This window comes from Chanodichthys erythropterus, chromosome 17 (assembly GCF_024489055.1).
Source record: "Chanodichthys erythropterus isolate Z2021 chromosome 17, ASM2448905v1, whole genome shotgun sequence".
Classification (NCBI taxonomy): domain Eukaryota; kingdom Metazoa; phylum Chordata; class Actinopteri; order Cypriniformes; family Xenocyprididae; genus Chanodichthys; species Chanodichthys erythropterus.
Genome location: NC_090237.1, coordinates 41,984,297 through 42,056,385, shown reverse-complemented (window position 1 = coordinate 42,056,385; position 72,089 = coordinate 41,984,297). Strand labels below are relative to the sequence as shown.

General features: G+C 41.7%; 1 protein-coding gene across 1 annotated transcript; it reads left to right on the top strand.

Moving 5' to 3' along the window:
- Positions 1-40,944: 40,944 nt before the first annotated feature.
- LOC137005327 (zinc finger protein 569-like) lies at positions 40,945-67,375 on the top strand. Its single transcript, XM_067366171.1, has 2 exons — positions 40,945-40,963; positions 65,040-67,375. Exon 2 carries the CDS (start codon positions 65,045-65,047, stop codon positions 66,533-66,535), a length of 1,491 nt encoding a protein of 496 aa, XP_067222272.1. The 5' UTR covers positions 40,945-40,963; positions 65,040-65,044; the 3' UTR covers positions 66,536-67,375.
- The last annotated feature ends 4,714 nt before the right edge of the window (positions 67,376-72,089 follow it).

Genomic DNA, 72,089 nt, shown 5'->3' with positions numbered 1-72,089 from the left:
TTTATCAAACACTCTTACTTTTTAATCGGTAGTATGTCCTCAATCTTGACACATTGACCCTCTGGCAACTTGACCCTTTAACAATAGTAGCCACCCCTTTGGAAGAAATGCTTGCCACATTATATGGTCCTTGGTGCCGACTTTTAAATGTGTCTGTTGGTCGTTTCTTGGGGTCCCCTGAGATCAGAACATCATCTTCGGTCTGAACGGTGCATACCCTCACAAATTGCGATTTTGGAATGATTTCTGCTGCTGTTTCTGTGCTCTCTCTATGTTGCCGAGAACCTACAAAAAAAAAAAAAAACAGTACCAAAAAATGAAAACTTATTGAAAACAAATACAGAATTCTCGTCTCTTCTCTTGATGGGATTTTTTTTAAACCAACATATCAATGGAGTCTCAGTCAGGCTAAGGCAGAATAAGGAACAAGTTTTATTAATTACAATCACTGGGCCTCCATCATCAATTCTTTTCCTGGTGATGCTATCTACTGAAGCAAAGGATGCTAAAGTGATAATGACACTCTCAGCATGCACACACACAGTCCCAGAAATGTTACATTTTCCACATCTCTAAAATATATATATATATATCAGTGTAACAGTGACATAAGAGTTTAGAGTTACATTTAAAGCAGAATCACAGCAAAGAACATACATAGATCAGTCTATGCCTAGGTCTAATTCCAATAGTTATACACAACTTAATTTACCTATATATCAAATACAAACCGTTTCATTGAGAAGTTTCATCTTATTGACTCTGGTGTCAATGTCATCTTCTGGGTCAGCAACTTCAAAATCATCTCCCATGAGACAGGCATTCATTACCTCAGGCAGACGTGGGTGTCGATGGAAGAGGAGGAAGTAGGGACTCTAGTGGAGTACTAATCACATAGGAAGATTCCCATTAACTATTAAATTTGTATTATCAGGAAAACCTCCACCCTCGACATTACATAAATACATGAATTCAGTTGCCATTCAATACCATTGACAACTAACCATAAATATTACAGATATAATAAGTAAGCGTGTTAAGACAACCTGCTTTGCAGTGTTGATTCCATGTACCACAGTAGGAAGGTGGAGGTCCCAATCATTGTGGTTGTCATTCACATACTTCCTGAGAGTACGCTTGATATTCTGATTGGTTCTTCCATCCTGTACATATCAATGCATTTATAAAGTTGATAAATAACCATAAGACAACAAGAGATCTTACCGGACAGATATCCAAAGAGTTACCTGTCCGTTGGTCTGGGGATGGTAAGCACTGGAGACAGCATGTTTGATTTTCAGCATGCTGAAAATGCTGTTGTTTAGCTGCAGGGAGATCATCAGTTAAATTTGCACGAGTGGAGTAATTGATATAACAATATATGTTGAGACAAGAGTAGAGGGGAAAAAAACAATTAAACCTTTACAAAACTTCACCTTGTTAACAAACTCCTTCCCTTGGTCTGTAATGATTTTCCTAACCATGCCGAACAATTACAATTACGGTTATTATTGCAGACACCTCAGTTGCCGTCTTAGATTGCATGGGTTCTGCAATCACCCACTTGGTGTACAGGTCTGTCATGGTAAGGACGTACTTCTTGTTGCGTGCTGTTTCTGGCAGTGGTCTAATCAAATCCAAACCAAGCACCTCCCAAGCTTCGTTTACCTGCATGGCACAAAATTTACATCAGCCAAATGCTAGTAAAACTGTACACAAGCTTGAGACTAGCTGGTTAGTCTCATCAGTAATATTGTAAGCAGTACTTTAATGGAATGCAAGACTGGCACAACAGTCTTTATTGGGTCATTTAACTGGCAGCGGTGACAAGATCTGACCTAAAAAAAGCAACAAAACATTTTTTGAACAAAATATCTATAAAAACAGCCAGTTGACAAGTTGGTGATGACAATAAATATAACTTATAAATCAAGGACGTATCTAACAATCAGAGGTGGTAAAAAAAAAGAGACATTCTAAAGTATAGATGTATAACAAAAACTGGCAAAACTAAAAGAAAAAGTAACACCTCTACAGTACATTACCCAGTCTTCCACATCCTGGATAATTGTAGACCAATAGTAGCCAGCACTAACCCTGTTTTGAGTGCCTCTGGCACCACTGTGATTGACCACTCTGTAAGAACAGACCTCTTCTCTTCCTCTGACAGGACAACTAGCCGCATGTATTGCCTATGTTGGGGAAAAATTTAATATGCCAATATCTGCTTCAAGCTATGCAAAACACCTCTCTGAGCTCAACAGACACAGTGTCTGCTGAAATCCAGGGGGGTAACGGTGAGACACCCAAACTGAGAGCTTTCCCGAACCTAGGGTATCGGATAATTAAAATAAGTTCAAAGACAGAAGGGGGACCATTGTGTTTCCTGCTTGTTAATTAAATTAGTTCTAAAGACAGAAGGGGAAGCCATTTGTGTATGTGTATTGTCACTAGCCATTTGTGTATGTGTATTGTCACTTTTACCCTGTATGGAAAAGTACTGAGAAGAGTTGCTCAAATATTGGGGGTATAAATGTTTGTGGGTTTTCTTGTGTCCTTAGTTCACACTCGGGGCAGACATTGTATGGTTGTGTCGACTGTGGACTCTTTCTTGCAAGAAATAAAATCTTTATAAAGTGAATTCTCTTAAGGTTTGTCTCTTACTAGTGATGTCAGCTAATGAATTTTTGCCGCAACAATTTTGGTGTCAGAAGCGGGATTCCTTGGACGGACCTTCTGGACCTGGGCAGCACCGGTGACCTGCAATCCTGACCCAAGTCAGCCCTAACCCCGTTTAGATTCAGGGACGAGGGGCCGGTGCTGTGTATGTCCGGGAGGACGACCACTGGAATCAAGAGAAAAGAACCGGAGACGGCAACGGGAGCTGCTGGTAAGAGACAAACTTGGAAAATTCAGGGGGAGTTTTTTTTTTTTTTTTTTTTTTAAATAGAATTTGGTTAAATTGAAAATTGATTGAAATTGATAGGGATAAACCATAAGGGGAGTCTGAATCTGTGGCAAATGCAGCGTGAACTGATATTTTTTACGAGGTAAAAAAAAAAAAAAACTGAAATCACGTGGGCGAATAAGAGGGACTGAGTTGTGTGCAGTCCGGGGACTAGAGGGACTGAGTTGTGTGCGGTCCCAAATAGGGCGCTATTGAGAGCGTCCGCCCGGCTGATCTTGGGTGAAGAGATCAGATCTGTAATGAGACGTCCAACAGATTAATAGCGCGTGCGCGAAAAGCCACAGAATCAGACTGCCAATATGGGGAAATCCCAAAGCAAGCTAGCTGAATACGAGACACCGGTATTTTGTCAAATGAGAAAATTATATGGCCAAAGATGCAGGCAAGATATAGAAAAGTTGATCAAATATCATGATTTCCCGAAAGAAGGAACACTTAGTAGTACAAGGTTGAAAATTGATAAAATTGTCGATCGAAGAAGGGAGTGACATAACGAAGGGTTGTGCTAAAAAAAAAAAAACATGTATGTGGGAAATGTGAGAAAATAATTAATTGCTGGGTGGAAGAGGCAGATAATAGGGAAAGAAGAATGTTGAAAAAAGAAAAGAAAAATGAAGAAAAGGCGACTGCGCCTCCACAGAATGAGATTACTATTACTAACACATCTTATGCTTGTGCTTTTCCACATGAAACACTGCCGAGCTACACAATTTATCCCAATGCGGAGCTCCAAGGCCTGAAAGTGGACCCCGACCTTGACTGCTCTCCGTTTCCACCGAACCAGCCAATTCTACCAGCCAAACCAACTCCAGCTCCCCAGCAGAGAGACGGGGGAGCACGCGCCGCTGAGATGAGAGAAGAGAGAGCACGCACAGCTGAACGGTCAACAGAAGGAGGAGCATGCTCAGCCGAGCCAACAGCAGAGGGGGCGCACGCAGCTGAAAGCTTCCGGGGCAAAGAAACACTGCCGTCCGGAAGGAGAAAGAGACTAGTGATCCGGAAGACAAAGCAAAGAAAGAAAGGTGCGCAATCATATGTTTTATGTTCCAACACACAGAGTCAGACGGGGACTTCGATCTGAATCCTGATACCCTCACAGAGAGCGACGAGGAAGAGGAAGAGGAAGATTTTGAGATCCAGAGTCCGAAGAAAACAAAGAACTGGGACAGAACTGCGAAGGAAGAGCAGGTGAGCATCACAGCACCCATGGTGGAAGTTATGGGAACAAATTCAATAGAATTAGTATACCGCCCTTGGAATTTAACCGACATGAAAGAGGCGATGGCCCACCTGCCGAATCCCGACGACGCAGGGGACCGTTTCGCCACCGAACTGATGACATTCTGCCAAGAGTTCAGCCCGACGCTAAATGAACTGAAGAGAATCATGATGGCAAAGCTGGGAGGAATGAACTGGCACAAGATCAGCGCAGAATTACCAGCAGCAGATCACAGACAAAGTCACGTTAACTGGCATCATGCTTCAAACGACGGATATCGAGCAGCTGTGACAGGACTGACTGAGACTGTGAGAAGAGCATTTCCAGCACGCATCGACATGTCCAGAGTGAGCCACTGCCATCAAGAACCAGGTGAGAGCGTTCAAGTTTATTATGAGCGACTCTACAGTGTGTTTTGCAAGCACAGCGGGTTAAAGGAACCAGCAGATCGTGGCGACAGACCAACCACGTGGGAAAGTTGTTTGGCGAATAGTCTTTTGAATGGACTGAGACCTGAGATTTCCCAAGCCGTGAAACACAGCTATATTGAATGGATTGAAGGACGAGTAAGCACCATCATGAAACATGCCTTGCATGCGGAAGATGAGCTGAGGGCAAAGAAGGAAAGGTCAAGAATAAAAGAATTGCAGTTGGCAGCCGTGCAAAGACCGCAAAGATTCAGCGGGAACATATGGGGACACAATTCAGATAAAAATGGCTGTTATCTGTGCGGAGCTGATGACCACATTGTTCGTGAGTGCACGAGATGCAGGAAGTGCAAAATGGATGGACATTGGGCAATAAACTGCCCTGAACTGCGAAAGGCTGACTGAGGGAAAAGGATGCGGAGAGCAGGAGGAGATCGGGTGGACCACGGCCAAGGATGCAAAAACCGCCTCAAAGGGAAGTACACATTTACTAATATCAAACACACACACAAACGCACCCACACCTGAACACATGCACTGATAATGCAATGGAAAAAAAAAAAAAAAAAAAAAAAAGAAAGAAAGAAAAGCTTGCACCTCTTTGTGTGTTTCTGAAACAAACAGAGAAGATTTTGACAAATGTTTGATTATGTATAGCAGTAAGGGATTTTTAAACATGCCTGAATATCCCCTGCTAGTTGAAGGGACAATGATTTCATTTTTGGTAGACTCAGGGGCGACCCGATCTGTTTTGCGATCATGTGACTTGCCATGTGAACCAGCGCTAACAAACAAAATGCATGGTTCCCATTCAGTCGGTCACGTTCGACGTACGTCGGACAGACCGACGAATAGGAATCTCGCTAGAGAGGCCAATCTACTTCGAGTGTAACTAAACGAGCCAATGCACATTGGCATGCAATCATATGCATCAGCTGCTTGCCTCGCAGCGCGGGTATATAATGAGCAGCAGGTGCGTTGCATCTTCAGCTTTTCGCTTCGGAGCCAAACCTTCTCAACACTGAAGAAGATAGCTACTGAAACCACGAGTGTGAACGAGTCTGCTCTTCGAGACGTCTCTTGGTTGCGGTGCAGGCGGACAGCGCAGCAGCGGGGCCGATTTCTCCTTTGTTTTTCTTTGCCTTTTTTATTTGAGCAAAAGCTGTAATCAGCGTGAAGGCCGTTCTCACGGCTGGTGAAACGGTGCGCCTAGAGCGCTAAAAAGCTGTTATTACAGCTGGTAAGAGAGCGCCTTCAAGGAGAGTGCACACGACAGGCTGCACATTTCCCTGTCTGTGCTGCAGCGGCTTTTCCCCTGCGTGCTTCAGCACCTAAAAGAGTCAGTCCTTGAAAGAGCTTACACGAGTAGTTCGCGTCTTTTTAAAGATGTCGTTCTACTTGTGTGTTTCTGGATGCGGTCGTTACCTGGCGCCTCGGGATGGTCACCAGCGCTGTATCGCGTGCTTGGGCTTAAGGCACGCTGAGGCGGCGTTTGTGGACGAGTCATGTACCCATTGTGGGAAGATGACCGTCGCGGAGCTGCGGTCGAGACTCCACTTTCTGCAAAGGGGTGGAGTCCCGGTCCCGACGCCTCGTTCCAATCCTCCTCAGAGGGTTGCTTCGGGCGGCGGGGCTGGTGACTTGAGGATCACGGTGAGCGCGTTTCCTTCGGGGAACCAACCCCCTAGGAACCCTCACCCCTCTTGCGCTCCGCAGCCAGTAGAGCTGCCGGGGGAACGCGGTGGACCACCCCAGAGGTGTGTACCATCCGTATCCTTCGGAGCTCCCCAAGACGACCGGATGTCGATCGCTGCATCGGAGGGTGAGCCTGACACTTCTGGGGATGACGATTCGGCGCAGCTGCCTCCCTCGGGAGTGACGACTGTGCCCGATTCAGACCCGGAAATGATGGCTATGCTTTCCCGGGCCGCCAACAGGGTCGGGCTCGTGTGGAACCCTCCACCGTGTCCCGAGCCCTCGAGGTTGGATGATTGGTATCTCGGGGTGGCAAGGGCTGGTTCTCAGCCCCCCACCCCAGTGCCTTTCTTCCCGGAGGTGCATGAAGAGCTCACTGGCACGTGGACGGCACCTTTTACTGCCCGAAGCCGTGTCGGTGGGTCCTCTTCCCTCACCACCCTTGATGGTGGAGCGGCGAAGGGTTCTACGCGCATACCCCCTGTGGAACGGGCCGTTGCTATGCAACTGTGCCCTAACTCCACCTGGCGGGGGGAGCCGTCTCTCCCTTCCCGGGCCTGTAAGTACTCGTCGGATCTTACCGGCAAGGCTTATCAGGCCTGTGGGGAAGCCGCTTCCGCCTTACACGCTATGGCGTTGTTGCAGGTCCATCAGGCCAAGGCACTGAAGGACCTGCACGAGGGTGGTCATGATCCACAAGTTCTCCAGGAACTTCGTGCCGCGACGGACCTCGCGCTCCGAGCGACGAAGGTTACGGCGCGGTCAGTGGGTCGTGCGATGTCCACCATGGTGGTCCAGGAACACCATCTCTGGCTGTGTCTTGCGGACATGAGGGATACCGACAAAGTCAGGTTTCTTAATTCCCCCGTGTCCCAGACCGGCCTCTTCGGCGACGCGGTCGAGAACTTTGCCCAACAGTTCTCGGCTGTACAAAAGCAGTCAGAGGCGATCAGTCACATCCTGCCGAGGCGGTCAGCTGCTGCACCTCCACCGCCGGCGGCACCTCAGACTGCCCGTCGCCGAGGGCGCCCCCCTGCAGCCGCCCCCGCTCCGACGCCCCAGCAGCAGCAGCCTCCATCCAAGCGGCGTCGTGGAGCCGGTCGCGGGCGGGGTGCCCAGCCCGTCCAGCCACCCCCTAAGAAGAAGGGTGGCAAGGCCAAGTCCAAGCGGCCCTAGGACGGGCGACCCGGAGATGGACGGGACTGCTCTTCAGGAGGTGGTGACCGCACCGCTCCTTCCCCCGGAGGAGGGCCGGGTGGAGAATCTTTTGTTTCCCCTTTTTGTTCCGCCGCTGGCTCAACGGCCAGCGGTACCCAAATTTTCAATAAAAGAGCAGTTTCCTCTATCTCCGGGTCCGAAGAGGGCTCGGAGAGCAGTGGGAGGGCTAGAACCTCACCACTCTCATCCACCTCTTCTGTCGCCAGCGGACAGCAGCGAGCAGCAGGTAGGCAAAACCTCGACTGCTCCCTCTGTCCACCCGTGGAAGCAGGTAAGTGTTGCACAGCACACTGTGACCCCGCTTCGGGCCGCCTCACACAGAGAGCCTCCCGGGCCGCGTCCCACCTCGCTGCCCCGCGGCGGGTACGCCGGTGGTCCCCTTGGTGCCGCTTGCGCGGTCTCTAGGAGCCTGGCTAGCGCTCCCCAGTCCGTCTCGCTGGCTCCTTCGGACCATCAGGCTCGGCTATGCGATTCAGTTCGCCCAGCGCCCCCCCAAGTTCAGGGGCATCCTCTTCACTACAGTGAAAGATGCCGATGCCCCTGTTCTGCGTGCGGAGATCGCAGTCCTACTGGCGAAGGACGCGATAGAGCCGGTCCCTCCAGCCGATTTGAGGTCGGGGTTCTACAGCCCCTACTTCATTGTACCCAAGAAAAGCGGCGGGTTACGACCGATCTTGGACCTGCGAGTTTTGAATCGGAGCCTTCACAAGCTACCGTTCAAAATGCTCACGCAGAAACGCATTTTCGAGTGCATCCGTCCCCGAGATTGGTTTGCAGCGATCGACCTGAAGGACGCGTACTTCCATGTTTCGATTCTTCCGCGACTGAGATTCGCGTTCGAAGGTCGAGCATATCAGTACAGAGTCCTACCCTTCGGGCTGGCCCTGTCTCCCCGCGTCTTCACGAAAGTCGTGGAGGGAGCCCTTGTTCCCATGAGAGAACAGGGTGTTCGCATTCTCAACTATCTAGACGACTGGCTTATCCTAGCACAGTCTCGGGATCAGTTGTGCGAACACAGGGATTTGGTGCTCAGTCACCTCAGCCAGTTGGGGCTTCGGGTCAACTGGGAAAAGAGCAAACTCGCCCCAGTGCAGAGGATCTCTTTTCTCGGTATGGAGTTGGATTCGGTCGAACAGATAGCACGCCTCACAGAGGAACGTGCTCGGTCGGTGTTGAACTGCCTGAATACGTTCAATGGCAGGACAGCGGTCCCACTGAAGTTCTTTCAGAGGCTCCTGGGGCATATGGCGGCTGCAGCGGCTGTAACACCGCTCGGTCTGCTTCATATGAGACCGCTTCAGCACTGGCTTCACGGCCGAGTCCCGAGATGGGCGTGGCAACGCGGCACGTTCCGGGTGCCAATCACTCAGGAGTGCCGCCGAACCTTCAGTCCGTGGTCGGACCCTTTGTTTCTTCGGGCAGGAGTGCCCCTAGAACAAGTGTCCCGGCATGCTGTGGTTTTCACAGATGCTTCTGCCACCGGCTGGGGTGCCACGTACAACGGGCATGCAGTCTCAGGGGTTTGGACGGGACCCCATCTGCATTGGCACATCAATTGCCTCGAGTTGCTGGCAGTACGCCTTGCTCTGAGCCGCCTCAAAGGCCTGCTTCAGGGCAAGCATGTACTGGTCCGTACGGACAACACTGCGACCGTTGCGTACATCATCCGTCAAGGTGGTCTACGCTCCCGTCGCATGTCGCAACTCGCCCGCCATCTCCTCGTGTGGAGTCGGAAGCATCTGAGGTCGCTTCGCGCCATTCATGTCCCCGGTGTGCTCAACCGTGTGGCCGACGAGCTATCACGAGCTGCGCTGCCCGGAGAGTGGCGACTCCACCCCCAGGTGGTTCAGCTGATCTGGAGAGAGTTCGGAGAGGCTCAGGTAGACCTGTTTGCCTCACCAGAAACCTCCCACTGCCAGTTGTTTTACTCTCTGACCGAGGGAACACTCGGGACAGATGCACTGGCTCACAGCTGGCCCCGGGGCCTGCGCAAATATGCGTTTCCCCCAGTGAGCCTACTTGCACAGACCCTGTGCAAAGTCAGGGAGGACGAGGAGCAGGTCTTGTTAGTTGCGCCTTACTGGCCCAACCGGACCTGGTTCCCAGAACTCTCACTCCTCGCGACAGCCCCTCCCTGGCCCATCCCTCTGAGGAAGGACCTCCTCTCTCAGAGATGGGGCACTCTTTGGCACCCGCGTCCAGACCTCTGGAAACTCCATGTCTGGTCCCTGGACGGGACGCGGAGGTTCTAGGTGACTTACCCCCTGAGGTACTTAACACCATCACTTCGGCACGTGCACTGTCTACGAGACGTGCTTACGCCTCGAAGTGGAACCTGTTCGTCGAGTGGTGTTCTTCTCGTCGAGAAGACCCCCGAAGATGCTCGATCGGAGTCGTGCTTTCCTTCTTGCAGCAAGGGTTGGAGCGTAGGCTGTCCCCCTCCACCCTCAAAGTCCATACTGCTGCCATATCCGCTTACCACGACCACATAGATGGCAAATCTGTTGGTCAGCACGACCTGGTCATCAGGTTCCTTAGGGGGGCGAGACGGTTAAATCCTCCTCGTCCCCCCTCCATACCCTCTTGGGACCTCACTCTGGTGCTGAGAGCACTTCAGATTGCTCCCTTTGAGCCTTTGCTGTCAGTAGACTTAAAGATTCTCTCTATGAAGACTTTGCTGCTGGTGGCATTGGCCTCCATCAAGAGGGTAGGGGACCTGCAGTCATTTTCGGTCGACGAATCGTGCCTAGAGTTCGGGCCGGGTGACAGCCACGTGGTACTGAGACCCCGGCCTGGCTACGTGCCCAAGGTTCCTACCACTCCCTTCAGGGACCAGGTAGTGAGCCTGCAAGCGCTGCCCTCGGAGGAGGCAGACCCAGCCCTGGCTTTGCTCTGTCCAGTTCGCGCCTTGCGACTGTACTTAGACAGAACTCGAAGCTTCAGGACCTCAGACCAGCTCTTTGTCTGTTACGGAGGCCAGCAGAAGGGAAAGGCTGTCTCCAAGCAGAGGATGGCCCACTGGATAGTGGATGCCATCGCCCTGGCTTACCAAGCTCAGGGCGTGCCCTGCCCGCTCAGGTTGCATGCCCACTCCACGAGAGGTGTGGCATCCTCCTGGGCGCTGGCTCGTGGCGCCTCGCTAACAGACATTTGTAGAGCTGCGGGCTGGGCGACACCTAACACGTTCGCTAGATACTATAGCCTTCGTGTCGAGCCGGTCTCCTCCCGTGTTCTCGCCTCAGGTCAGAGGCACGGAGAGGCCCCGGCTTAGTGTCGGCTTGCTGCGCTACATGCGCATTCTATTCTCCAGAGAGTCCCTACGGGCAGACCCTGTTGAGTCCTCCGGTTACCCTTCGGCAGCCGACGTGGCGGAGCGTCTGGCGCCAGGCCTATACTCCGTTGTATCCTTGAGAACCGGATTTAGGCTGGGTTCCATATGTGTGACCCTACGGGGATCCCATATGGCTTTTTCCACGGCTGCTCCTAAACGAAGCCCGTGTCTTTCCCTCTGGGAGAACCCATCTCTCATCGAGTGGAGTCACCCCAGTTCTTCCATATGTTGTACAACCTACAAGGTTAGTCCATATGTACTTATCCATATAACTCCTTCGGGGAAGGATATGGCTTCCGCAGCGTTCCTTATCGCATGTAAGGCTACGCTTTCCCAGCGTTATCCAATTGTCGCACTGAGTGGGTTTTGGGAACAACAGTGATCGACCCTCTCTGCGTGAGCCTGGTCCCACCGTCCTTAGGCAAGGGGGTTCAGGTGGCTCACGTCAGAGCGCTGGAAGAGGGCAGCTCCTGTGGCGCTTTGGTAGGGATTCCTATTCGTCGGTCTGTCCGACGTACGTCGAACGTGACCGACTGAATGGGAACGTCTCGGTTACATAGGTAACCCTCGTTCCCTGAAGGAGGGAACGGAGACGTACGTCCCGTCGCCACAGGCGTTGTCCTGCTGATGCTGCCGCCTGCTCGGTTCGGCTCCTCAGCGAAAACCTGAAGATGCAACGCACCTGCTGCTCATTATATACCCGCGCTGCGAGGCAAGCAGCTGATGCATATGATTGCATGCCAATGTGCATTGGCTCGTTTAGTTACACTCGAAGTAGATTGGCCTCTCTAGCGAGATTCCTGTTCGTCGGTCTGTCCGACGTACGTCTCCGTTCCCTCCTTCAGGGAACGAGGGTTACCTATGTAACCGAGACGTTCTTTGTCTGTATCAGGACATTATATAACAGAACTGTTCACTGTGCCACTAAAGTGTGAGACGGAAGGGGGCCACATGCTGAAGCATGCATTTTTTAACTTCAAAAACATGCCCAGTACCTGTTCTGGACCAAGATTTAATGTGCAAATTAAATTTGGTAATGGTTGCAGATCCCTCGGGCATTGTAGTGAGAGAGGGTGAGCAAATGTATTTGAAAACAGAACCAAAAATGGGTTTACAAATGGCACATAACCAAAACTTAGTGGCCAAAAACAATCTGTGAATTGGGGAAAAATAGAACGCTGTCATTTGGTACAGATTTAATGATGCCTGACAATTTGCATTGCACGTCACGTCGCAACAGAACGAGATACTATGGAGAAAAAAAAAAAAAAAATGGGTTCATGTCTTCTGTTCTTCTGCAGCTACATGGAGACAGAATGCGACCAGTGGGTTATTTCTCTGGCAAATTAGATCCAGTAGCAGCAGGCCTGCCGCACTGTCTGAGGGTCGTGGTAGCTGTTGAACAGGCTGTGATGGCCTCTAGAGAATTTGTGGGGTATTCTGACATGACATTAATGGTTTTGCATGCCGTTTCCATGATTTTGCAGAAACAGAAGACATCACATTTGTCAACAGAACGATGGCTGAGGTATCACACAATTTTGCTGGATATGCCAAACATCACAGACAAGCGTTGCACAGTGCTGAATCCTGCCACTCTCCTTCTAAAAGAGGAGGATGGGGAGGAACATCATTGCTGTTTGACTGCACTCAAACAGATATGTACCCCGCGCCCTGACATTTCGGACACACTGCTCGAAAACAGTGAGCATATCCTGTTTGTGGATGGCTCTGCGTTCAGAGATCCACAGACAGGCCTGAACAAAGTTGGTTACGCGGTGACCACTGAATTCGAAACATTGACATCTGGCACATTGCCATCAAATTTTTTTAGTTCAAGCAGCGGAGCTCGTAGCCCTAGCAGAAGCATGCTAGCTTATGGAGGGTAAAAGTGTAACGATTTACACAGATTCACGATACACGTTCGGGGTTGAGAATGATTTTGGGGCTTTATGGAAACATATAAAAAAAATTTTTTTTAAATCTGATGGCCGGCCAATTCTAAATGCTTCTCTTGTGTCTACTCTTCTAGACACAATTCTCTTGCCAAAACAACTTGCTATCTGTAAATGTGGATGAGCGTGGATGGCAAGCCTTGTTTACCCCGACATTTTTTTTCTCTCATTATGCTAAATGCCTCCATGAGCGAGGCAGATGAAAGACATGTGGTTCACAAAGGGTTTTATTGTGTTAATGTACATGAGAATGAGAAAAAGAACCAGAGTAAATCTGAGCCCATTTGAAATTGTTTTTGGACGACCGCCCTTCATGGGAATGGAAGGGGGTAAACAACAGTTGCCATCCACAGATTTGTGTGAGCACAATATGTTGAATTACCGCAAAGAAAAGTCTTCTCTATTGTCTAATGTCTGTGTGCGGGAGAAAGATTCTCAGGGGAAACCGGCTGAGACTCCCTTGCAGAACATCAAGCCGGGAGATTACATGGTGATAAGGGACCTGAGGAGGAAGAGCTGGAAGGTGAAAAAGCTTGAGCCTTTTATCGTGCTTCTGACGACACACCGCTGTCAAGGTAGCTGAGAGAGCGACGTGGGTGCATGCGAGCCATTGCAGAAAGGTCCCACCAGTGATCGGGGAGGAGGAGCCGAGAGGACAGGAGCAGAGACACTGGCACAACATGGTGCTGAGCCAACCAGTTTTCAAAGAAAACACATCAAAACTAATCTTCCTCGTACGTCCTGGACGTACAACTGTGCGATCCACTTAGCAGTGCATTTCCAGCATAGTACAGAGAATGTTGAAGACTAATATGTCTCAGCAAATGGGTAAACTAACTGTTTATGACGATTACAATGAGTGGATGAACGAATTTGATGAGATGTTAAGCGAGGAGACAACTAAAATAAATTAGGGGATTTTTATTTATTTGTTTTTATTATTTTAACATTTCAAGGGAACCCAGATATCTAAATGTTTCTTTATTTACAAACTTAAGAGAGTAATCATTTATACAAAAAATTAGAGATGAAGAGTGTAAGTGTGATGAGTAACTTAAATTTGCTTGTTTTATTATTATTGTTTATTATTCTTATTTTATTCATACCTACACATTTTAAATTTTTCTTGTGAGTTATCAAAGAATGATAAAAGGGGGAATTGTTGGGGAAAAATTTAATATGCCAATATCTGCTTCAAGCTATGCAAAACACCTCTCTGAGCTCAACAGACACAGTGTCTGCTGACACCCAGGGGGGTAACGGTGAGACACCCAAACTGAGAGCTTTCCCGAACCTAGGGTATCGGATAATTTAAATAAGTTCAAAGATAGAAGGGGGACCATTGTGTTTCCTGCTTGTTAATTAAATTAGTTCTAAAGACAGAAGGGGAAGCCATTTGTGTATGTGTATTGTCACTAGCCATTTATGTATGTGTATTGTCACTTTTACCCTGTATGGAAAAGTACTGAGAAGAGTTGCTCAAATATTGGGGGTATAAATGTTTGTGGGTTTTCTTGTGTCCTTAGTTCACACTCGGGGCAGACATTGTATGGTTGTGTCGACTGTGGACTCTTTCTTGCAAGAAATAAAATCTTTATAAAGTGAATTCTCTTAAGGTTTGTCTCTTACTAGTGATGTCAGCTAATTAATTTTTGCCGCAACACCTACTGGGGCCGATATAGAAGAGTCTGTCATCTGTTTTAATAGGAAAAAAGAAAATGTCCAAAGTTACATGAATGAATGTTTTTCTTCAGTTGAACACAAAAGAAGATATTTTGAAGAATGTTGGTAATCAAATAGTTGACAGTAACCACTGACTTCCATTGAATTTTTTTTTTTCTACTATGGAAGTCTATGACTACTGTCAGCTGTTTGATTACCAACTATTCTTCATTGATTACCAACTATCCATCAAAATATATTGTTTTGTGTTCAAAAGAAGAAAAAACACATACAGGTTTGAAACAACATGAGGGGGGAGTAAATGATGACAGAATTTCCATTTATGGGTGAACTATCCCTTTAACAAAGCTTATTTTATACAAAATTTGTGAATTAAGCACATGACCCAGGTTGTTCCAGACAGGCAGTTCTATTTTTCATTATAAAATCTCTCGGTACTCATACCCCCAGCTTCACAGATAAGGCTTAAGCTAGTCCCAGACTAAAATGCATATTTGAGCTGTTTTAATTTAAAGTAACTTGCACTAAGTAATCCTGAAATATATGACTGCCATTGTTTTGTCTTAAAATGCACACCAGCAATTTGTTTTCTTTTTTCTTTTTAGGCACGTTTATAAAAGCTACTTAAATGCCATAGTTGAGTTTTGGCCTTATCCTGGCTTAAAAGGTGCTAAAGAGGATGCTTTGTTTTATACATTTTTGCAATATTACTTGTACAGGGCAAAGACAGAGATGAGCAAAAGAGTAGTGAGCATCAAAAGGGAAAAGAAAGTGAAGATCCAGAGAGTGATTCTGATACTGTCTATTAGGTGCAATAATATTAATATACATCATCTGTGCACGAGGTAGGGCCTTAAAAACATCAGCCAATCATTTACGCGATCATCGAGACGATCCATATGAGAGACGAGCGCAGCTGCGCGCTCCAGTAACTTTCCACACTCCACAGGCGCTGCATGCAATGTTTTTGTCCGGAGACAGGAGTAACAACTGCAGATTATGAGTTACCTGCGATGAGTCCGACATAATGAATCCACTAACACGACACAGAGAATACCGGTGGTAAACACTCATGCACGAGTTTTGGGAGGCGTTCCCTCGAAATTTCAAAAACTCACTAACAGTCTTTGGTTTCTCAGTCGACGAAAAGATCCTCTTTAGCACCTTTAATCCAAGCCCTGTCTATGAAAGTACTTACGTTTGATAGTAAAATTCGTAGACGCCCGTTACACCTTCCGACGCTCTGTGAGATTGTCAGGAATTTCTCCTTTTAAGAGAAATTCTTGAATATGTATATAAAACGCAAAAGAATCCATAATGCAATCATATGTCACTCTCCAGCACGTCTCTATAAATCGATCATATTCACACACACATCGTGACAGTGACGTCGTTGTCGTAAAAACGTTAGCGGTGACAGGAAGTGGCAGTAAATACCTCAGGAATGACGTGTTATGGGTTATGACACTTACACGTTTTGTCTATCAAGATAATCTTTACAAGTTAACACAACATTTATAGATTTTGAAGCCTAAATAAAGTGGTCAGATATAAAAGGCTAACAGTAGGCTATAAACGGACTACAGCACACCATGGTCACGAATCAACGTCACCACCAAGCTTCCTCAAACTGTATTTAGAAAACAACTCTATTTAAAAACATGCTCACTGATTATGATATGCGCTGTTATGAATACTTATCCACTTTTTCATGAGAAATGCTGTCCATATGTCCCGTTTTTAATGACGTCTAAAGTCCCTGCCAAAGGAAGTAGTCCCTTTTAGCAATTTGTTAGCAACCGTCGATTTTAAGGCACAGTAAAGGTTTAAAAAAATCACAAGTGGGTTATAACTGGTGTGTTTTATGTCATAGATCAAAAGGTGAAAGTACTTAGAGGCTTTGTTAACCACAGACCTTATTTTAGACGATTTAGCAAAAACCCATTCAAAAAACCCATAGACTTTACGGCGTTGGAACCGTAAGTCCTAAAATGCTAACTCGCTTCCGGGTTTCGCCTACAAAAATGCGTCATCCCTGAGGCATTCTATGATGGAGAATTTGCGGCCTGCAGAAATCACCCAATCGCGAAGCGGACTGGCTCCGTCTCCATAGCAACGGATGCTGAGGGCGTCCACTAATTCATTTAATATATTTTTTATTTTATTTTAATTTAATTATTAACCACAACTAATCCCCCGTTCTCACAATAGAAGGAGAATCAAATAAAACGGATGGCCATGACATCATATTATTGAATTATCAAGCCCACTTTCGCGTTTGTGTGTTGAAAGAAAGATGAGGATATCATTAAAGGGGACCTTTTATGCAAAATTCACTTTTGCCTGGTGTTTGCACATAAATGTGTGTTGGCAGTGTGTGTACACAACCACCCTATAGTGATAAAAATCCACCCACTCCTTTTTTTTAATCCCCATAAATCATAAACAGTGTTTCAGAACAAGCCGTTTCCAGATTCCTGGCAGTGTGATGTCACAAAAGCCACAGGCTCCGCCCACAGTGTTGACTGACACTGATGTTTGAACATAGACCCGCCCTGAGCACGTTGTTTACAGCGAGTCTGCCATTGCTGCACTGACAGGAATGTCCCCCAAGTGTTTTAGGTGTTCTGTAGCTGGATGGATTAATCCACATTAGCTCTCTTCATTTACAACCTAAATCTGAGCTGCTGAAAACAAGGTGGATTAACTTGGTTTTCCAGGAAAATGCTCCCTCAGTTCTGCCGAAATTCGTTTATGTCTGCGCAATTTCTCACCGGACTGCTTAGTGAACGAATATCAATACGAAGAGACAATACAAAACAGAGACTGTGCTAAAATATGCTACTCAAGGAGGATAACAAGTAAAAACTGTTCGTGATCCAGCTTACAGCCTCCAGAGTGACACTGGATATGGCAGTAATGAGGGTGAGAGCACTTTATTACAGTTCATCTGAGCTTATTTACGGGCATAAAGTTTATCAAGCACCACCCGAAAGGCATAAGGTCTTTATATATTTGTTTACTGTTAGTTGTAACGAGTGTTTCTGTGTAATTCTCAATGTTTGATGGTGATAATACAAGGATAAGAGAGAGAGTTTATGGATAATATTTTAATGCATACTTGCCGTGTTTTATTAAGCTCTTACAGTGATTTTCTAGAGTGAAAACGGACGCTTCATCTTTTGTGTGAAGTACAATAAATGTCATAAAACTCATCTGTATAGTTTTGGCCATCATTCGGACGGTATAACAGGCCTGTACTAATATAGTGGATTAAAAACAAGAAGACAATATAAGTTATAACCGTAATTGAACTAAACTATACCTGTTCTATCTCCATGCAGCATATATTCACAGTTTCTTACACTATAGTGCGTCCTGACCACAGGGCCGGCGCTACCTATAGGTGGAGAAGGCTATTGCCTAGGGCCTCGGGCTTGGAGGAGGGGCCTCCATAACATCCCTATACGCTAGTGCACCAATCAAGAGCAGCAAAATATAAGCTCTTTGTCCATTGGATATAAAGAATTGTCACTCACCTGTAGTGAAACCAATTAATATCACCGTTTAAATGTGAATCCCACCCTCTGAATGTATGAACAGTGTTGGGGAAGCTACTCTAAAAATGTAGTTTGACAAGCTAAAGCTACTCATGAATTAAAGTAGTTAAACTACAGTCTAGATACCCTTTTGAAAAAGTAGTTAGCTACACTACAAGTTACTATCAAAAAGTATCTAGCTACATTGAAACTTCTTTTAATTATTATTTTTATTTATTTTATTTTTTAAATGACATAGCATATTACAAATAACTGGATACTTGTTAATGAAGAATGTTTAAGTAATTTGTTTGGGGTTTAAACAAAGCAATGCACTACAATTATGATTTCAAAGCATAGTGTTTTATTTTGTAAACTATTTAAAAAAATACAATACTCAAATGTATATAGGCTACTCAAATGTCAATACAACCAATACAACCATAACACAGGACAAAAATATGCAATAATAAAAATACGCATAAATGCTGACTAGAAAAATATTAGAATTTTTGCATCAATATTTTTGAAATTCTATTCCAATTATTTGTAAATTGACTTAACATCTTAAATGTCTCTACGCGAATCATGCGCTTCTCGCGTGAACATTCTTATACCCGAGCAACCGATTTTATTAGATCAGCGCACTAAGCTATGTTGTTGTTTTCTGTTCAGTTGACGGATGCTTTGCCAATCCAATGACTCAAAACACTGTGTTAGTGATCTTATGTTCATTATAAAACTGGCGGGACAGATTAGACTATGGCGGGTCACCACTGTAATAATATAGTTTGCATAGATTTGATATAGACTGCAATAAAGCAGAATAATCCATTTAAAAGGGCTATTATTCAGCTGACAGCGTTTTAATCATGTTTATAACCTTAATCGATTCGTGCAGTGTGAACCCACTCCTGTCCTTTACATAGGCTTAAAGGTACAATTTGTGATATTTTTTTCCGCTAGAGGTCGCTAGAAGCCTATTCAAAACAAAGGCGTAGTTTGATGACGCCAAGTTTTAGAGCGGAAACATGTGGTCTCCATCTCAACGGACGGTGCAAAAGAATAGGGATTGGATTCTGGAAGAACTCATGTTCGTGGATGCGATTATTAACGTTACTGTAGTATGAAGCAGAGCAGGACCGAGTGTTGCGGGAGCTGAACGAGGAGCTGAAGCGATTGCAAGAAGTAAATAAGGAACAGCTTGAAGCAAGCTAGTGGTTTGCTGGATGCTAGACACTACTTTCGCATTTGTCCACGGCACTGTTGTCATGTGGTTTCTACGTCAGTAAAGGCGGTAACAAAGGGTAAATACAAAGTTCTGGCATGAAACTCTAGATGGCGCAGGCTAATAGGTCCTTTAACACACCTGCTAATCATCACATCATTATCTATAGGTCACAGATGATTGGTTCCTCCTGTTTTAGTAGCCAATGAGCTGCGTGCTTATCTTTAAATACATGAGTTAGCATTGCTTAGTAGCGCAGCGTGCTTCAGAATCATCTAAGATAAGTACATGGGTTTTACACTATATCACTGCATTTTGCGTAGTCTGCTTTACCAATTCTATGTCATATCAACAGTCTGTTAATGCTTTGAGAGAATTACTAAGCATTTTAGCAGCTAGCGCATATGCATGTGTATAATGATACAGAGACAAGCTTGCTGAACTTAAACGGAAACAGGTTTCGCCTTGTATCACATTCTAACGAAACTACAGCAAGTATTTTGTACAGCAGCAGCAGCAGTAGTATGGATAACAATTCAGATAGCAATGGAGCGGATATCAACAACATAACATAGAACGCAGCAGGCGGTGCGTGCAGGGCTAAAGTAACCTGTTGCTATTGAGTGAGATGAGTTTGTGTCGGCTAATGAGTGATCATGCAATGTGAATATATCATGATTAAAATGCAAACAATGTTTTCATCTTATTTACAAACTAAGTACATGAGCAGCGTATTCGGATTTTATTGGGCATATACTTTTCATACTACAGGACGAACAGCGATTTTGCAAGGTCGGTAAGTCATTTAATTAATGGATTTCACGTATAATGATATTTATCATTTCTGCTTACTCTAGAGCGTGCCAAGGCAGTTCTCCAACGAGGCAAGAGCGCCTCAGTATGCTTAATGTGTATTTTGTGTTATAATCTGTATAGTATAAACGTGTTGCGCTCTGGATAACATTAGGTGTTTTCTATGCAGCGTGTTGCAGCGGCTGGAAGTGTAGCCGAATTATGGACGTGCTTTGTTGATCTGAGCGGTGGCTGCATAACTGTCAGAAAATCTCTTTGCTTAAAATGCAGAGGTATTCATTAACAGGAGCGTAAATAAAAGACACTTTGTAGTGTGGTGGTCAGCCATTGACGTAGCCGAACTTGAGTTCGCTACTGAGATAAGTGAACGTTTTACACGCTCGCGGCCATACGTTTCATTTGTGTTTATATGTGAGGACCGACAGCCGGTTGCACGCTGAGAAATTATGTTATAGGATTCACTGTCAAATTGCATCAACCGACATAACCATTTTATATGGGACAAAGATATAATAGAAATGCATTAGAATGCAACTTAGACAAATAGAATATTAATTAAAAATATTGAGTTTTATTAATCTCATTCATATTATGACTCTAAATCTAAATGTTTCATAGTATTGCTCAACTCAACAACTCTTCAAGGCTGATGTTTCATGTACCTATGTGTTCGGGCTGGGTCAGCTGAGGCATGTTGGAGTCATGCTCATTAATTTTCTGTTCATCCAAATGAGTTACTTTTAGGAGTATACAGGGTCCAATGACATTTCAAACGATGCTACGTCATTATACAATTATTTGCTCAGGTGGTCGTGGAGGGTTTCTCATCTCTATTAGCCTGCAACGTTTTACCATTTGTTAAAGCCACACATAATGCTCGTTCTAATTGGTATGTTTGAGCTTTTGGCTCAGACACACATAGACATAGGCCACTAGAGCTAAGCCATTCGGCGTGGTAGCCCAGGCACACATAGTCTAATAGACCACTAGAGTTAAGCCATTCGGCGTGGTAGCCCAGGCACACATAGTCTAATAGACCACTAGAGTTAAGCCATTCGGCGTGGTAGCCCAGGCACACATAGTCTAATAGACCACTAGAGCCAAGCCTTACAGCCCACTGTCGTGGCAAAAAATGGGCCGGGCACACATAGATAGTATACACACGGTTCCTATGGCTCTTCGGAGCAGCAGCAGTACATATGTTTTGGCGGCAGATCTGCTGGGGGGTTAGGGTGAATCATCATCTTGCCTTCTGCTTTGATGGGGGATCTCTGACATACAATACACCGGCTTGTATTGTCCAATATCATGTCACCTGCTTTGTTGGGGGGTTATTCATGTACGCTATATCGTACAGCAGCAGCATGTCTTACTTGCTCACAGCAGCGGGTCGTGTATGTATTGGCAGTAGCAAGTCCCGTACTTGCTCTGCAGCAGCAGCAGCAATAATCAACAGCAGCAGCAGCAATTAAGCAGCAGCAGCGTAGCAGATCTATTCCGCCAAGACCAAAAATATCTACATTGTCATATCCATTACCATACCAAACACTCCGAGAGTTGTCATGACAGAAATACAAAGTTCTGGCATGAAACTCTAGATGGCGCAGGCTAATAGGTCCTTTAACACACCTGCTAATCATCACATCATTATCTATAGGTCACAGATGATTGGTTCCTCCTGTTTTAGTAGCCAATGAGCTGCGTGTTTATCTTTAAATACATGAGTTAGCATTGCTTAGTAGCGCAGCGTGCTTCAGAAACCCTCCACCTTCCCCAGCTCCACCTGTATAGATCTGCTACGGTTATTCATGTACGCTATATCGTACAGCAGCAGCATGTCTTACTTGCTCACAGCAGCGGGTCGTGTATGTATTGGCAGTAGCAAGTCCCGTACTTGCTCTGCAGCAGCAGCAGCAATAATCAACAGCAGCAGCAGCAGCGTAGCAGATCTATTCTGCCAAGACCAAAAATATCTACATTGTCATATCCATTACCATACCAAACACTCTGAGAGTTGTCATGACAGAACTGACGTCATTGACAGGCGACGTCATTGACAGGCGACTTAAACATTACCTGTTGTAGGATCACTGATGAGGTTTTTAAAAACCAGGGGTGAGTCAGAAGAAATACAGGGCAAAGACAGAGATGAGCAAGAGAGTAGTGAGCATCAAAAGGGTGAAGATCCAGAGAGTGATTCTGATGTAGAGCAACTGCAGGGCAAAAAAAAGTGTAGGGCCAGAGTGTGTTTTTTATGAGGTAGAACAAGTCAGCAAACAGAGTGAAGGGCCAGAGAGGAGCCATGAGGTTGAAAGCAATAGTAGTGAGAGACTGGAAGTCACTGAGTCTGGAAGAGACAATGCCACACCTGGACCATCAACAAAAGCTGAAATAGGAAGGAAAGTACCCAAAGCTCAACCTGTTGATCCAGCCTTGTGGCCTGACACAATTTTGCAAAGTTACAGAGCAGAGGCAGTGCGAAGAGGACCATTTCAAGTCAGAGAAAGTCATGTTTTTCCAAAAAATAAAGATGAACGAGCCTTTTCACACAGTCTGTTTTATAGAAAAATGCCTAATGGTGAAAGAGTCAAAAGATCATGGTTGTCATATTCAGAAGTGAATGATGCGGTCTTTTGCTACAGCTGCAAACTTTTCTCTACCCAAGTAATGAAGCTCATTAAAGGAGGATTAAAAGACTGGAAGAACATCTACACCATCCTGCACAGCCATGAGAACAGTTCTGAGCATATAAGCACCATGCAGAAGTGGAGGGAATTAGAGTCGCGGTCTACAACAGGTCAAACCATAGACCAGAGACAGATGACCCTTTTGGAGGAAGAAAGACAGAGGTGGCGAAATTTTCTCACAAGACTCTTAGCAATTATACAGTCTCTTGCTGAGAGGAATCTTGGATTTAGGGGATCCACAGACAAACTCAATGTTTCTGATAATGGCCATTTTCTAAAGGAAGTGGAGCTCCTGGCAAAGTTTGATCCAGTCATGCGGGAGCACTTGGCTAAAATCAAAGATGGAAGCACACACACACACACACACACACACACTACTTGGGGAAAGACATACAAAATGAGCTACTGAATCTGATAAGTAGTCAACTGACCAAAGAAATTGTTGCAAAAATCCACAAAGTACATGCAAAGTACTTTTCTATCATCCTTGATTGTACACCAGACATTAGCCACCTGATGTCTATCATTCTACGCATTGTGGAACTACAACTAGAGCCAGAAATAAAAGAATATTTTCTGGGATTCTTGGTTGTGGAAGAGACAACTGGCAAAAACCTGTCTACAGTAATCAGGGTGAAGGACCTTCAGATTGACTTCATGGATTGCTGTAGTCAGTCATATGACAATGGTTCCAATATGAAGGGCAAGAAGCAAGGTGTACAAGCCAGGCTGCTTGAAAAGAACCCAAGAGCCCTGTTTGTCCCATGCTGTCACGGCTACACAACCTGCACCTTCAGACACGGACACTTACGCCACGCCCACTTGTTCACAATCACCAGAATACTGAACACCTGTGCATCATCACCAGAGCCATATATAAGCACACCAGTCCCATTCACTCATTGTCTGGTCTTGCACCGATCCCTACAGGTCACTCAACCTCGTCTAAACCTGAACATTGTACCTACCTGTTGTCTTCATCTCCAGTCCTGAGTTCCCCGTCATCATCTGTGTCTTCATCGTCATCTGCCAAGGAAAGTTATCATTGTTTTACCTATTGTCTGTTCTACGTGTCAAGATTCTCTACCCGTGTCATCACCTGTGTCTGAAACCTCTGTCAATAAACACTGTTGCACTTACCTCATCTGTGTCCTCGTCTGTGTCTGACAGAAGACCAGACCAGATGCAGAGCTCTTCAGGCACAGGCGGGGACCGCACCAAGGATCCCTTCCTGGCACTGGTCAACGCTGTACGGTCCTCACTCCTTCAAAATACCACAACCACAGCACCGTCATCATCAACACCTACTCCACCACTCACTTCTTCAGCTGCCCCTGCGAGTCCCATGGCCAAACCAGCGACATACAGCGGCGCGGCGGAGGATTGCAGCAGGTTCCTACTACAATGCTCCCTTTACATGGAAGTCAATAACCATCTATTCACCACCGAAAGAAGCCGGGTGGCATTCATCATCAATCTACTATCAGGTAAAGCCCTGCAATGGGCTCAATCATTATGGGAAGCAAATTCTGCGATCCTTGGTTCCGTGTCCTCATTCTGTTCCCAGTTAAAGGAAGTCTTCAGCCAGCAGACAGCTGACTTATCCATTCACGATCAGTTATTCAACATTCATCAAGAAAGGAACGAGACCGTGAGTTCATATGCTGTGCTTATATCAGCGGCTGGAATGAAACCACTCTCCTCACAGCTTTTCGCCATGGATTGCGAGAAGAAGTTCAACAACTGATCGTAATATATGAAGATTCCCTGGGATTACAGAGTTTGATCCAAAAAACTATCCGGGTCTCCCAACGTCTCGCTGCTTGCAGTCACACCGCTCCCGCTGTAAATCCTCCGCCCGTCTCACCATCTGCCGCGCCTCCAGCACCTGAACCCATGCAAGTAGACACATACCATCTCACCACTTCAGAACGACAACGCCGCATCAACTTACGGTTGTGCCTGTATTGTGGGGGAGATGGACATCAACTACCCACCTGTCCAGTTCGACCTCCTCGTCCAGCGGTGAGTACCATTCAATTACCTCCTCAAACTGCACGTTTAACTAAGACCTGGGTGAACCTAAGACATTGTCAATCTTCTGTTTCAGTACAAGCCCTCATTGACTCCGGGTCGGCGGGGAACTTCATCAGCCAACAAACCCTCAATCAACTGAATGCCAAACGTCAACGTAGCCCCGTCGACCTGAAAATAACTACCATACAGTGAAAACCGCTGACATTATCCTGGGACGCCCATGGTTAAACCAACACCAACCGTACATCCATTGGTCAAATGGTGAAATCCTCAAGTGGGGTAAGAACTGCCATAAACTGCATTACCTTACCAGTAAGAGTTCTTCAATCATCTTCTTCATCCAGAAAACCGCCACTGCCGATCCAATCTACCTCAGTCGAAAGTCCAGAAACCCAAGTCCAAGTAACCATTCCTCCAGCTTATCGGGCGTTCCAGGATGTCTTCAGCAAGCGGTTGGCAACCCAACTTCCACCTCATCGGCCATGGGACTGCGCCATCGACCTCCTGCCTGGGGCTACATTACCAAATGGAAGAGTATACCCATTGTCCATCCCGGAGCAGAAGGCCATGGAGGAGTACGTCCAAGAAGCTCTCCAGCAGGAGTTCATACGACCATCGACTTCCCCTGCTGCGTCGAGTTTCTTCGTGGCCAAGAAGGACGAAGGCTTGCGGCCGTGTATTGACTATCGCCATCTCAATTCACAGACAGTTAAGTTCAGCTATCCCCTTCCTCTGGTCCCAGTTGCCCTGGAACAATTACGTGGAGCCACCATTTTCTCAAAACTGGACTTGAGGAGTGCCTACAACCTGATTCGCATACGGAAGGGGGACGAGTGGAAGACAGAGTTCATCACCCCGTCCAGGCACTACGAATATCAGGGTGATGCCGTATGGATTGTCCAATAGTCCGTCTGTGTTCCAGAATTATATGAATGAAGTTTTACGAGATTACCTGAACAAGTTCGTCATTGTATATATCGACGACATTCTCATCTATTCTCATCGCTATGAAGACCATGTGAACCATGTCAAACTCGTCCTCCAGAAGCTCCATGAACACCAACTCTACCTTAAACTGGAAAAATGCGAATTCCACACCTCCTCAGTCCAGTTCCTGGGTTATGTCATCGATTCCAATGGTGTGAAGATGGACCAGGGGAAGGTGGAAGCCATCACTCACTGGAAGCAACCCAACACCATCATGGAGCTTCAGAGGTTCCTGGGCTTTGCTAATTTCTTACGCCGTTTCATTAACAACTACAGCATGCTCAGTTCACCACTCACCTCTCTTCTCCGTAACCGGCCCAAGTCTCTGTCCTGGAACCCCACGGCCACGAACGCCTTCCATCAGTTGAAACTCGCCTTCAAGTCCGCTCCGATCCTGGTCCATCCTGATCCAAACCGTCAGTTCATCGTCGAGGTAGATGCCTCTTCCACCGGGGTCGGAGCGGTACTGTCCCAGCGGCAGGGGGATCCTCCACGACTCCATCCATGCGCCTTCTATTCCAAGAAGCTATCCCCGGCGGAAGAGGATTAAGACATTGGTAATCGTGAGCTCCTGGCGATTAAGCTAGCCTTGGAGGAGTGGCGACATTGGCTGGAGGGAGCGAAACTACCGTTTGAAGTCATCACTGACCACCGCAACCTTGAATATCTACGAGACGCAAAAAGACTCAACCATCGCCAAGCCCGATGGGCTTTATTCTTCACCAGATTCAACTTCAAAGTTACCTACCGTCCAGGAGATCAGAACAACCGTGCGGATGCTCTATCTCGTCTTCACCAGGCAGATCCCGATCCGGAAACTCCAGAACCTATCCTCCCTCCAGCCATGATCGTAAGCCCTATCCAATGGACCATCAACCAACAGATCCAACAAGAGAACCTTCTCCAACCTGCTCCCCTGGAAGGTCCAGAGGGTAGATTGTACGTTCCACCACATCACCGAATCACCCTCTTGGACTTTGCTCACTCATCTCCGGGCTCTGGACACCCAGGCAGGAGAAGGACCCTCTCGCTCCTTCAACAACGTTATTGGTGGCCATCCATGCCTCAGGACATCTCCCGGTACATCAGGGGCTGCTCAGTCTGTGCCATCGCGGATACCCCTAGGAGATTGCCTGAAGGAAAGCTTGTGCCTCTGCCCATCCCAGAACGACCCTGGACCCACATTGGAATAGACTTTATGACAGATCTGCCTTCCTCTCAAGGATTCACCTGTATACTCGTTGTGGTGGATAGATTCGCGAAATCCTGTAAGCTCATTCCTCTCAAAGGACTACCAACGGCCTTCGAAACGGCAGAGGCACTCTTTCACAACGTCTTCCGCCACTTCGGTTTACCTGAAGACATAATTTCTGACCGCGGACCACAGTTCATCTCCCGGGTCTGGACCGCATTCTTCCGCCTCCTAGGGGTATCCTTCAGCCTCTCGTCAGGATACCACCCTCAGACCAACGGCCAGACTGAGCGGAAAATCCAGGAAATCGGGAGGTTCCTGAGGGTCTACTGTCACCGTAACCAGGACTGTTGGAGCCAGTATCTGCCCTGGGCCGAATACGCCCAGAATTCCCTCCAGCAGTCCACCACAGGGCTCACCCCATTCCAGTGTGTGTATGGATACCAACCTCCCTTGTTTCCATGGTCGGGTGAGCCCTCTGAGATCCCAGCGGTAGATCACTGGTTCCGACAGAGCGAGAGGGTCTGGGACTCAGCTCACGTGCACCTCCAGCAGGCAGTCCGGAGGCACAAGGAGCAAGCTGACGCCCGCCAACGACCCACTCCTCAATATCAACCAGGACAACAAGTTTGGCTCTCCACTCGGGACATCCGCCTCCGGCTGCCTTGCCGTAAGCTGAGTCCCCGGTACATCGGACCATTCACCATCGAGAGGCACCTGAATGAAGTGACCTACCGTCTCCAACTCCCAGCACAGTACCACATCTCACCATCCTTCCATGTTTCTCTTCTCAAACCCTTCACTGACCCTTTGTCTCCTCCTTCCACAGAGCCTGGTGATGATGCTGTACCTCCTCCTCCTGCCATCGATGAAGACACCAACATCTACCGGGTGAGAGCTATCCTTGACTCGCGGCGACGTGGGTCCCAACTGGAATACCTAGTGGACTGGGAGAACTACTGCCCAGAGGAGCGATGCTGGGTCAACCGCCAGGATATCCTTGTCCCCAGTCTACTCACCGATTTCCACCAGGAACATCCCGACCGTCCCGCTCCTCAAAGCCGTGGTAGACCCCGTCGCCGCCGTCGTTCCCAGCCGACAGGAGCCGCCCGTGGAGGAGGGGGTACTGTCACGGCTACACAACCTGCACCTTCAGACACGGACACTTACGCCATGCCCACTCGTTCACAATCACCGGAATACTGAACACCTGTGCATCATCACCAGAGCCACATATAAGCACACCAGTCCCATTCACTCATTGTCTGGTCTTGCACCGATCCCTACACGTCACTCGACCTCGTCTAAACCTGAACATTGTACCTACGTGTTGTCTTCATCTCCAGTCCTGAGTTCCCCGTCATCATCTGTGTCTTCATCGTCATCTGCCAAGGAAAGTTATCATTGTTTTACCTATTGTCTATTCTACGTGTCAAGATTCTCTACCTGTGTCATCACCTGTGTCTGAAACCTCTGTCAATAAACACTGTTGCACTCACCTCATCTGTGTCCTCGTCTATGTCTGACACATGCGGGGCACACACGTTAAACCTGGTTCTGGCAGATGCTGCAAAAGCTTCAAAGGATGCCACTGGATTCTTTGGACACCTGCAGAAACTATTCAGCTTTTTTTCAGGATCCACTCAGAGAGGTCTATTTTGAAAAAAATATGTGGACCTCACTCTTAAATCATGGAGTGACACAAGGTGGGAGAGCAGATTACAAAGCGTTCAGGCTGTCAGGTTCCAGGTTGCCCAAATCAGGGAAGCACTTGTAGAAGTACGGCAGAGTTTGTCTGACCCTGTTTCTAAAGTGGAGGCCCAAGCTCTTGCTGAAGAATTGGGGTCTTATCTAGGGCTGCACGATATATCGCATGAGATTGTCACGTGCATTTCGTCAGTAAAGCCGGTTCCCTGATTACCGTTAAATCTACATCACCTGCTTTCAAATGGAGTGGCATTTAATAGACAGAGCCGTAGATCACTGAAAAGCCACGCAATATCGCGTTCATTATCGAAGGCGATTCATCTGCGATATGAACGTGATATTGCGTGGCTTTTCAGTGATCTACGGCTATGTCTATTAAATGCCGCTGCATTTGAAAGCAGGTAATGGCGATTTAGCCGTAATCAGGGAACCGGCTTTATTGATGAAATGCGCGTGACAATCTCATGCGATATATCGTGCAGCCCTAGTCTTATCGCTTTTTGATTTGTTCTGTTGTGTGGTGTGACATTCTGACACTTGTCAACCAGGTCAATAAGCTTTTCCCGTCATCCTCTATGCAACTGGATGTTGCTTCAAACCTGATCACTTCCACCAAAGCAGCACTCTCACAGTATGGGGCCTCTGGCTTTGCTGCAGCACAGGCAACTGCAAAGGATCTCTGTGAGGAAATGAACATAGAGGCGGTTCTCAAACAGAAGAGACTCCGGAACACCAGGAAACAGTTCTCTTATGAGGGTGCTGATGAGCTTCTGACTGATGCACTGCAAAACCTGGAAGTCACATTTTTTAACACGGTTGTGGATGTCCTCAACCTTCCACCGTTACCATCAAAAAACAACATAAATTTGCCTAGGGCCTCCAAATGTCTAGAACCGGCCCTGAGTGACCATAGACTGTAGGTTCTGACATTATAGTGCGTCCTGACTGAATCCTGTCACAGGAGAATCAGCTCTTGACGCTCCGCCCTCTTAGCCCATCAAAGCAGCTCATTTGCATTTAAAGGGCACACATTGAAATGGCTCGTTTTTGCTCAACCACTAAAAGTGTCAATTTTAACATGCTATAAAAAATTATCTGTGGGGTATTTTGAGCTAAAACTTCACATACACACTCTGGGGACATCAGAGACTTATTTTACATCTTGTTAAATAGGGCATAATAGGTCACCTTTAAAAGACAATCGGCGGTGGGTCATTTAACATAGTAAAAGTAGATAAGGCTCATGGGTACTGTAGTATTGGTTTAATGTCCGATTTGACACACCAAACAACCAAAGGATAAAATCTCCTGGTTAAATGTTGAGTAATGTAGTGCTTAAAGTTTAAAAATGAATAACAAATTAGAAAAAAACAATGCTTCCGAGTGGCAGAAAGAAAACGTGGTGCAGACATGAAAGATGCCTCCTATTGAAATACATTAGATCGAAAGTCGTGCTGAGTGACACGAAAAAAAGAGGGAAAATCGTGTCCACGAACACGAATCAATAGATTAAATTTCGTGACTATAGCTGCGTTCCATTCGACAGGGTCCCTACGCAGTGTTCACTGCTCCCTACTCCCTGAGCACGGTATATCCGTTGAAGTGGACTTCACTGACAATAACGGATGTGCCTCATACGTCCTGAAAAGTGAAGTTGCGGGCTCTTTGATCGCCCCCTGGAGGCTGGATGCAGTACAGGTCATAAACCCCGCCCGCTCAATGCAGACGAATGAGACCTAGGTTAAAACATAAAAATAAATTATGCTTCAAATAAGATTTTCCGAAAGATGGTTCTGGTCATTTAAGGTAGTTGTTATCACGCTGATTTATATTCAATTGTTCGTTTTTGTGATAAGTTTGATTTTAGCTAGCAATTTGGTGCTATAGAAACGGGCGAGTCGTTGTGACTCACAGTTGATTGACAGCTTGTCTGAGGACTGTCGGAGCTTCGAGGGGAGATTGAAGATAAATAAATAACTATTAATTTTCAATTTCTGTGTTATTTCACACTGACAAATTGAGTTGTTCAGCAGTAAACTGAACTAACTGACCTACAGGATATGACGGATACTGAGCTTTTCTCTGTAACATTAAATGTGGACTTCATAAGCTAATTAATAAACGTTATTAGTCAAGATAACACGCCTAACGTTAGCCATGACGGAAAAAAGCAGGTGATCGTTATCTGACAGTTATAATTATTTTTATGGGTATAAAATAATATTTAGCAGGATAAAACTAATGATAGCCTACTCTAATTAATTATAGAGCACTGTCTACAGCAATCGATCTCCTGTAACGTTAATTTAAACATTTTATTTAAAATAACAGGACTGTTTCTGACATTTTAGAGTTTCTAGAGGCATATTATATTGAGTTTATCTACTGAATTTGCGGTTTCAAAAATATTATTGCTCTAGAAACAGAATAGCCTATTATTTTATAGGTAGAATTTTAAATTATGTATAATTTATATAGCCTATTTAAAATACATCAATGGTGACGCAGTCGTCTGGGCGGAAGTTTAATACCGCGACTCCGCCTCCGGGCTCCACTGACGAGTCTTTCTGCGCATGCCCTGGTTGCAAACTTTTTTTTTTTTTTTGACGTTTTTGCGTAATGTGTCAGCGTGTCCAAAAGAGAGCAGAATCTCATAGAGTCCCATGTTAAATTGGCCAAGTTTATAGCAGAAAAAAACATGTTTACAAGTTGGTTCAAATTGTGGTTTTGGCCTATACTGCTATATTTGCCCTTCATGACAACTCTGAGGGGGGTGATTTTTTTTATAACTTATCCGTTTAAATTATATTAAGCCTTAAAGTTCTGCATAATTAAGGGCGTGGTCACTTGAGTGACAGGTAGATTGCTGCTGTCTGTGAGCCGTCACTTTACCTCAGCTGCCGCTGAATTTGGCATCTCAGCCATTTTTGTGCTCGATTGTTTTATACAATTATAAAATATGGCTTGCTGCATAATATTCGAGACTGATGTGTGTCTGTGTGCATGCATGCGGAAGAAACAGAACGTTGTTGGATTGTGGCATTGGCTGAAAGTTTTGATTGCGAGATTAACTACAATGACAATACCAGGAGGATATACAACTCTGACAGCACTGCTTGGATATTATAACTAAAACTGCTGCACTATTTTGAAAAAAATATACTTTGGACACAGGCTCATTTGTTTGTTAGATACGATCGCTGCTCAGATTGCATCCTTTCTTGAAGAACGATGACAGAGAGCAGATCATTCAGAAGAAATGTGAAATGTTTTTTTTTTTGTTTTGCAATGGACATTTATATTTTACCCAAGTGCCACAGATTGGATTCATCTCGCGATCTCTATAAAGGTATGAAGTCCCATTTGATGTTCCAAGTTATTATTTGCACACCCAACACAAATTACTGGTGTTGGAGCATCTATATCTTAAAAAAAATGTATGAATGCTCAAAACGTAAATTCCTCCATCGGAGAGCCGTTAAAAAACGGCTCTCAACGGCTCTGCTCAACCGTAGTTCTGACTGGTGACGCGGTGCGCGATGACAGTTGGGTGATTTTACCTCTCTACTTCCTGTGAAGTGATGTATCGATGTTCCCTTATTCCCTATGCCGTTCTCAAAAACAACAACAACAAAAATAGCATGATTACAAATGTGATATTGATACAACAGTTCAATAAACAATTTAGACACAAGATTATCTGTTTTTTTGCTTAATTTCGTCAACAAAAATAAAGCCACAGGACTGTTTTAATTCTCTGAGCTGCACATGGGTTTCATTATTAAATGAATCAATTGGCTTTTTGAACGAATTGTTGATAAATGATTCAATGACTCGCTGCTTCTCTGCCTCACTCAATAAAAGAAGCTTTCTGCCACCTAGTGGTGGTGTTAATTTCACATTAAAGAAGTTTTATGTTCAACATTTTTATTGAGTGGACGGTAAAAAAGGCATAATTGAAACAACTGACATAGTAAGGACATTCCACATTTTTAAACATTTACAAAAGGGAAAACAAGACAAGAAGAAAGAAAGAAAAAAAAAAAAAAACACAGGGAGGAGGAATGGCGGTGACATAAAGGAATTCAGTCAACAGGTAACATTTGAAGAGAGTGAAAATATGTAATAAAAGGTTGCCATTTGTCATAGAAGGAACCATATCGGGATACCGAGAGCATCTGATCTTTTCCAGCTTCAAAAAATATATAACGTCTGTAAGCCACTGTGAAAAACCCGGTGGCTTGGTGGACCTCCAAAGAAACAAAATCTGTCGTCTAGCTAAGAGAGATGTAAAAGCAAGTACATCTAATTGTTTAGATGTAAACCGAGTCCAAACTTTAGGAACCCCAAAGATTGCAGTATTAGGACAGACATCAACCTTGATTTTAAATATTTTAGACATAGTCACAAAGTAGTTGTTCCAATAATTAAAAAGCTTTGGACAGAAAAAAAACATATGACTCAGACTACAAGGTGACATGTGACATCTATTACAACTGTCATTAACATTAGGATAAATTGCAGAGAGCCGAGCTTTGGAATAATGAACCCTTTGTAATATTTTAAACTGTATGAGAGCAAGCCGAGCACATATTGAACTTGTGTAAATTCTATTAAGAGCATGCGTCCACCAATCGTCCGCAAACTCTTCACCCAATTCATTTTCCCAGGCACTTTTAGCTTTTGTACTAGTGCAGTCCTCTAAATCTATAAGCTGACAATAGATCCTGGAGATAATTGACTTTTGGAAAGAATTAATAACAAGAAAATCTTCCCAAACCAGCTTAGGTGGTAAATATGGAAAGTTTGGAAGTAAAGAAGCTGAACCGTGCCTAGCCTGAAAGTAGCGAAAGAGGTGGGACGACGGCAGTTCAAATTCAGTAGACAATACAGCAAAACTGCAGAAGGTACTATCCTTGTATAAATCTCTGAAATATCTTAATCCTTTATCGTGCCACATCAGAAAAACAGAGTCCGTGATTGATGGGGGAAATGAGTGATTCATAAATAATGGCATTGAAGGGGAGGCAGAGATAAACTTAAAATATCGCCTAAATTGGGACCATATCCTAAAGGTAGAAATGACTACTAAATTATCAGTGAAGTTGGAAGGGTTAATAGGCAAGGGAGCAGTGAGTAAGGCCTGCAAAGAAGTGGAGAAACATGATTTTGCCTCCAGTCTGCACCAGGGAACATTTGACGAGTTGAACCAATATGTCATCTTATGGATATTAGCAGACCAGAAATAGAACTTAAAGTTAGGTAAAGATAGCCCACCACTAATTTTACAATTTTGGAGTACTGCTTTACGAATTCTGGGCACTTTACCATTCCAAAGAAAAGGAGTAACAATTTGGTCAATAGACTTAAAGAAACTGTTAGGCAGAAACAACGGAATACATTGAAATAAGAAGAGAAACTTAGGAAGGACATTCATCTTCACTATGTTAATTCTTCCAATTAGAGTTAAGGGAAGATTGCGCCACCTTTGAAAGTCAGACTTAGTTTGAGCCAACAAAGGGGTATAATTAGCAGAAAAGAGAGAAGATAGAGATCTAGTGACATTAATCCCAAGATATTTAAAACCAGACCTACTCAACCTAAATGGAACATCAGAGTTTTTAAGTTGCAGAGCCAAAGCGTTTACAGGATAACACTCACTCTTTTGAAAATTTATTTTATAGCCAGAAAAGGAGCCAAATTTGTTCAACATAGATAAAATTGAAGGAGAAGCTGTAATCGGGTTACAAACATATAACAACAAATCATCAGCATAAAGAGATAATTTAATTTCGATATCCGAGCGAAAAATTCCTTTAAACGATGAAGTAGACCGTAAAGCAATTGACAGTGGCTCAATAGCCAGGGCAAATAGCAAAGGGGAGAGTGGGCAGCCCTGTCGTGTTCCACGCCCTAGTGTAAAGTATTCTGAATATGTATCATTAGTGTGTACGCTGGCCTGAGGGTGAGCATATAAAAGACGAATCCATGAAATAAAATTATTCCCCAACCCAAATTTTTTAAGTACAGCAAAAAGATACGGCCACTCAACTCGATCGAATGCTTTTTCAGCATCGAGAGCAATAACCACCTCTGGGACAACGGAAGAGTGTCTAGAATAAATTACGTTTAAGAGAGTACGGACATTAAAAAAGAGATGTCTCCCTTTAATAAAGCCGGTTTGCTCTTCAGATATTAAATACGGAAGTAGCTTTTCAAGACGTGTAGCCAAAGCTTTTGCCAATATCTTGGCATCAAGATTCTGTAATGAAAGGGGCCTATAGGAACTGCAAGAGGTGGGATCTTTATCCTTCTTTAACAGCAATATTATGGAAGCTTGAATCATTGTTTCGGGCAAAGAACCACGCTCCAAAGACTCTTCATAAACGGATAAGAGTAATGGGGCTAGTTTATCTTGAAATTTCTTAAAAAACTCTGTAGGGAAGCCATCCGGGCCAGGTGCTTTGTTGTTTTGCATTGTTTGGATTGCCTGAATTATCTCCTCAATACCTAATGGGGTGTCAAGAGTATTAATAACAGCTGGATCAACAGTAGGGACTACTAAGTCATGTAAAAAAGAAGTCATTGCACCGGTATCATATGGGAACTGAGATGAATATAGTACAGAATAGAAAGACTTAAAGGTCTCATTAATGCCCTCTGGATCAGAAATGAATTTGCCTGAATGGTCTTTAATCTGTGGAATAAAACGAGAAAAATTAACACTTTTATTAAATAACACTGCAACCCCTTTGGATTTAGAATTGAAATTTGAATGAAAATATTCACCGACCCATGAACACCTAAGTTTAATGTGGTCTTCATTTCTCAAATGAGTTTCTTGCAAAAAAACAACGTCACTATTAAGGAATTTCAGGTGAGAAAATATCTTAGATCTCTTGACTGGATTACAGATACCCTTAACATTCCAGCTTAGAAATCTAATAGAGGAGCCCTTGGCATGGTTAACAGAGCAACCAATAGTGTCACTCATTTATTATAACTCTAAACCTTCCTGACAAACAATAAATAATCTGTACACCCTCCCACACACACAAAAATGCAAACCGCTGCGCAGACTCCAACAGGAGCCACATCAAATGTCCAAAGCTCACGATAAGAGAACTACAAACACCCAACGGAGCTCTGCAGGCTATAAGAAAAAAAAAACTATTTACAATACACAAAAAAGAAAAACTCCAAACCACCCAGTTTACCCAGACATTAGAAAAACAAGCAATAAGAATTAACGGAAAGGAAAAGTGAATTATAATATGAACGAAAATAAATAAATATGATAACGAATAAAAAACTGCGACAAAGAATGTAAACAATAAATCAGCCTCATTACATTTTATAACTAGTCATCACTAATGAAAAAGCATATGTAAATAAACGTACAGGAAACATCCAATAAGTGTCCATATGAAAGAGATCGTTAACTAAATCTGTAGGCCGTCGTCTATTTCAAGAGTCCGATCCTTCAACCCGCGACAGTAAGGACTTGACATATGCCATTAAAGAAGTTTTAATTCAAAATAAATTAATTCAAAATTTTATGTTTAAAATAACAAATTATTAATGTCCTTTATTAATTTGTTATTCATTAAGTCTTTATTAATCCCTGAGAGCTGCATTAAACAATGCTATTTCAGATGCTGTTTCTGTATTTCCTCAGCATGGCAAAAAATTAATTTTGATGAATTTATCAACTCTATTGTATCTTGTAACTCTAACTTAATTTAATGATTAAATATAAGAATGACACAAAAGAAAGTATTCCTAGAAAGTTAAGCTTTTATGACAACTTTTTGCCTTGTACCTGGAAAACATTATGATATGTGATATTTAATTTAATATTGGAATGCATTTTTGAAATGAGATAACATTAATGATTCATGTTTATTAAAACAATGTGGTGTCATTCTTGTAGGCTATGGCGCTCTGACAGAAATCATTTCTTTCAACGCATTAAAAAATAAAGACATTGTTATTTGAGTTGCATAAAAACAAAAATATTATAAAATATAGCTGCAAGCAGCAATTACGGGGCCAAGCACAAAAACGGCACAAGAAGCCAGCCAACATGGCCGTGAGCATCAGACCAACAGCAGCAGTGAGCAATTAGAAAAAAAAGTTATTAGCATTTTTGTCAAGTTTGTTATAACTTTTGAGCACGAGGTGGCGCTGGTCCGAAACTTCTCAGGCTGCTTCAGGGCATTGTCCTGATGACCCATACCAAATTAATGAATTTTGGTCAAACCCATCAGAAGTTATAAGCAAAAATAGCCATTTTTCATATCTCCACTCCAGTAGGTGGCGCTGCGCCGAAACACTGTATGATGCCTCAGGTCATGCTTGTGATGACACGTACCAAGTTTGGTCTGAATATGTCAAAGCATTGTAGAGATACAGCTTCAAGAGTAATTTTTGCATCATCTCTCAAATTCTTTGCTCCGGTATACGAAAACGGTTTGACTTATCAACTTGAAATCCATAACTTTTTGTCGGCATGGTCTGAAGATGATACGGTTCAATTTTGGTGAAAATCGGAGCAAAGGTCTAGGAGGAGTTTGAAAAAGTAGGTTTTTAAAGAAAAACAATATGGCGGACAGGAAGTTCAGCTGAATATGGCAAATTTGATATCTATGTTCTCAGCATGACCCAAGGAATCTATTGAGACCAGTTTCATTACAATCGGTAGATATTATCAAAAGTTATTAGCATTTTTGTCAATTTTGTTATAACTTTTGACCACAAGGTGGTGCTGGTCCGAAACTTCTCAGGCTCCTTCAGGGCATTGTCCTGATGAACCATACCAAATTTATGAATTTTGGTCAAACCCATCAGAAGTTATAAGCAAAAACAGCCATTTTTCATATCTCCACTCCAGTAGGTGGCGCTGTGCTGAAACATTGTATGATGCCTCAGGTCATGCTTGTGATGACACATACCAAGTTTGGTCTGAATATGATAAAGCATTGCAGAGATACAGCTTCAAGAGTCATTTTTGCATCATGCCTCAAATTCGTTGCTCTGGTATACGAAAACGGTTTGACTTATCGACTTGAAATCCATAACTTTTTGTCAGCATGGTCTGAAGATGATACGGTTCGATTTTGGTGAAAATCGGAGCAACGGTCTAGGAGGAGTTCGAAAAAGTAGGTTTTTAAAGAAAAACAATATGGCGGACAGGAAGTTCAGCTGACTATGGAAAGTTTGATATCTATGTTCTCAGCATGACCCAAGGAATCTACTGAAAACAGTTTCATTACAATCGGTTAATATAGTCAAAAGTTATTAGCATTTTTGTAAATTTTGTTATAACTTTTGACCACAAGGTGGCGCTGGTCCTAAACTTGGTATGCTCCTTCAGGGCATTGTGCTGATGACCCATACCGAGTTTCATAACGATACGCTAATGCGTTCGTAAAATACAGCATTTTAGCACCAAATTTAAAATGGCCGACGGCCAAAATGTCCAATATGGGAAAATTGGATATCATTCGACTCGGCATGATTCCCCGAATCCAACGAGACCAAATTCATGATTTTTGGCCAAACCCATCAGAAGTTATAAGTAAAAATAGCCATTTTTCATATCTCCGCACCACTAGGTGGCGCTGCGCCGAAACGCTGCATGTTGCCTCAGGTCATGCTTGTGATGACAGTTACCAAGTTTGGTCTGAATACGATAAAGCGTTGCGGAGATACAGCCTTATGTCTATTTTCGCAAGCACTACGTACAATTCGTTTGCGTGTTTTTCGAAAACGGTTTGAGAAATCAACTTGAATTCCATAACATTTTGTCGGCATGGTCTGAAGATGATCTGGTTCAATTTTCGTGAAAATTGGAGTAACGGCCTAGGAGGAGTTCGAAAAAGTACGTTTTTCAGAAAATTCAAAATGGCGGAAAAATTTTCATGACGGAAAATGACGTCATATGGTGCAATCGATTCGTCTTGACCCAAGGAATCAGAGGAAAAAAGAATTTTGTTTCTAGCCCTTATGGTTCAAAAGTTATTAACATAAACATAAGTGCAACTTTGGACAGCTGATGGCGCTAGAGGGATTGAGTTAGAGACTCCAAATTTGCTATGGACAAAGGTCAGACTGTCCTCTAACTGTGTGCCAAATTTCACAACTTTCCCGCAAGCGGTTCTATGGGCTGCCATAGACTTCAAGAGCGGAAGAAGAAGCGGAAGAATAATAATAAGCGTACGGAACGCCAACAATAACAATAGGTGCCTAAGCACCTTCGGTGCTTGGCCCCTAATTAATATCTTACTTGCATCGTATCTGCACTTTTCCATGAGCAGTATTCAGAGTGCGTCACACGCTGAGTGAGCTGAGCACGTGGCACGAACGCGGCAAAAACTCCCGCGAATCCGCAGTTTTTTAATTCACCTGTAACCAATCTAAACTCTTCTGATTGGTTATTCATGAGTTCAACAGGGACGTGTGTGATTGGTTATGCTCAACGCTGAACAAAATATAAAAAGTACTCTTCCATGCCACGAACATGTAGTGCTGCGACACTTTTTATTTATTTTCAATTTGAATTTGCTTTTCAATTTTGGAGGAAGCAGAGCAATTGTGTCCCATAATATAGCAGTTTCTTTTCCTCATACCTTCATCTGGTTACTGTGACAACGTGTGTTCATCACCCCATTAGCTGCTCTTACAATAGAATTTACTTCTTATTATGAGTTGTTGCTATAAATGTTATGATGAAGATTAAAAAAAAGCTTACTGAAAAAAATCTATCATCTCAAAACTAAAACAAATTTTCAAACTTTTTAAACTACTTTAATCGTTCTGGACCAGCTTTTTCAAGCCGACATAAAGTTTGTCTCCTCAAACTTTTTAATCTAGTTATTTTTTCTGTTTAGAAATTTAATGTTTAAATAAAATGTGCAAAACTTATTTTTTTATCTCTCTATGGTAAATGCAAATGTAAATAATCCTATTAAATTCTGAAAACTAGTAAAATCTACTTCAGGAATGAGTTTATAAATTAAAGTTCCAGATCATTTAATTGTTAACCAAACTATTGTTAAGGGTAGAGCAAATATTGATTAAACTTTTGATAACTTTTTTGATAAGTTCACTAATTTAGGTGTCTCTACTTCTACTGAACAACATTGCCCAGGCAGGTGTTTAATTTCTCTATTATTACAACATGCCAGGTTTATAGAACAGGTAAAATTTGCATATTAGGACCCCCATATTAAGTGGGTGTGTGTGTGTGTGTGTGTGTGTGTGTGTGTGTGTGTGTGTGTGTGTGTGTGTGGTTAAAACACTCTAACCTAACCCTAACTTTAATTAAACATATTCACAATGACTTTGACATTAATGTGTTTTAATTCGGATATATTAATGAACTCATACAACCTTTATAACATGTTTGTTCGTATCATATTCATCACTGTTTTTAATTTGAATTAAAAATTATCCCGTAAAACAGATTTCTATGCACCGCTGTTTGTAGTCAATGCAGCGTTTGAACGGGACGTTTATTTTGGAGTGACAACATGACGTCATAAGACTGCGCCGCGATCCTGCATCTGCTGTGATTCTGCTAAGAAAGGTTTGTTTTAAGAATTAAAGCTGTTTTAATCGATACAAACAGTTAAGTGATTAATAGGTGTGTGATTTGTTTTAAACAAGCGATGGTAAAATAGTTTATTTATTATTCAATATTTATTTGTTTATCTAACTGTAATGAAGGATATTTGTGTGAGAAAAGCTCATCCACTGAGGAGAAACAGTAAACCCGCGTCTCATTTCTCTCTCTATATATCATAAATCACTTTATCATGAACACGAGTTCAGTCTCTAGCGAGTAATGATGGAGAAACTGAACTTTTCAACTCCGAGTCAATTGAATCAAATACTTTGAGAATGATTCAGTGAATCACGACACGTGCTGCTCAGTGAACATGAACGAGAACAACAAACACTAACAAACTAACTATCATGTTTTCATCAGTAATAAATGCCTAAATATGAAGTTAATTGATTTGCAGTGTTCGTTTGTGTTTTTTTTTTTTTTTTTTTTTTTTTTTTTTTATCATTTAAGTCCATTAACTCTGTAAATGTTTCTCTTCTTAAAGATGGCGTTTATTAAAGAGGAAGAGAGTGAAGATCTAAAGATGGTGTTTATTAAAGATGAAACTGAAGACATAAAGATCGAATTTAATAAAGAGGAGACTGAAGACGTGAAGACTGAAGAAACATTCAGTGTGAAACATGAAGATACTGAGGAACAAACAGGTTGGTTTTATTCTCACAGCTGAATTTCATCATTATTAAAATATATTATATTGTAATAAATATACACCAATAATATATATACACCAATATACTAGTAATAATTACCAACTATTATTCTTGTTAACTCACCAAAGTATTTAAAGGGAAAAGTACCCATAAAAACATGCATTTTAACATTAGACTTTACATTTTGATTAAGGCTGTCAATGTTAATGTGTGCGTAATTAATTAAAAATCATTAATGCATTAAAATAGACTTCAGGTTTGCAACTTTATGCGTTTACTCAGTTAGGCGTTAAAGTTACTTCATAATGTCTTTATTATGTCCATAATGTCAACAAGTGATGGCAACGTCAGTTTGCGGTGGCAGCACAGGAAAAACTATTTTAAAAAGACCATAAAAATGTAACTTTGTCTGTTCCTTATGCTACGAAGTTGACCAGCGCCATCTCCTGGATGGATATGAAACGATGGCCAGCAGTCACATATGTTGACATATTCAATTATCTTGTTTTGTCTGAGGGTGTAGACGGCGAGAAGCTAAGAAGCACAGAAGCATACAATTATCTTCTGAGCAATAAAATTTGAGTTCTTTGTCACAATCATCAGCAGTTCACGTTCCTAAAAGCAGAGGTAGAGCCGAGTCAGGCTGTTAAAAAACCTAATCGCATCGTGTGGGTTATGTTACAAATTAAGGTAGTAGTGGAAACTACTGTGTAGCTGGCCACAGTAGGTCTTGTAGCCATGCTGCTGCTGTGTTGTGGAGGGTTATAAATAGAGCAACACTACTTAGTGTGACGAAACGTATAGCAAATGGATTTAGAAAGGTGCAGAATGCAGTGTTCAGTAGTATGACAGGGCTTTCTTGCACTGATGAGCGGCGTAGATGGAATGAAGGGACCAGAAGAAATCTTGAACAGAAAAGAATCAGTCAGATAACATTTAAACATCACAAAGCTAAAGATGTATATGCTGTGTCATCTGCACTGGTGTCAAAAGTATTCACATTCATTACTCAAGTAGAAGTATAGATACTAGGGTTTAAAAATACTTCTGTAGAAGATGAAGTATCAACTCAAGCGTTTTACTCAAGTAAAAGTATAAAAGTACTGGTTTCAAAACTACTTAAAGTATAAAAGTAAAAGTAATGTAGGGGAAAAAATGCCATTAAGGACAAACGCTTAGGCCGCGCCACAGGGGCCTATTGTGTACTCCACCTCCTCAAAAAAACATTTTTCTAAAGGCCATAATGACTATAATGTTATATTAAAATGTTAATGTTGAAAAATTTGGGATGCACTAGGCTACCCGTTTCAGCCGCATATATGTCCATTGAAAATGAACGCATTTTAGTACAATGCACATACATTAAAGCACCATATATGTGTACTACTGACCATTAACATGGGTTTCATGGAGTGGAAGATATCATGACTAGTTGCCTATAAGTATTCTAATGGTGCAAAAAGTCAAAATTCAGAGGCATTAATAACCTTTATTGGAATGTAAATGTACATCCAAGCTTAACTGCAGAAATTTGTGAGGGCAACGGACAAGAAAAATGCGGGTAGTTTTGGTGTACCCAGGGCAGGCTTAGAAACAATCAGGGCTTGACATTAACACCTGCCAGCTGTTTTCAGCTGTTTCAGTTCACACCGCACTAACAAACGCCAGCAAACTCTCTGTTGGAGTTTGTTGGATAGGTGTTGGCGTTGGTCGGAGTCTGTTTACCCGACTGAACATGTTTAAAGGTGCCATCGAATGTTTTTTTACAAGATGTAATATAAGTCTAAGGTGTCCCCTGAATGTGTCTGTGAAGTTTCAGCTCAAAATACCCCATAGATTTTTTTTAATTAATTTTTTTAACTACCTATTTTGGGGCATCATTAAATATGAGCCGATTTATGCTACTGCCCCTTTAATTCTCGTGCTCTCTGCCCCCAAGCTTGCGCTTGCCTTAAGCAGTACATAAACAAAGTTTACACCCTCAAATGGATCTTTACAAAGTGTTCGGCATGCATGCGGCATGTATGCGTTGGATTATGTGAGTATTGTATACTATATATGTTATATTGTTTACATTCTGAATGAATTTGAGGCTGTGCTCTGTGGCTAACGGCTAATGCTACACTGTTGGAGAGATTTATAAAGAATGAAGTTGTGTTTATGAATTATACAGACTGCAAGTGTTTAAAAATGAAAATAATGACGGCTCTCTTGTCTCCGTGAATACAGTAAGAAACGATGGTAACTTTAACCACATTTAACAGTACATTAGCAACATGCTAACAAAACATTTAGAAATACAGTTTACAAATATCACTAAAAATATCATGTTATCATGAATCATGTCAGTTATTATTGTTCCATCTGCCATTTTTCACTATTGTTCTTGCTTGCTTACCTAGTCTGATGATTTGGTTGTGCTGCTCCAGACGTTAATGCCTGCCCTTGTCTAATGCCTTTCATAATGTTGGGAACATGGGCGGGCATATGCAAATATTGGGGCGTACACCCCGACTGTTACGTGACAGTGGGTGTTATGTTGAGATTCACTGTATGTCATTTCCATGTACTGAACTCTTGTTATTTAACTATGCCAAGATAAATTCAATTTTTGAATCTAGGGTACCTTTAATCTGCGTTTGTTTGGTCGTCTGAGCATCCAACAAACTCTGACGCAATCTGACCTGTTTGCGAACCGTTGCCATGACGATGAGGCAAGTCCCCTTTAAAGACAGCTGTTTGATCGCGCCTGCGCCTCACGCACACACAACAAAGCACTGGAAACGTGACATCACAGCTTGTTCGTTATAAAAAATAAAATACAGTTTAAAAAAAAAAACATATAAAAGGTACAATAGTCTGTAGTGCAATCCGTGCCATTCAGCAAGAGCACTGCTCCACTTCACTGAAAGAGAGTGGTATACCATGAGAGCAATGCAGGTTTACCTTAAGTTTCGTTTTAAATTAATTCGTTTTGGCTTGTTTAGCTACATGGTTGTATATGACTATGTGTCACATAAATAAAAGGGTCGCGCTTAAAAAAAAAAAGTTTAAAAAATGGTATACGATTTAAACGTCTCTCTATCGAACTAACATTACGTTACCTAGCTTAATTTGCAGAGGACGAAGAGAAAGCACCCGTTTGATAGCCTAAATGAGCCAGTAGTGTAGAAATAATAACTTATAAGAAATCATCTTTTTTTGAGTAATGCCCCCAACACTGACTATTACTGCGTTCACGTCACCTCGTATTTGCCGGAATCTTGACATGACAACACGTGACGTTATATTCGGAGCTGTTCACGTCCTTTTGGTCCTTGGACTAGGAATTATGCGTTTCCATGACACCACTATCAACACCTAAATGAATCTACAGCGGTCAGGTGGTACAGCGGCCACGTGGAACATGTGGGAGCTCTCAGAAAACTACCAGCTTACAAGCTGTAATTACGATCTCTACGAGGACGTGAACGCTTTTTACAAGCTCGAATCTCGTAACTACAGGAATTACAAGGCCGCGTGAACGCACCTATAGTCCTCCTTGCTGGAGTGTGACGTGATTTGATGTGCAGGTGTGATGGATCACGTACAAACCAATAGGGTGTCAGAATGGTATGTTTTATCTTCTCATCCAACCACAATCAAATTCAGTCTATCCGGATGGCGCGATTTATCTTGATAGTTTTTTTTTTTTTTTTTTTTTTTTAAAGCCGGAATGAAAACAAGCCGAAATGAAATAAGAGTAACGAGGCTATTTTTAAAATGTAAGGAGTAGAAAGTACAGATAATTGCGTGAAAATGTAAGGAGTAGAAGTAAAAAGTAAGCTGAAAAATAATTACTCCAGTAAAGTATAGATACCCGAAATTTCTACTTAAGTAAGGTAACGAAGTATTTGTACTTCGTTACTTGACACCTCTGGTGTACAGAGCGCCCTCAGGCTGCAAGTATGAATTAAAAACACCATTCCTGAAATGTCCTCTTCTTCTTTAAAATAATTTGTGGACTAAATGTGCACAGAGAGTGCCATCCGGCTTTAAGTATGAATTAAAAACACCATTCCTGAAATGTCCTCTTCTTCTTTATATGAATTTGTGGCCTAAATGTGCACAGAGAGCGCCCTCTGGCTGCAAGTATGAATTGAAAACACAGTATCCAGCACTCATAGTGATGACAATAAATATTATTTCTCAGTATAGAAAATTGACAAATATATAAGAAACCATCAATATTTCTCCAAATGTGCATGCTTTTAAGCTAAAAGCCTATATGAAATGCCATATAGGTAACATAATTGTTCAGACACTTTGCATCACATAAATAAATTATATTTTAAAGAATATAATAGAATACAATTATTTTAAATTGCAATAATATTTCACAGTATTGCTGTTTATGATGAGCTGAGACATGATTACAGACGTTTTTTTTTTTTTTTCACAGCCTACCTGACTGAAAGGCCTCATTAATATGCAAGTCATTTCAGGTCATTATTATGCAATTCTTTTGTCTTCTCAGGTCTAAATGGCCCATTATTCATGATGATTCACGCATCCACACATACTGTGTTTCTTGACAAAAAGTGTCTTACAAAATTTAAATCTCTCTATTGTTTTATATGAAAGAGTAGTCAGCATAATTTTTTACATAATTCTGAAGCAAAAACTCTAGTCTACAACCTCCAATAACCAGAAGTCTTGTGAACACAGATTTAATATACTTTTTTTTTGGCCTTATTTCAGTGACTTAAGTTTTTTGTTTTTTCAATAACCACGCATAAACATTATTCCTTCAAAAATACAAACATGTACATACATGTTCCTCACATATTATTTTAGCCTAGATTGTGCTGAATACAGTGTAATGACACTTTTTGTAATTTATATGTTTATGAACAACTGAAAAAAGCACAAATGTCAGGGCGTGTCAAAACTTCTCCAAGCCCCAAATCAGCCTCAGACTCCAGAGGGTTAAATGTTGATGACCACAGCTGTACATCTGAGAACTTTACCTCTGTTGGAACACAATGGGAAAACCACATCTTTGAGGAGCATTGTTATACTAAAAGAAAACACCATGTAACTTATGTAAACCAGTCAACACAGTGCGATACATTCAAGCCTCATACTCTGATGAATGACTCTGACTTTAATCTACACCAGGCTCCCACTCCACACATTTCATACCCTTATAGCTGTTCTGCTTCCCCCATGCAAATGTCTTATACCAGACTGAAGTTGAACATCAAATCTTGCTCACACTAATGAAGCTGAAATTAAATCTTTTGATAGAAGATCTTGCCATTCGATTTTTTATATCAGTCAGTCAAGTGAGCAGGATAATTTATTTTTGAATTGACACCATTGCTGTAGTCTTGAAGGATCTGATAGCACGGCTCCTCAAAGAAACAATAAAGGCTACAACACCAGAGGCATTTAAGCAGTGTTATCCCAATGTTACTTGTATCTTAGACTGCAGTGAAAGTAAAATCCAAAAGCCAAGGATCCTGGACTCAAGGTCTGAATCATTACAACCACTACTATGCTTGCAACACTATTACATATTTGTATTTTGTATTTGTATTTATTTATTTATATAGCACCAATTTAATACAACGTTAGTTGTCCAAAGTGCTTCACAGTGCCAAGAAAGAACAAAAGTAGAAAAAAAAAATAAAAAAAAAAAATAAAAATAAATAAATAAATAAATAAATAAATAAATAAGTAAATAAATAAATAAAACAATACAAAGCACACACATAACACACATTAAACATCACTCTCAATCATTAGAACTTGCATTCAGAATTAAGCAAATGTGATTTCAACATGGCTTTAAAAACAGGTAAAGATTTTATGGATCTAATCGCGACTGGGAGATCGTTCCACAATTTAGGACCGGCTCGAGAGAAGGCTCGATCACCTTTGTGTTTGTATTTTGTCTTAGTAACGGCAAGCAGATATTTTTTTTCAGATCTCAAGGATCTTGACGGAGTATACACTGTCACCATCCTAGATAAGTAAGTAGGCGCTAAATTGTGAATGGCCTTAAAAACAAGTACAAGAATCTTAAAAACAATTCGATAACGTACTGGCAACCACTTCAGTGAAATTAAAAGCGGAGTCACAGAGTCATGTTTTTTTGCAGACTTGATCATTCTCGCTGCTGCGTTCTGAATTTTCTGCAGACGCATTAGTGCTTTACCATCAACTCCAAAGTAAAGGGAGTTACAGTAATCCATTCGAGAAAAAACCATAGCTGAGATTGCCTTCTCAAGATCCGATGAAGATAGAAATATTACATATTTAGAGGCTATTGCACCTTGTGGTCTAGTAATGTTTATTTCAGCAGCATATGGTGGCCGCTGCAGTGACAAATTTATCACCTGTGACTCTGGTATTCTTGAATACTTTAAACTGTGAGATGAAGTGATGGTGGATAGGGTTTTTTTTTTTTATTAGAGTCTTGTATGAAAGACAAGTCAATTTGATAATTTGCCAAAAAAACACAGCTGACAGAAGAAAAGGTCACATGCAGCCAAAGGATTGCAAATGTAAGGATACACGTTGAAAGTGTACAAGGTGTTGCCTCAAACCTTGCTTATCACTTTTATGTCAAAGATTGATAAAATTCTCTGTATATGTGCAGCTTTATTAAATTTGCATGGTGACCTGATCTGTGAAGCAGATAATTAATGCTCAGACTGTTGCATGCAGTGAAATTTGTTCTTAATTTGTAAATACTTTGTATTTAATCACAATACTTCACATTTTTAATTCTAAAAAAAAATGAAATATTTTTTTAAAAGAAGTTTCGTCTGCTTACCAAGGCTACATTTATTTAATTAAAAATACAGTAAAAACAGTAATATTGTGAAATATTATCACAATTTAAAATAACTGTGTACTATTTAAATGTATTTGACAAAGTAATTTATTCCTGTGATGCAAAGCTGAATTTTCCGCATCGTTACTCCAGTGTCACATGATCCTTCATCATTCTGATATGATTTGCTGCTCAATAAACATTTATGATTATTTTCAATGTTGAAAACAGTTGTGTACTTTTTTTTTTCAGGATTCCTTGATGAAAAAAAGTTCAAAAGAACAGCATTTATCTGAAATACAAAGCTTCTGTAGCATTATACACTACCGTTCAAAAGTCTGGGGTCAGGAAGAATTTTTATTTTTTTGAAAAGAAATTAAAGAAATTAATACTTTTATTCAGCAAGGATGCATTAAATCAATCAAAAGTGGCAGTAAAGACATTTATAATGTTACAAAAGATTAGATTTCAGAAAAACACTGTTCTTTTGAACTTTCTATTCATCAAATAATCCTGAAAAAAAAATATTGTACACAAATATTTTGTACAATTGTACACATTAAATGTTTCTTGAGCAGCAGATCAGCATATAAGAATGATTTCTGAAGGATCATGTGACACTGAAGACTGGAGTAATGATGCTGAAAATTCAGCTTTGATCACAGGAATAAATTACTTTGTGAAATATATTCAAATAGAAAAGAGTTATTTTAAATTGTAATAATATTTCACAATATTACTGTTTTTTACTGTATTTTTAATTAAATAAATGTAGCCTTGGTGAGCAGACGAAACTTCTTTTAAAAACATCTTAGTGAATCCAAACCTTTGGACTGTAATATATATATATATATATATATACTGTTACGGTACGCTGGTGTAGAGATGAGGCTGATACGGATTTCCACAACAAAGTTGAGTACTTTAATAAACAGAGACAGGAACACCAAACATAACCTTAACACAACAGAGAACGGACGAGGAGTGAAGGGAGTGAGTGCAATATATGGGGAGTGCTGACAATAGAGTCCAGGTGCAGGTGATGAGTGACGATGAGGAGCTGACGAGGGAAGTGAGTGCAGGTGTGGAGAACAGGAGGATCTTGGGAAATAGAGTCCAGGGGAACACGGGATCTGTAACATATACACAGGGCCTGAAGTTAACTTTTTTGACCACCAGCCACAGTAACTTTTTACCAGCCAGTTGTTTTGTTTTGTTTTGTTTTTTTGTTTTTTTTTGCCTCATAAAGGTGAAAAATAGAAATCACACAAACATTGTTCTTTAACTTGTAAGAATACACATTTAAATGCTGTCAAGTTATTAACGAAATCATTATAAGTAATAATAACTCTTAGACTATAATTTTTTAAATCTTTTTAATTCATTGATTTGCTGTCACACAGACACATTCATGTGTCATAGTCATATATACTGACTGCTGCTGAACGGAAAAAGCCACAAAAAAGGAGCAGATGCACTCCTCTTCCTCCACCAACGTAGTCAGAGAAGGGCCTCATCTTCTTGCCGATCGCGTGAACGTTCCGAAACAGGAGTCTCTTGACCGCAGCGGTCTCCTCAGGAAGCACAGTCTTTGCTATTTTACAACTTATCGTGTGTAGGTGGCTTTTTGATGACTCGTGGTCCTTAATTGCTTCTCATTTTAAGTTTTTAGTCCCGATTACAAAAGGATTTAACTTCGCTTTCTCTGAGCCATACATACGGCAGTATTTTTTGTCTGTACTGCTGTCATAAATCATCCACTCACGAACCTTGCCATTGTCGCCAATTGTCCACTTTAAATTAAAACGTTGTCTTTTACTTTTCTTTGACTAATCCTCATCATTTTGTTGGTTGTTCGTTTCAGCTGGCCTCTTTACCCCAGTAATGTGCCGCCACATTTTGATCTAAAATCCAATGAAATGGCGGACTTAATTTTTTTTTTTTTAAAAACAGACGCAAAAAACAACAACTAATGAATCACTCAATTCTCATTGGCTACCCGCCAATGTGGCAGGTAGATTGACAGTTTTACCCGCCAATTGCAAAATTCACCCGCATTTGGCATGTGGTCGGGTGTTAATTTCAGGCCCTGCATATATATATATATATATATATATATATATATATATATATATATATATATATATATATATATATATATACACACAGTGGGTACGGAAAGTATTCAGACCCCCTTAAATTTTTAACTCTTTGTTATATTGCAGCCATTTGCTAAAATAATTTAAGTTCATTTTTACACACAGCACCCCATATTAACAGAAAAACACAGAATTGTTAACATTTTTTCATATTTATTAAAAAAGAAAAACTGAAATATCACATGGTCCTAAGTATTCAGACCCTTTGCTCAATATTTAGTAGAAGCACCCTTTGATCTAATACAGCCATGAGTCTTTTTGGAAAAGATGAAACAAGTTCTTCACACCTGGATTTGGGGATCCTCTGCCATTCCTTCTTGCAGATCCTCTCCAGTTCTGTCAGGTTGGATGGTAAACGTTGGTGGACAGCCATTTTTAGGTTTCTCCAGAGATGCTCAATTGGGTTCTGGTCGTCCCAAACGTCTTCCATCTAAGGATTATGGAGGCCACTGTGCTCTTAGGAACCTTAAGTGCAGCAGAAATGTTTTTGTAACCTTGGTCAGATCTGTGCCTTGCCACAATTCTGTCTCTGAGCTCTTCAGGCAGTTCCTTTGACCTCATGATTCTCATTTGCTCTGACATGCACTGTGAGCTGTAAGGTCTTATATAGACAGGTGTGTGGCTTTCCTTATCAAGTCCAATCAGTATAATCAAACACAGCTGGACTCAAATGAAGGTGTAGAACCATCTCAAGGATGATCAGAAGAAACGGACAGCACCTGAGTTAAATATATGAGTGTCACAGCAAAGCGTCTGAATACTTAGGACCATGTGATATTTCAGTTTTTCTTTTTTAATAAATCTGCAAAAATGTCAACAATTTTGTGTTTTTCTGTCAATAAGGGGTGCTGTGTGTACATTAATGAGGAAAAAATGAACAAATTATTTTAGCAAATGGCTGCAATATAACAAATTAAGGGGGTCTTAATACTTTCCGTACCCACTGATGGGTACGGAAGATGGCGCTGAGGGGGACACCCTCAAGATGGCGCTGATGTCTATGGCATGCCGTCTGTCTCTGTCTCCGCGTTGTCTTCTCAGTTTGCTATTTGCTATTGCTTTGTTTATTTGTATATGTTGTCGAGATGTCTCTGCCTTGCTCGTCTATGATCGCCAAACACTTTTTAATATTAGAACTAATATAGATACCATGTCTGGAAGATATGTGTCGGGAAACCACCAGACTACGGGCCTTCCACCCTTCCTGGCAGATATACCGGCGTTTTTACGCGGATCACCATATGTTATTCCTCGCAAGAAGCGTTGGAGACGACGGGGGAAGCGTGGAGGTGTCCTTGTCAGATTCAAGGCTTACCTGGTGTCCACATCTGTGACGGCACGTCATGATGGACCTTACGTTCCCGCTGCTCGGTGTTCGCTGGAAATGAGAGTGAGGTGGCTCCGTCCTGTCTTCCCGACGGTGACTTCCGAGGCCGACCTGTCACCTGTGTCTTCTCCTCCTATGCGAGTTCGGGTCCGGGTCCGCAGAAATGGTGTGGATTCTTCGAACTTTCGCCCGCTGAACTGTGCGGTGCCGTCGACCAGAGAGGATAACACCCTTCGTTTGGCTCTGATAAATGTTAGATCACTAGCTAATAAGACTTTTTTGCTGAATGATTTTTTCACTTCACGTGAGCTGGATTTCATGTTTTTGACAGAAACCTGGCTTAATGCTGGTGAATTAATTTCTTTCTCCGAACTTCTTCCTCCCCGCTGTGACTTTCTAAGCTCCCCTCGGACCACCGGTAAAGGTGGAGGACTGGCTACTGTATTTAAATCAGTTTTTATCTGTCGGGAGATAGCGGTGGACGCCTGCAACAGTTTTGAATTGCAGCTTTTTGAGACCAGTTTTCCCACGACTGTGTTATGTGCGGTGGTATATCGACCTCCAAAGTATAATAAGAATTTTATCCAAGATTTTGCAGAATTTGTGGCGGGGATTGCATTGAAATATGATCGTTTTTTAATTATTGGTGATTTTAACATACATGTGTGCTGTGAATCCAAACCTCTGGTTAAAGATTTTCTCCGTCTAATTGATTCATTTAATCTAACGCAGTCAGTCACTGGTCCGACCCATGAAAAAGGGCATACTTTGGACCTTGTGTTATCGTATGGTTTATGTATTACTATCAGTGAAATATGTGACACATCCATTTCAGACCACCTGCCTGTTTTATTTACTCTGGTTGTTCCCAATTCGATTTCAACGTGTGGTTCTGCGCAACCCAGTGTGCGAGCAATTAACCATTTAACTGCTTCACAGTTTTCTAGTGTTTTTAAAGACTCATTGTTGTACAATCTTGATGACTGTAATCTCAGTGTAGAATAATTCACGGTCTTATTTAACTCTACTTGTACTGAGATTTTAGACTCTCTTGCTCCTTTGAGGAAAAAACGTCCTAAAGTTCGGACAGAACCCCGGTTAAATGACATTACCCGCTCTCTCAGACTTGCCTGCAGAGTAGCTGAGAGAAAGTGGAAAAGAGATAAACTTAAAATCTTGTTCGAAATGATGCAGGACGCATTATGTAAATACCAGAGAGCAGTTAAATCGGCTAAAACTAATTTTTTTTCTGACCTTGTAGCCAGTAACAGCCAGCGGCCTCAGGTTCTTTTTAATGTATTTAATTCTCTTGTTAGCCCACGTGATTCAGATTGTATTGTGCCATCTTTAATATTATGTGAAAACTTTTTGAAGCATTTTTTGGACAAAATTGCTGGTCTCAGTTTTCCACCCTTTACGGTTATTAGTAACTCCCCTGATTTTTCCTTTTGCCCAGCTGTCTTTAAGCAGTTTGAGCCGGTTACATTATCCTATCTTTTTGACATAGTTAAAGAGCTACGTCTTACAAACTGCCCCCTTGACAGTATTCCTGCACGTTTGGTTAAAGATGTCTTTGACACTGTTGGGCCAAGCATTGTATCTTTGGTCAATATATCTCTCAGCTCAGGGTGTGTACCAGCTGTTTTTAAACATGCCGTGGTGCAACCACTACTAAAAAAGAATAACTTGGATCCTTCCATTTTGTCTAATTTTAGACCTATATCTAAACTCCCTTTTTTATCGAAAGTCTTGGAAAGAGTTGTTTTTAATCAACTTCAGTCATTTATCGATGAATTTAGAATTAATGAAATTTTTCAGTCTGGTTTTAAGCCCCGTCACAGCACAGAAACTGCTCTTTTAAGAGTTTCTAATGATCTTCTTTTAACTGTGGACTCTGGTAACTCTGCTGTTTTAGTCCTTTTGGATTTGACTGCGGCCTTTGATACGGTCAACCATTCTATTCTTTTATCTAGACTTGAACAGTGTGTCGGCATTAAGGGCATAGCCCTTAAATGGTTTCAATCATATTTAACTGACAGAAGTTTTTCTGTTCACCTTGGTGAATTTTCGTCATCTGCTGCCCCTCTTTTTTGTGGCGTCCCTCAAGGTTCAGTGTTGGGCCCTATGTTGTTTTCTTTGTATATGCTGCCCTTGGGGTATATTTTTAGAAAGCACAATATCACCTTCCACTGTTATGCAGATGATGTTCAGATTTATTTGCCTGTCAAAACTAATGACAAAGCTTCATTTTTGTCATTATTTAATTGCCGGAGAGATTTAAAAGTATGGTTGGATCAGAACTTTCTTTGTCTTAATGATAAGATGCACTTGGTAATTTAGGTTTATATGTTCGTCCATTTACCAAGAATCTTGGTGTGATTTTTGACAGTGCTTTTAAATTTGAAAAACAGATTAGTTCTGTTGTAAAAGCCAGTTTCTTTCAACTTAGACTGTTGGCTAAAGTCAAGCCCTACCTGCCACGCAAGGAGTTTGAAAGTGTAATTCATGCTTTTATAACATCTAGACTAGACTATTGTAACTCTTTATATGCTGGTCTGGATAAGTCATCTCTTCAACGCTTACAGTTAGTCCAAAATGCAGCAGCTCGGCTTTTGACTGGGACAAAAAAGTATGAGCACATTACCCCTGTCCTAGCTTCACTACACTGGCTTCCTGTCCGCTTCAGGATTGATTTCAAGATTTTATTATTTGTTTTTAAGATTTTAAATGGGTTGGCGCCTGAGTATTTATCAGAGATTTTACATGTCCATGCTCCTGTTAAAGCATTGAGGTCATCCAATCAGGTGCTCCTAAATGTTTCAAGAACTAGGTTAAAAAATAAAGGTGCCGAGCTTTTTCAGTGGTGGCACCTAATTTGTGGAATAGTTTACCTGTACACATAAGAACTGCTCAGACTGTTGGAATTTTTTAAGTCATTACTTAAGACACATTTGTATTCCTTGGCTTTTATATTGAGCTGAGCTGTGACATTGTGATGTTTTTATTGTATTTGTCTTATTTGTGTGTGACTCTTTATTTTTTATTTCCTGGACATTGTTAAGCACTTTGGTCAACCATGGTTGTTTTTAAATGTGCTATATAAATAAATTGAACTGAACTGAACACTGTGTATATATATTATATTATATATTATATATATACAGAGGTGTCAAGTAACGAAGTACAAATACTTCGTTACCTTACTTAAGTAGAAATTTCGGGTATCTATACTTTACTGGAGTAATTATTTTTCAGCTTACTTTTTACTTCTACTCCTTACATTTTCACGCAATTATCTGTACTTTCTACTCCTTACATTTTAAAAATAGCCTCGTTACTCTTATTTCATTTCGGCTTGTTTTCATTCCGGCTTTAAAAAAAAAAAAAAAAACAAACAAAAAAAAAAAACTATCAAGATAAATCGCGCCATCCGGATAGACTGAATTTGATTGTGGTTGGATGAGAAGATAAAACATACCATTCTGACACCCTATTGGTTTGTACGTGATCCATCACACCTGCACATCAAATCACGTCACACTCCAGCAAGGAGGACTATAGGTGCGTTCACGCGGCCTTGTAATTCCTGTAGTTACGAGATTCGAGCTTGTAAAAAGCGTTCACGTCCTCGTAGAGATCGTAATTACAGCTTGTAAGCTGGTAGTTTTCTGAGAGCTCCCACATGTTCCACGTGGCCGCTGTACCACCTGACCGCTGTACCACCTGACCGCTGTAGATTCATTTAGGTGTTGATAGTGGTGTCATGGAAACGCATAATTCCTAGTCCAAGGACCAAAAGGACGTGAACAGCTCCGAATATAACGTCACGTGTTGTCATGTCAAGATTCCGGCAAATACGAGGTGACGTGAACGCAGTAATAGTCAGTGTTGGGGGCATTACTCAAAAAAAGATGATTTCTTATAAGTTATTATTTCTACACTACTGGCTCATTTAGGCTATCAAACGGGTGCTTTCTCTTCGTCCTCTGCAAATTAAGCTAGGTAACGTAATGTTAGTTCGATAGAGAGACGTTTAAATCGTATACCATTTTTTAAACTTTTTTTTTTTAAGCGCGACCCTTTTATTTATGTGACACATAGTCATATACAACCATGTAGCTAAACAAGCCAAAACGAATTAATTTAAAACGAAACTTAAGGTAAACCTGCATTGCTCTCATGGTATACCACTCTCTTTCAGTGAAGTGGAGCAGTGCTCTTGCTGAATGGCACGGATTGCACTACAGACTATTGTACCTTTTATATGTTTTTTTTTTTAAACTGTATTTTATTTTTTATAACGAACAAGCTGTGATGTCACGTTTCCAGTGCTTTGTTGTGTGTGCGTGAGGCGCAGGCGCGATCAAACAGCTGTCTTTAAAGGGGACTTGCCTCATCGTCATGGCAACGGTTCGCAAACAGGTCAGATTGCGTCAGAGTTTGTTGGATGCTCAGACGACCAAACAAACGCAGATTAAAGGTACCCTAGATTCAAAAATTGAATTTATCTTGGCATAGTTAAATAACAAGAGTTCAGTACATGGAAATGACATACAGTGAATCTCAACATAACACCCACTGTCACGTAACAGTCGGGGTGTACGCCCCAATATTTGCATATGCCCGCCCATGTTCCCAACATTATGAAAGGCATTAGACAAGGGCAGGCATTAACGTCTGGAGCAGCACAACCAAATCATCAGACTAGGTAAGCAAGCAAGAACAATAGTGAAAAATGGCAGATGGAACAATAATAACTGACATGATTCATGATAACATGATATTTTTAGTGATATTTGTAAACTGTATTTCTAAATGTTTTGTTAGCATGTTGCTAATGTACTGTTAAATGTGGTTAAAGTTACCATCGTTTCTTACTGTATTCACGGAGACAAGAGAGCCGTCATTATTTTCATTTTTAAACACTTGCAGTCTGTATAATTCATAAACACAACTTCATTCTTTATAAATCTCTCCAACAGTGTAGCATTAGCCGTTAGCCACAGAGCACAGCCTCAAATTCATTCAGAATGTAAACAATATAACATATATAGTATACAATACTCACATAATCCAACGCATACATGCCGCATGCATGCCGAACACTTTGTAAAGATCCATTTGAGGGTGTAAACTTTGTTTATGTACTGCTTAAGGCAAGCGCAAGCTTGGGGGCAGAGAGCACGAGAATTAAAGGGGCAGTAGCATAAATCGGCTCATATTTAATGATGCCCCAAAATAGGTAGTTAAAAAAATTAATTAAAAAAAATCTATGGGGTATTTTGAGCTGAAACTTCACAGACACATTCAGGGGACACCTTAGACTTATATTACATCTTGTAAAAAAACATTCGATGGCACCTTTAAACATGTTCAGTCGGGTAAACAGACTCCGACCAACGCCAACACCTATCCAACAAACTCCAACAGAGAGTTTGCTGGCGTTTGTTAGTGCGGTGTGAACTGAAACAGCTGAAAACAGCTGGCAGGTGTTAATGTCAAGCCCTGATTGTTTCTAAGCCTGCCCTGGGTACACCAAAACTACCCGCATTTTTCTTGTCCGTTGCCCTCACAAATTTCTGCAGTTAAGCTTGGATGTACATTTACATTCCAATAAAGGTTATTAATGCCTCTGAATTTTGACTTTTTGCACCATTAGAATACTTATAGGCAACTAGTCATGATATCTTCCACTCCATGAAACCCATGTTAATGGTCAGTAGTACACATATATGGTGCTTTAATGTATGTGCATTGTACTAAAATGCGTTCATTTTCAATGGACATATATGCGGCTGAAACGGGTAGCCTAGTGCATCCCAAATTTTTCAACATTAACATTTTAATATAACATTATAGTCATTATGGCCTTTAGAAAAATGTTTTTTTGAGGAGGTGGAGTACACAATAGGCCCCTGTGGCGCGGCCTAAGCTTTTGTCCTTAATGGCATTTTTTCCCCTACATTACTTTTACTTTTATACTTTAAGTAGTTTTGAAACCAGTACTTTTATACTTTTACTTGAGTAAAACGCTTGAGTTGATACTTCATCTTCTACAGAAGTATTTTTAAACCCTAGTATCTATACTTCTACTTGAGTAATGAATGTGAATACTTTTGACACCAGTGCTGTACACCTTTAGGCCACAAATTCATATAAAGAAGAAAAGGAACTAGGAACTAACAGCATGTCTTCTAGAGATCGTTAACCATGGCTTTACCATCCAAATAAACACTCTTCAAGACAATAAATACACAATTGAGACGATGAATGCATGTATTGCCTCTGAATTTGCGTCTGAATAGCGCTGACTCCGTGGGCGTGGCCGCATTAGCGGATAATGAGCTGAATCACAGACTTCTGACACTGCTCTCTTTTTATACGGATTACATAAACACAGAATTTTTTTTTTTATTTGACTTACACGACTTAACCTGACATTTCAACGTTTCTTTAGACATAAGTGTAATTTTTTTTGTCATTAGTATTCATAAGTTACAGTTAATTTTCTGAGAACTATCAGATTGGAGTTTGTTCAGAGGGAGACGAGAGATCACGCATCATATTAGTTTTCTTTATTTTACAAAAAACAACAGTTTTTACTCTGAGTGTACACAAATAAAAGAAGACATTCTATAGATCAATTGATATATTACTTATGTTTCTATGACAAGAAATGACAGAGTATTTTATGTCTGTTTTGCTGCAATGTGAAAAAAAATCCTGCAAAACGCGCCAGCGCGTTTTCAGACCTCAGGGAGTTAAATGCATGGTAACGGTGGGAGATGTAAGATTCTCTTCTCCAGGCCTTCCTTCATATATTTCAATGTGCTCTTGGCAATCACCAGCTCCTATAAAAACAGAAAAGGCATTATATATTGTAACTTACATTAGCTGGGTCATTATATGGAACAGAATGATTGGTATTTATAAAATTTACTCTTTTTTTTTTTTTTTTTTTTTTTTTATTCGATTTTTACATTTCTTTTTTTAAAGTTTCCACATTTTGTAAACTGAAATGAGACAGACACTGATATTTTTTTAAATATTGCTGTTTGAGCTGCGATATATGGCGAGCATTTAAGTTCTCATACTGCTGCAGCTGGTAAAATGAAGACCACACTCTGCTGCCAAAATATTAATCAATATTTAAGGGTCTGCAAGACCTATTTGAAAAAGGGAACAAAATAAAAACACAATTTCTTTATACCTATTAAAAAAAGTGCCTGGTTGACACTCAAAGTGGAGCTTAAGTTTGAGTTCAAGTCAGACTCATTTAAACAATTCTTAATACTGAATGAAACTACATAGGAGTTTGTGAGTGAATAGACTCACCTTGGTCTGGACAAGTTCGTCGTCTTCTCTTCTTTTCTAATGCATGATCATATCCAAGCCAAAGTTCAAAATGGAATGAACATGCATGTTACGTGGCGGGAATTTCAAATTAAGTGCAGCGAGCCATTGTCTTTTGCCCTCGTTGTCGGTTGGCATCTTGTGCAATTTAAATGGTTTTGGACATTTACATTCCACTTTGTTGGCTTGTGGTCGAAACACTCATCTTCCAGAGGTTTTTTGAGCTTTCTGTAGCTGTTGTGACAACCTTAAACAGCACAAATTTTCTCCACTATTCATTGTCTAGCTAATGACAATTACTAAATGGAAGTTCAGAGCATCCTACCGGAAGTAACTCCCCAATATGGCACCCCCCATGGAGAAGTAAGTAAAAAGGTGGAATGTTTAGTCTTGAATCCATCCTTGTCTCCTTGTTCCTTGCATTGCCTATGTCTTTATGCCTGGACTGTTTTCTTGTTTATAATCATTTGCTTCCTGCCTAGACCTTTGCCTGTGTTTGGATTACTCTTTTGCCTTGCCTTCTTGTATCTGTTCGCTCATCGTATTAATAAAGCCTGCACGTGGATCTCCAACTCCGTTGTCCCGTCCCATACGTTACAGAACACTCAGCCAAACCAAGATCCACAGCTTTTCTAGCGTTTCTAGTCCAACCATGGATCCAGTCAACCAGCTAGTTCGTCTTCGGCAAAGAGACTTATCCATTGAAGAATATGTTCACCAATTCTGTGAGTTATGTTTTTAAGTTCCATTTGACAATGTGGTTTTGAAGGACATTTTCCGATTTGGCCTATATGAGCCCATAAAATCTTGTTTTTTTCTGAAGGGAAGTTCAATTGCAGTCTAAGAGACTTTATGGACTATGCCTTAAATTTTTGTGGTCCTTCGTTCAGTGTGGTTGTTGAGGAGGAAACAATATTACTTCTGTGCCTTTTGCACTAGAACCCACTCACAAAATGTTGGCCATCACAACAACAAATCAAGTCACAGTTGATCTTCGTGAGCCAAGTCAAGTCACAGCTGATCTTCGTGAGCCAAGTCAAGTCACAACTAATCTTCGTGGCCCCAGTCAAGCCACAGTTGATCTTCTTGAGCCCAGTCAAGTCAGTTGATCTTTGTGAACCTCGTCACGTCTCAGCAGACCTTTCAGAGCCTCTTAATGTCTCAGACGTCCTCCCAGAGCCTTGTCACATCTCAGCAGACCTCCCAAAGCCACTTCACATCTCTTCTGATCGTCCAATCATGTCACTTATCTGCTGATTGTCCAGAGTAACGTCACGTCTCGGTTGATCTTTCAGAGCCTTGTAACACTTTGTTTGACTCTCCAGAGGATTCACCGCTGATGTAAGTTCGAACAGCTGGTTTCCCCAAACCAATTAATTTTAGTCCTCCTACTCCTGAACTGATTCCCCTGTCTGCAGAACTCCCCATAATGGGGGTCGCCTTAAGGCTGGTTCACACTGTGCGATTTTGGCCACGATTTGGTCATCTGAGACAATTTTGGAAAATTGTAAAATATTCCTATAATCCTAGCCTAAAATCTGTAGTCTTTCATTTCTAGTTTGACATGTTCACAGACAACAAATTTTACCTCCGACAATTCTGACCGTGTCAGACGATTTGGTGCACAATCCTGCAGTATGATTTCTACTACAACAAACGTCAAATTGTCAGTTTTTCTAGACAAGCCGTGTTCAAAATTAATGATTGAGATGTCTTATTTTAGCCACTATTTCAGCACTATATATGCAGCTCACAGTCACCGAACGAGTACGAATTGAAGTAAAACTCCTGACGAAGTTTTCATGCACTTGTCCGTTTTTAAAGCGTATTGCCTGTCGTACAATCAGACATGAATGACAACTGAGATCCCACAGTGTGACACGAGAATCCTGTTCGTACAGTCTGACAAGCAACTATTGTAAAGGACTGTTATAAATCACACAGTGTACACCAGCCTTTATGGTGTACCTGGGCCACGTACATTACAGCTGAATTTTCAGAGGTGGCGGCATATAATGCAGAACCTCACAAAGTGACTGTGCTTGCTTCAGCTGCATGCAGGGTGGTGGCGTTTCATCCTATCTTGAATCAGCCACAAAGTCCGTTGATGAACTCTTGTTCCTGGGTGCTAGTTCAGAGCTAGTGCTAGTGCCAGTTGGTTCAACCGACGTGCCTTCTAAGAACCGGTTTGCCTTTCCATGGGCTAGAGAGCCAGCACATAGCCAGGTTTAACACCACTGTATACGTCCCATATTTCACAGCAAAGCTAGCACTGCAGCTGCAGCGCCAAACACAAACCCACCAAGCTTGGATGTATCAGCTCTTTGTAGAACGATTGTGCACGACATCTAAGCACCGTGAGAATGATCCAAATGCACAAGGAGTCATGCCCTACAAACGCTTCCGTGGACCTGCGGCACTTCAATGTCACCCGCTGAATCGGTACGCGCTGCTCCGATGCATCTCGAACAAGCCTTCCATCAACAATAGCGGACAATTCGCTACTATTGATTCTCATGGCTATGTGAACCTACATCGGCATCCAAACACAGCTCGCTGTAATTTTTTTATATAAACAGAGATTACAGTCGAGCTGCTATTAGCTCAATTAGCTGCTATTTCAAAAATGGAGGTCACAAGTTTTTTTGTTGGTCTACATTTATTCATTTAGCAGACGCTTTTATCCAAAGTGACTTACAAGCGAGGAATACAACAAGCGAGTCATCATGACGAGGCAAATAGACAAGTGCTCACAATAAAAGTTATAGGCAGTGCTCAGAGATAGAGGTCTACACGGGTCCAAAAAACCCAAACCCGATGAGACCCGTAAATGTGCTACACTGAATTGACCCGGCCCGTCTATTATTTTGAAAGTTGGACCCGGGCCTGTGCAGAACAGAAACATGTTAAAAATGTACTACCTGGAACCGACGCAGAACCGAAAGCTGGACCCGAACCCGGCCAGGACCTGACTGGACCCGATCGGCACATATTCCACAGCTATTATGCAACGTGCCTGTTTTTGCTGAATCAAACTTTAACAGTGCGTCACAACCAGTACACTTAATGGCGCTTACTTTTTTCTCATCTTTGTCCACAATTTGCATGAAGGAGGCCCAGACTGAAGAGGTGCCGGTAGCTTTAACCTCTTTATGTTCATTTTCTTTTAGTTTTTTTTTCACATCACTCATAACGGTATCCAATAACACTGCATGTGTGCATTCACTCAGCCTACTGTTTCTGACTAAATCGCTCGGGGTTTTTTTTTCTTTTCAAAACAACAAGCACAGCGCTGCTGACTGGCTCTGGTAATGATCGTGTGTTTTTCAAGTTCTCGCAACTCTGGTATTACACACAATGTTAAACAGACCCAGAACCCGAACTAATAGATAGAGACCCGACCCGGACCTGGCTGACCATTTAAAATATAGCCCCGAACCTGTACGGATCCTGGGTCGGGTTTAAGATGAGGTTAAGTAGTATTAGAACTATACTAAAACAGAACAAGGAGAAGATTGGGTGCCCCCATGTCCAAAACTCCTGAGGTACAAAAATAAACAAGTATCTGTTCATTCAAGATTCAAAGACAAAATACATGCCTGCTCAATATCCCAGCTAAAATCAAAAACCAAAAGCATCACGCCAAATAAAGGTTTATACATAAGAGAACTTTCATGTATTTTTGCCGACCACCCATCAATGGTCATACAAGTCATATCATAGAACATGCATGAATCATAAAGAAAAAAAAAAAAAAGATGTCTTTTGTAAAGATCACAAACACTCATCAAAAAACTGAAGAAAAGAGTTTACATATTATTGTCCAATTATGCTTTGGTATCTTTCGGGTCTCTGAAAGTTTTTTACCTTGAAGACCAACACGTCTTGGAGTTTAATTTGGAAGTAGATGCCTTTCTTAATGAGTTAAGCGCAGATATGGTTGAAGGCTCTCCTCACAGCGCGAAATGTCAGGAGCGATGTGGAGAAGTTGATCCTCGTATTGAAGCTGGCCTTTGCATCTAGCTGTGGTCAGAATTGTAGCAACATTGCAACGATAAATCTTGATAATAAGAGGGCGACAGTAACCATCTTTAGACATACCAAGCCCCCGGTGTGCATGGTCCATTGCGATAGACGGGACTGGCAACTCAAGCAGTTTTGGGATGAAGGATTCAAAAATGTATAGGATCACCTCAACAGACTCTTTTTGCTTTAGAATTCTGATATCGTCCTGTCTGAAATGATCCTCCAGATCTGTACCTTCTCCATAAGTGCTGTGTTATGTTTCTTGAATGTAGCCAGTTTCACTTTTAGCAGAGTGATGTCATCTTCCAAGGCGGGGATACAAGTTTCTGTTTCAGCCTGACAAGTCGCAAGGGAGTCGGCAACCACAGCGACTTCATCGATGCGTTTGATGATACTATCAACTTTCACATCCAGCCAGGTCTCCAGATTTAGAAAAAGAGTCAGTCAACATCTTTTGTGTGCTGACCTTCTTCTGCAACGAGTTCAGCAATGTGTTTAAGCAAAAATCCATGTGAGAAATCAGGTAACGAGCTCTCATGGCTAACTGCGTGATTGCTGCTAGCACTAGCCTCGCTAGAATCGGTACACGACTGATCGCTCCGCTGCCATTACCGGAAGCCCCAATTTTATAACATTTACAGGTAATAGTATAAACATAAAATGTAAGTTTTGTGCTAAAGGAAACACGTCTTATAAGCATTCATTCTTTCAGTCTAATGTCACTAGTGTGATCTCTCTGTATCGTGTCCTAGCCCGCTTGAGAAGGCACAGTTGGATTAGGCTTGGATATGGTACGGATAAATTGAGGTCACAACCAAGTACAGAATGGCTACTACTATTGTGTGTGCTATGTCTGACATCATAACAACAACAAATATCTTATATTACTTATTCAATAGTAAAGCACTTTTTACCTAAGTGATGAACAGGAATTGTAGTTTGTAAATTCCTCCAATGTCAGCAATCTTCTAACAAGCTGATGATCTTAACCAGATGTGAAAAATAAAGTATAAATACAAAAGGTGCAGTGGTGGGTCCCTTTGGACCAGGTTTAAAAACCACTGGTGTATTGAGTATAAGGTCTATAGATAGGATGGTCAACTCTGGTCCTGGCGGGACACTATTCTTCAAAGTTTAGCTCCATCCCTGATCAACCACACCTGCAAAATTTAAACCCAACCTCATTATTTAATCGTAAAGGCTGATTTATACTTCTGTGTCAGACCTACACCGGAGCCACTGCACTGTAGGCTATGTGTCTGTTTGTCATGTACGTTGTCAGAGAAGCTTAAAAATAGAGGCGGCAGAGAAGTAGCAAATCAGCAAACCAATCATAGGGCTTGCGGACCGTGTAGAATTGCTTGATGTTACATTTTCTAAGAGGTGCACGTCAGGCTACATTTTAGTCTATGTGTGGCACTCACAGCCTATGCCATACCTTCAGGGTACACACAATGCAGAAGTATAAGTCAGCCTTCAAGACTCCGGTATACTTCAGACGAAATCAAAGAACGAACTGATAAGACGTTATTTCAAACAAAATCAGGCCAAAACGAAGTTCGTTTTGTGTTCTTTTTGGAAGTTCATAACGGCTTGCCAAAGCGAACTTTCAGGAAAAGTTTGTCCCAGCTGCAAAACACCTTCGTACTACCATTGGTCAGTGACGATAACGTAATAGGAGGTGTGCGCTGAGGCTCCGCCTTCATTTGCGTGGAACGCGTTTCTGACCCATTTGATCTGTAGAGTTTGGTGAGGTAAGATCTTGCGGGTGAAAACATGAACACACTGGATAGCGGCTTTATATTACAAAATGAAGTTGTGCTTCTGATGAAATGAGGCACTGACACTTTTTTCATGTTTGATACTGTAAAGCTGCTTGATTTTAAGCAATCTATTGAATAAAGTGCTATATGAAAACGTGACGTGAGTGCTAATTTGCAGAGCTCGTGCTAACTTTTCTTATGCATTCTATATAAATAAATGCTTGCTGTTTTCTCATTTTTTGTGTGTTTATTTTGTTACTTAGAAGAAAGTGCATGGCACATATTTACATATTCATCTAAACGTCGCTCTTAGCAGTGTGGGCGGTGTCAGATGTTCGTTTACAGTATATTGCTGGTCACACATTTCGAACTTCGTTTTACCCCTAAACGAAGAATTAAAAAGAATTTCGTTTGAAGTATACCGTTGCCTTAAGTCTTCAGAAATGCTTGACAATTACAGGCAGATGTATTTGATTAGGGATTAAACTTAACTCTGCAAAAGAATGGTACCAAAGCTGCCCATCCTTGATCCATAAGATAGGATAGGGTATAGAGCATACAGTTTGTTGGTTTTGATGCTTTACATGTCTAAGTTGTTTTATGTCTGTTTTTGCCCTAGACCTAATGGAACTGAAAGTAGCAAGTCATGAACAAAAAGGAGCTCAAAAGACCGAAACTAAAGGTTATTTCACCTGCCAACAGTGTGGAAAGACTTTTAATCAACATAGAAACCTTCAAGTCCACTTGAGAGTTCACACTAAAGAGAGTCCCTTCACTTGCCAACAGCGTGGAAAGTGTTTCACACATAAAGACGAGCTTAAAATCCACATGAGAGTTTATACTGGAGAGAAACCCTTCACCTGCCAACAATGTGGAAAGAGTTTCAGGCAAAAAGGAAGCCTTGAAGTCCACATGAGAATTCATACAGGAGAAAAGCCTTACACCTGCCAACAGTGTGGAAAGAGTTTCAGTGAGAAAGGAAAACTTAAAATCCATATGAAAATTCACACTGGAGAAAAGCCTTACACCTGCCAACAGTGTGGAAAGAGTTTCAGTGAGAAAGGAAAACTTAAAATCCATATGAAAATTCACACTGGAGAAAAGCCTTACACCTGTCAACAATGTGGAAAGAGTTTCAGTAACAAAGGAAACCTTACAGTCCACATCAGAATTCACATAAGAGAGAACCCATTCACTTGCAAACAGTGTGGAAAGAGTTTCAGTAGAAAAGGAAGCCTTAAAGTCCACATGAGAATTCATACTGGAGAGAAGCCTTACACCTGCCAACAGTGTGGAAAGAGTTTCAGTGACAAAGGCAACCTTACAGGCCACATGAGAATTCACATAAGAGAGAACCCATTCACTTGCAAACAGTGTGGAAAGAGTTTCAGTAGAAAAGGAAGCCTTAAAGTCCACATGAGAATTCATACTGGAGAGAAGCCTTACACCTGTCAAGAGTGTGGAAAGAGTTTCAGTCGAAAAGAAAGCCTTATAGCCCATATGAATAATCACACTGGAGAGAGCCCATTTACCTGCCAACAGTGTGGAAAAAATTTCAGTAAAAAAGGAAAACTTAAAATCCACATGAGAATTCACACTGGAGAAAAGCCTTACACATGCCAACAGTGTGGAAAGAGTTTCAATGAGACAGGAAACCTTAAAGCCCACATGAGAATTCACACTGGAGAAAGGCCTAATACCTGTCAAGAGTGTGGAAAGAGTTTCATTCGTAAAGAAGGCCTTATAGCCCACATGAGAACTCACACTGGAGAAACACCTTACACCTGCACTCTGTGTGGGAATAGCTTCACACGGGAACGGAGCCTCAAGCAACACATGAGAGTTCACACTGAGAAGCCTTTTGCATGTGTTCAGTGTGGAAAGAGTTTCACACATAAATTGACCCTTTATTACCACATGGATATCCACACTGGAGAGAAGCCATTCACATGTGGTCAGTGTGGAAAGAGTTTCACACATACATTGACCCTTTATCACCATATGAATATTCACACTGGAGAGAAGCCATTCATATGTGATAAGTGTGGAAGGGGTTTCAGATTTATAGGTTACCTTAAGGGCCACATGAAAATTCACTCGAAAGAGGACTCTTAGAAGTCATCACTGTGGAAAGAGTAGAGGTGTAAAAAGTACCTGAAAACCATAATTGAATAAAGGTACAGATACCTTACAACAAAAAATGACTCCATCACAAGTTACAAGTCACCAATTCTAATACAGTTTGAGTTAAAGTCTTAAAGTTTCTGAGACTTTAACAGTACTTAATTATAACCATGCTGAATTTAGGCTTGAAGATGCATTAGTTCAGAAATGTCAGTGAAAATAAGAAATTTATTTGATTTCTTTATTATATTCTAAAATCAAAAGAAATTGACCAGCTCAATATTGCAATAAAAAAATGCTGAAATGGTGGCTAACAAAGAAATCTCTATCATTTTGATCACGGCTTGTCTTGAAAAACAAATACAATTTGAAGTTTGTCATAGGAGAAGTCACACTGCAGGATTGTGCGCCAAATCTTCTGACACTGCCAGAATTTTGTCTGAGGTAAAATTTTATTGCAGCGGTCATTAACCGGAAGTCGGTGAACATGTCAAACTAGAGATCAAAGACTACAGATTTTAGGCTAGGATTATAGTAATCTTTTAGGATTTGCAAAATTTGTCTCAGATGACCAAATCGTGGCCAAAATCGCACAGTGTGAACCAGCCTTTAAATGTTAGGATAAAAATCTTGCAGTTCACAAATCTTACAGTTGGTATTGAAAGTTTGGGCACCCCAGGTAAAAATTTGTATTAATGTGCATAAAGAAGCCAAGAAAAGATGGCATCTCAAAGGCATCAAATTACAGATTAGACATTCTTATAATATGTCAAAAAAGTTAATTTTATTTCCATCATTTACACTTTCAAAATAACAGAAAACAAAAACAAAAAAGGCGTCTGCAAAAGTTTGGGCACCCTGCAGAGTTTATAGCATGCCCTGTCCCCTTTGGAAAGCTGAGACCTGACAGTGTCATGGATTGTTCTCAATCATCGTCTGGAAAGACCAGGCGATGTCAATCTCAAAGGTTTTAAATGCCCAGACTCATCTGACCTTGCCCCAACAATCAGCACCATGGGTTCTTCTAAGCCGGAGGTCGGCAACCCGCGGCTCTTTAGCGCCCCCCTAGTGGCTCCCTGGAACTTTTTCAAAAATTTATGAAAATGGGGGGGAATATATTTTTCAACTATATTTTTATATGGTTTCTGTAGGAGGACAAACATGACACAAACATTCTTAACATTTTCCAATGCTGTAAAAATGTGTTTAATATTAAATTTCAACATTTCTGTCAATGAAGATTTGCGTCATAGCCTGCGACACACATTTCAGCCCAGCGCAATAGAGGGTATCGACGTCACTTTCCTGCCGAAAGCATGCTCCTTCAGCTGGACTGAGTGGCAAAAGAACCTGCTGCGTGACTAGATTTAATAGGGGAAACTGCGAAAACACAAGTAAAACAAACGATTACACTAAAGGTTGTACTTGAAAGTGTTTTTTACAACTTGTCAAATAAAACTAATCCATGGATATTGACCAGGAGTCGTGTTTCCTGACATTTATATGTGCTTGATTTGACCAGGGTTAGGGAGTAACGAAATACAAGTAACGACGTTACGTATTTAAATTACAAAATTTGAGTAACTGTATTTCGTTACAGTTACATTTTAAACAGATGGTAATCAAATTAGTTACATTCAAAAAGTATTTTAGATTACCAAAGTGATTACTTTGAATTTTAATGTAATTTATTTCATTTAATATGCTATTAATGTAAGCTGTTTTAGGATTGTTAACCAACGAGCCATTGTTGATGATTCTCCAACTCTGTCTGTTAAAAAATAAAATGTGCGCAGCTTGTTCAGTTATTAGCAACCTGCAGAGTGCAGACATGAGATCGCACATGAAAAAATGGACGGGAAAACAGGGCATAATGCATTTCTCTAGTGGAAATTCAAAGACAGTTTTACTTATAAACATGAAAAAGGACATACAGTAACATCATAGTGCATTGAAAGCTATGTCTACCTGCAAAAAAACTTCCATCGGCTTCAAAGGATTCAACGTCTAATCTGAAAAAGCATCTTGAGGTAGGCCTAAGCTGTTCTTGGTCTTTAAAAATGTTATTTTCCTTATTTACTTCTTATTGTCCTATTTACTCGTACGTTGAGCTTTGTATGGTTATCATTAGCCTAATATGTATAAGAATTTATTAGGTCTTTGAAATATAACACGAAATCCTCTTAGAATTAACATCCACTTAATCATGCGTTAAATAATGTTTTATAAAGACAATTTTTTGGTGTAATTTACAGACAAACTTTAAATCTTAATAATTCATTAAAAATGTTTAGGTAGTATATGGCGCATACTCGAGTTCATGATCAAAATAGAGTAGTCCACTGGTCATAAATCCAAAGGTTTTTTAGTTTTATTTTGGTCTATCTTTATTCCGGGCTTGCAAACAAACTGCTTTGTAATATTTTCCTAAAATTTACTAAGCCTGTCAATAGGACGTTAAAACAGACACACGCTGAAAACGGACACAAAGAGAACAGATGCGCCACAGAGAAAATAATGCACCAGCACAAGCTCACTGTTCGCAAAATATAGGAAGAACAATATAAATATTAAATCGGGGTTGATATGAATGTATCTCTGAAGGGAACTGTCTTCAGACAAATTTTGATGTTTTTTCCTCTTATCTCCAGCGCAGTGCAGCTGTGTGTGTATAGTGGTAACCATGGAAACGCTATATCACTGCTGTTCCATAAGCGCCACCTACTGTCAGAGAGTGAATTTGCATTTCATTCAGTCCGTCTGCTGATTTTGTTTTGTGCAGGTGTCTTATGTAGTATAATTTCACAAAGCTAAAGTCAGACCATGCTGTTTTTGCTGTTAATCTTGAAATTATACAATAATTTAAATGGAAAAACAACTGCTCATGCTCATGTTCGTAACATCTTTGTTGGGATTGTGATAAAATGCAGTGTTTACCTCTAATATCAAAGAGCTACACATATTTTTTGATCAAACAAACAACAAATAAATTTGCTTTAAAGAAAATCTGCAAACACTATCAGAAGCGGCCAATTTGCTTCTGGTGGCCATGAAAAATCAAAATAGGTGCCTCTCTAATAATAATTAAAAAAAATTAAATAAAGGATTATTTAAAAAAATTAGTTTAGAATAGTTTTTTTTTTTTTTTTTAATTAGAATAGTTTAAATTTAAGTTTAAATTTTTTTCCCCGCTGTTTGTTGTTTATATGGTTAATATTAATGCAGCTATCGGTGCACTAAGGTTAAATATTAGTATAAACATATTTATACTAGGGATAGTTCACACAAAATTATCATATTTTTTTCCAAACCTGTTAAATGTGGTGGTGGAGAGATGCAAAAAACTGTTGAGAAACCATAGGTGTGTCTGCTTTAAATATGCCTTCTCTCGAGATTATTGGGTAGACAATTTAATTTCATTTTTTTTATAAACATTCTAAATGTTACAAACAAACTTTGTTAATAAAACAATTTAAACCACTGTGTCAATTCGACTCTACACACCTATAAAACAACCTATAGTATTAACAATATTTTATTGTAACTCTCTGATGCACATCTTTACAAATATAAAAATATAATTTAGGAATGATATATCACTAGTAATTATATATAGATGTGATGTTAAAACAAACAAATATTTTCTTAATTTGTTTATCAAGATATTGAAATTCTTTACCAAATGTCTTTGATAGAGACTCCACTGGACCAGGCCCATGATGAAGCCATGCCTCTAGTGGAATGGGCTCTAACTCTGATGGGGCAAGTAGCGCCTGCAGAGGAGTAAGAAAGAGCTATGGCGTCAACAATCCATTGTGATAGACGCTGTTTTGAGACCGGAGACCCTTTGGTGCGGCCACCAAAACAAACGAATAGCTGATCAGATTGCCGGAAGGGCTGATCGCTCGATGTAACCTAACGGGGCATAGTGGCATAGTGATTCTAGCTCTGGCTCGTCCGATGAACGGGGAAGCGCAGAGAGTGAGATCACTTGTGCTCTAAACGGCGTAGAGAGCACCTTGGGAACGTAGCCAACCCTTGGTTTAAGCACGACAGTAGAGTCGTTAGGCCCGAATTCGAGGCATGCAGGGCTCACATAGAGTGCCTGCAGATCGCCAACGCGTTTAACCGACGCCAATGCAAGTAGCAGGGCGGTTTTAAACGTTAAGGGCTTGAGGCCTGCTAGACTTAATGGCTCGAAAGGAGGACCTTTAAGAGCCCTGAGGACCAAGGAGAGGTCCCAGGGGGGAACGGTGAGGGGACGAGGAGGATGCAATCGCCTAGAACCCCTCAGAAACTTAATAATTAAGTCATTCCGCCCTACCAATTGTCCAGCAATGGGCATGTGAAAAGCCGCAATGGCTGCTACGTAAACCTTGAGCGTGGAAGGGGCTCGCCCCGAGTCCAGTCGCTCTTGGAGGAAGGTTAGTATGGAAGATACTTCGCATTCCTCCGGGTCCATGCCGCGTGTAGAACACCAGCTAGCAAAGGCCGACCACTTCTGGGCGTAGAGACGTCTCGTGGACGGAGCTCTTGCCTGCGAAATGGTATCTAGCACATTCCTGGGGAGGTCAGATGGCTCCCCTCGAGGATCCACAGATGTAGAGCCCAAAGCTCTGGCTGTGGGTGCCAGATTGATCTGTTCGCCTAAGAGAGGAGATCCCGTCTCAGGGGAATTGGCCATGGGGCTTTCGGGGAAAGCCGGAACAGCTCTGAGGTACAGATCTGGCTCCTCCAGAGTGGGGCCACCAACAGAACTTTGTGTCCGTCCTCTCTGATCTGTCTGACGACCTGAGGGATCAGAACGATCGGAGGAAAGGCATAAAGAAGGATATTGGGCCAGATGTGGGCCAATGCGTCATCCTTCTTTGAAAAATAAGTTGGGCAATGAGAGTTGTCTCCTGAGGCAAAGAGGTCCACCTCTGCTTTCCCGAAGAACTCCCATATGGTTTGAACAGTCTGGGGGTGGAGCATCCACCCGTCCGAGGGGATGTTGTTCCGAGACAGCATGTCTGCTCCCAGATTGCTTTTCCCAGGTATATGAGTCGCTTTGAGCGAGCAAACTCTTGGGGAAACCCATTCAAGGAGGCTCTTCGCCAGAGCGCATAAGCGGCTGGACGAAAGACCCCCCTGGTGATTTATATATGAGACCACTGTCATACTGTCCGATTGGACTAGGACGTGGCGATCTGTGGAGAATGGAAGGCTTGGAAGGCTCGTATCACTGCCAATAATTAGAGGCAGTTGATGTGAAGGTGGCTTTCCTCGTGTGTCCACGAGTCGAAAGCCGGGCTGCCCTCGCACAGAGCGCCCCAACCTGAGTTGGAAGCGTCTGTCGAGAGAACCGTCCTTCGTGTTACCGCCTGTAGGGGTACTCCTGGAGTGAACCAAGTAGGGTTCATCCAAGGTTTCAGAGCCATTAAACAGGCCTGATTGACCTCGAGGCGAAGGCGTCCGTGACGCCAAGCGTAAGGAGGGACCCGGTTTTTCAGCCAGTACTGCAGGGGCCGCATGCGAAGCAGGCCGAGCTGGAGCACCGGGGAGG

What these genes read in the sequence shown, in the direction of transcription:
- LOC137005327 (XM_067366171.1), top strand. Translation starts at nt 65,045, where the DNA reads ATGGAACTGAAAGTAGCAAGTCATGAACAAAAAGGAGCTCAAAAGACC.